The sequence below is a fragment of the Argopecten irradians genome, chromosome 7 (assembly GCF_041381155.1).
Source record: "Argopecten irradians isolate NY chromosome 7, Ai_NY, whole genome shotgun sequence".
NCBI lineage: Eukaryota > Metazoa > Mollusca > Bivalvia > Pectinida > Pectinidae > Argopecten > Argopecten irradians.
In genome coordinates this window covers 44,959,773-45,012,936 of record NC_091140.1, presented here as the reverse complement: position 1 = coordinate 45,012,936, position 53,164 = coordinate 44,959,773, and the positions used below count along the sequence as shown (strand labels likewise).

The window sequence follows — 53,164 nt, the reverse complement described above, 5'->3', positions numbered from 1 at the left end:
TATGATGACTTACATATATATGTATATCATATGAAAATATGGGTAAGCAAACTAAAACAACTTTAAACCAACTTCTTCTTCTGCAGCTACTAAATTTCGTGTTGCGAAATTGCTTGGATCGCGAAATTAATGAAAATTAAAAGCATGCAAAAGAACATTTATATACAGTGATAAATTGGTTACCAGTGAATCCCAGTTGTAAAATGTAGCCCATGAGGTACATCATTCTCTATTTATTTACACAAACTGACTTTTATGATCATTTCATATTTTTTTCAATTCTTTTCACATATTTCAAATACTTTGAAACTTACTATAATGCACAATAGAATCAATTGTTTTACAATTGAAGCATATCAACAAAAACAAATGGAAAATCAAATGGACGGAAGTAGAAATATGTTAATATGCTTTTAGAAAATCAAATTATTACATGTATAGATAATTCAATACTGTTGTCAGTGATGGTATATCGCAACCTATAGAGACTCATAAAAATCAAAAGAAAAAAATATGTAACGTTATATATTACATGTATCTCATACTGAAGCTTAAACAATAGATGCTGAAATTCATCTCCTTGACTTATCCGAAATGGAAATTAGTATATCAAGGTAAAGCTAGCCAGAGTAGCTGGAGTAGAGATTAATATCTCTGAGTGCTACTAACCACATTGAGAAAGAGACTTACAGGGAATCGGATCATTTTAAAAAGGTAAGTACAGGAACATTTCCTTTGGTAAGTACAATGTATTAGAAAGTTTCGACTTATTTCAAAAGGTAAATATATGCGCATCAACATGAAGGTCTTAGGATATGTTCATGACATATTTTGGCGGTTTCCCTTGAATCAGTGAGGTTTTATTGTGGTGGTAGAAAAGTTGATATAAATCAATTAATGGTATTCAGAATTCTCTTATATATCTTTTTTCAGACATATACATGTACGATTTATTACATATGCAAAATTGTTAAGAAAAACAAAGATAAGGCTCTAATAATGTCAAGCACCAGAACCCAGAATCACAAAATTTCCTATATTTCAGAATTTATATCAAATTAAGAAAACGAACAACAAAATTACATTTTAAACAATATAGATTCCAATATAATTTACTTAATTGATGTTTTACCACTTAACACGCCAATGTATTGTTCCGTTTCAAAAAGGTAGTAACTATTCTAAAATTTCAGAAATATTGTGAAACAAGATGGAGGTAGTAAATCAATGTTTTGAAAAGCAAAGCAATAAATCAAAACCAAAAGCAAAATTACCCCTAAATTAAAAAAATATATCAAACAAGTCTATTACCCCTATGATTGCATTTATAAACTATCCCGGTCGTAAACTAAGAATAGATTAATGATAGCAAAAAAATGCAAGCACTACTAGTTCAATTGCTTTCAGAACATTATTCTTGTATTCAAATTATTCAACATTATGTGTTTGTTTTATATTGGATTGCAATGGATGACGACTTAAAAAACTTTAAAAAAAAAACTCACAACGCCTGTAAAATAGCTCTTTTTATTTAGGATTACAAATATTATATAACTTCTTTGAAATACGATAAGGTCAACATTCACAATATTCGTTTATAATTCTTTACTCAAATCAAACATTTATCAAGATTTATAATATCGAGTAACATTCTTTGAATCCTTTAAAATAAAATAAATCGAAAGTTTATGATGTTCCAAATCCCATCAACAATGAAATGTTGATAACAAAACAGAATTGAAATAATTATTTGTTTTGCTGTATGCTTTCTGTAGGATAAATCCTTTGGGACTAAGAATGGACGGAATTACAAAAATGTGTAAATAGGAAACAGAAACGTGAATAATTACTAAATATAAAATGTCAATAGACCGTGACAACGGCAAGTATGGGACGGAAAGCAAAGTAATAAAGGTGCAGCACTGCACTAACAACCATTCTGATATACCAGGGTTACTTCCCTTGGTTTACACCCGTCTGTACTGACGTTGCGATACAGAAAGTACTGACGGTGTGTAAACGAAGAGAAGAAACTCGGGTAGATCATACTGACTAACAACCAGTATAATAAAGAAAAGTCAACTGTGGAAAAAACGTCCTTGATATCATGTAATTGTTTTCACTTCAACTTTGTACAGTGAGCTAGAGTTATCTGTTCTTGTGAAAGGCAGCGACTTTTACATGTATTGTATGTCAGTTTCTCAGAAATTAAAAACTCTAAAAATGATTACCATAACAACTGCTAATCGATTACAACTCTGTAACTTATCAGACAACATTATGTATGGATTTTCAGTTTTAGTAGTAATTATTATCTAATTCACCTCTGAAAACACATTTAGGCTCTTCCAAATCAAAGACTTGACCAGTACACTATGCATTTCCAGTGGTGAATGAGTTAATGTAAGTATATGTATTCTGATAACTTGTACAAATGTATATGATGAACATGTTTGTCATGTATATCATGAACATTTAAAACAAATGAGAATATATGACCACATCATCTATCTTGTCGCATTTCTATCTTGCATTTTATAATTCTATATATAGTGTGATATTATAACAATTAACACCTCAATCATATCCTTAACATCCATCTTCATACATTTAGTTTCTAACCAACACAAGTCCTACGTATTCTATAGTCTATCGTATAATAACTATATATTCACACTCATCAATCAAAACATAAATACAAATCACACTTAAAACATATTATCTACTGAAAACATCACCAGTACCTATATACACAGCATAAATGGAATGTGTTTTATGCTAGTTAACAACACTTGTAGTGTAAATACTCTTAGTGAAAGACAAACAGCCTTGGTGATACAACAAGTATATCGTACATGTACTTTAAAGTACAGATCGGAACGTACACTAAGACGATCTGATGTACACCCTGTGGAAACTATACAATTACACAAAAAAAAACTTTAATGAACTGGCAATATAACACAAACCATTTGTGTATGGCATTCTCTAGACAACAGATTCATAGAATCAAATATCATTCTTGAGAGTGTGAAATGTTAAATTGACACTTTTTATATTAACAATGCATAGAATCCGAAATCATTCTGGACAAAATCATTTGAGAGTGTGAAATGTCAAATTGACACTTTTTTTTATATTAACAATGCATAGAATCCGAAATCATTCTGGAGAGTGTGAAATGTCAAATTGACACTTTTTTTTATATTAACAATTCATAGAATCCAAAATCATTCTGGAGAGTGTGAAATGTTGAATTGACACTTTTTTATATTAACAATTCATAGAATCCAAAATCATTCTGGAGAGTGTGAAATGTCAAATTGACACTTTTTTATATTAACAATTCATAGAATCCAAAATCATTCTGGAGAGTGTGAAATGTCAAATTGACACTTTTTTATATTAACAATTCATAGAATCCAAAATCATTCTGGAGAGTGTGAAATGTTAAATTGACACTTTTTTATATTAAGACAATAAAACTCCTTAATGATTTCACAGACAGTTAAAAATTAATTACGATTTATAATTAGGATTGCCTAATGACAAGATGCAGCTGTTCTTAAGATGATACTTACCACCTGTGTATAACTAAGACATTCAGTAATACCCAAACAAAATAATCATACACATCATATTTAGTACATAGATGTCGATCAACATTACAACTTTTATTTCATTTTATTTTTATTTTTATACCCAAGTTATTTAAGGATGGGGCAATGCTTTATTGCAGAGAAATATAAAGCATCTCAGAGAACAAGCATGAACCTATCGTAATCGGTCCATGCAGGCTTCATTCTCCAGGTGGAAGTAAAGAATGATAGAAACCCAAACCAATTTGCTACCCAGAATCAAATACAACATCTATATACATCAAAGTCATAATGATCATAGGTTTGTTTAATACAAAATTCAACTTCACCATTCAAATAATCAATTAGAAAATTAAGGCAATAAATTTTTTTTAAAAAAACTTTCCTGAAAACCATTGTGTAGTTTCAACAATGATATAAAAGGGGATGGAGAATGCATCAGTTGAATGTTGTAGTACTTCTAATAAAACTCACGACATGCAAAATGCCTTCTCAAGTGTTGAACATTTTTCTTAAACCCTACCACAATTAAAAAGCTTTTATGATATTACATACTGTAATCCGTACATATAAAAAGGCACGTGAAAATATGGTATCAAAGGCTACAAGAGCACAAATGTCATGTACTTCTTTTTTATCAAAGAAATATAAAGATTAAGTTTAGCCGGTTTTATTATTAATTCTTCAGCAGTAATAACGATTTAGATGACGATTATCCTGGATTTGGTGTACATTATTTCCATTACTTCCAAACAAGGTAGAACGGGTTTGTCCGCCAGGTTTTTATGACTCTTCAATCCTGTTTTCCAGTTAATTATCTGTAATAAAATACATTATCTTAATTATTACACTACTTGATGCTTAAACTGCAGTTTGGTATCTTGATTACAATTTTAACAAATATATTCCTATTTCGTCTTAACAATTATCAGTATTAACAGTTATCTGCCATTCAGTATTAACAGTTATCTGCCATTCAGTATTAACAGTTATCTGCCATTCAGTATTAACAGTTATCTGCCATTCAGTATTAACAGTTATCTGCCATTCAGTATTAACAGTTATCTGCCATTCAGTATTAACAGTTATCTGCCATTGTGGGTAGGTATAGATTATTGTGGGTAGGTATAGATTATGACGTCATTATTTCATGGGGACAACTCACATGCTTTTCTTAAAAGAAATCACAATCGATACCTAACTGCAACGCCAGATTGTTGTTATATGAAAATATGTTATTTGAAATTACACCAGTGGGCAGTGCTGCAAATTGAAATATAAATCTGTAATTCACTATAAACACATATGGTAAACCATCTTTATTATTTCACATTTAACCTATTAGATTCTACACTTTATACTTATTATGAAATTTAATCTACACAAAAAACACTAGTTTATACTCAAAGTAGTAACAATTATAAAATTGTAATAGGCAATTTCAGTCCTTAATTTTAACAAGAGGCCCAGAGGGCCTGTATCGCTCACCTGTTTTTTTTTTTTTTGTAATTATCAAAAAGACTCTTACAATTAGAAAAATTAGTAAAATTGACTCCAAAATTTGTTTAATTTTGAAACACAACCATATAATGATGCTATAGACACCATACAAATATGCTATCCAATACAAAGGTTCAGAGACGAAGTAATTTGTATGAAAATAGTAGCCTAATTGACCTTTTTGGCCCCGCGTCTAAGGCCCCAGGGAGTCAGCCCTATACTTTGCCATACCTTTTAATTTTAAATCCCCATCCTATAAGGATGTTACTATTGCATTATGAGTGCTCTTCCATGCTGAGTTGCAGAGAAGAAGTCGTTCATATGATAACAGCAAAAATTGCTCCCTTTCGACCCCGCCCCTCAGCCACCGGGGGGATCAGTCCCATCATTTGTACAATTTTGAATTCCCACCCTATAAGGATGCTACCATTGCATTATGAGTGCTCTCCCATGCTTAGTTGGAGAGAAGAAGTCATTTAAATGGAAATAGCCTAGCCAAATTAATCCCTTTTGATCCCGCCCCTCAGCCCTTGGGGGAGGGGGTTAAGTCCTATCATTTGTACAATTATGAATCCTCACCCTATAAGGATGTTACCATTGCATTATGAGCGTAATGCCATGTTTAGTTGCAGAGAAAAAGTTGTTTATATGGAAATAGCCAAATTGACCCCTTTTGACCCCATCCCTCAGGCCCCCAGGGGATCAGCCCCATCATTTGCACAATTTTGAATCCCCACCTTATAAGGATGCTACCATTGCATTATGAGCGTAATCCCATGTTTAGTTACAGAGAAGAAGTCGTTTATACAGAAATAGTCATATTGACCACTTTTGAACCCACTCCTCAGGCCCCCGGGGGGTCAGCCCTATCATTTGCACAATTTTGAATCCTCACCCTATAAGGATGCTACCATTGCATTATGGGTGCTATACCATACTTAGTTTCAGAGAAGAAGTCGTTTATATGGAAATAGCCAAATTGACCCCTTTTGACCCCGCCCCTGAGGCCCCCGGGGGGTCAGCCCTATCATTTGCACAATTTTGAATCCTCACCCTATAAGGATGCTACCATTGCATTATGGGTGCTATATTAATATAGCACAAGCTTAGTTGCAGAGAAAAAGTCATTTATATGGAAATAGCCAAACTGACCCCTTTTGACCTCCCCCCTCAGGCCCCCAGGGGGTCAGCACCATCATTCCATTGCATTATGAGTGCCATCCCAAGCTTAGTTTTAGAGAAGAAGTCGTTTATATGGAAATAGCCAAATTAAACCCTTTTGACCCCGTCCCTCAGGCCCCCAGGGGGTCAGCCCCATCATTTGTACAATTTTGAATCCCCACCCTATAAAGATGCTACAATTGCATAATGGATGCTATTCCATGCTTAGTTTCAGAGAAGAAGTCGTTTAAATGGAAATAGCCAAATTGACCCCTTTTGACCCTGCCCCTCAGGCCCCCAGGGGGTCCGCTCCATCATTTGTACAATTTTGAATCATAACCCTATAAGAATGCTACCATTGCATTTTGGGTGCTATCCCATGCTTAGTTTCAGAGAAGAAGTCGTTTAAATGGAATAAAATATGATCTAAACCATTCAGTTGTTTGAGGGAATCATGAATTCTTGTCTTCAGTTTCTAAAACGGAACTATATCATAATGCTACATAAACATTTAACATAAAAATATGGTGTATAATTTTATGTCTATATTTAATATGATTTCAGCTTGTGATAAACCAGCTGTAATTTAACCATCATTATCAACAACTTTAAAGGCTCATCTGCATAAATAATATTAAGCTAGTCCTAGCGATTATATTATCTTCATGATCCTCTAGTTACGTAATGGAATCTTCATTATCATTGATACATTATCCATATCTGAATTAAAGACATCTGTTAATAATAAATCTCGTAAACTTCTGCTTCTGTGTGATATTTCTGACATTTAATAAATATTTCTGACATTATTTTTTGAATTTATGCCAATATCATATTTAATAAAGTTTTAATATTTGCTTACTGAGGCTCGCTACAATGAGAAATAATGAATGTATTTGTGAGACGATTTCAATGTGACATTGGTGCTAAATGTATGTGGATCTTTCTGATTGGGGTCGGTTCTAAACTACAGAAGAAATGCTTTCAGAGGAAATGTGAAGCCACAGTTTACAACACTGAATGATGAAGAAGGTGACACAAATAACTTTGAAATGTCAAAGGATTTAGCTTCATAGCAAGAGTAAATAGTAAGGGTTGCCATTTTTGTTTACTCAATTCGTGATTAATTAAGGGCATATTAAGAGCATGCCATTTAAGGACATGTCATGTTTGGGAGAAGTAGCAAGGCCAGAGTATCAGGAAACTGTCTCAGTCAGGCAGTTTCATTTTGTGACCGAAAATTCAAGTGGTAGAATGAAGACACCTAAATCATTCGTGTAAAGGGAATCTTTGGGATTTTCCTATTATCGAAGAACTAAAATATGGGATGATAAAATGTTAAATAAATTGTCTTTTTTATTTTAAGTCTAAAGGCTTCTCAAAATCATTTGAGTTAAATGTTACTATCACAAAAACAGTTAGGTCAACATTATGGTAAAACTTTCACAAATATTTCAATTTACAAAAACGTCACAACTACTGCTTAAATGAATGTATCATTAAGCAAATTGCAGGGATTACTTTTGGAAAACATGTTTCTCACTGAAAACTTAAAATTGTACATCAATATTCAAATAAACTAATAGTCATGATTGCTGAAAACGTCTCACGTTTGAATTAAACACTTCAATACAATGACATATCCAGATGTTAAGTGATTAAGATGTTCAAACTAGATGTTTAAATGGTTATCTAAATGTCTGTTCAAACTTCACCAGAGCATACAGTTTTGAAGTCGGTGTTGCAAGAGTGGACTTAATTGGAAGTGCAGTAAGGTAGTTCATTCAAGTGTTTGACCAGGTATTCAATTATTAAGACATAAATATAGTTGCAATGTCCATCTGAATGATCGAGTTCTGTTTTATATAACAGTATGTAACCTTGCAAGAAGGTATTGACTTTAACATACCTTTAGCCGGATATATTCACTGGGATGATATTTTCGCGTTTTCGGCTTTTTGCAGGACATTGCTATGATGGCAAAAATTTGATCAGTCAAATATAGAGAAATGGTTGAACGATATATACCTTAATCTATATTGCGAAAAGTTTTGGATTTTATCGTTTTTAAATCAAATCGCAAAGAAATGTTAGCTAAAATAACCGGCTCTATGGCAATTTAGATTGTGGATGAAAGTTATATTCAATTTAATTTGTTTTCACTGAAAGTTATGACGTTATGCTCATAAACATGTGACGTAATGGTCAATACCTAATTATCTTTATCAGTGTTGTGCAAGGAGAGATAGTAGCCCTAACATCATGACAATCATATATACCATTAATGGCATTATATCAGAGATGGAATGACTATGTCTAAATATCTAACTACTTATTGGTATCTTTTGAATCATCATCAATTTTGCCAATAGATCTGTGAAACTCTCATTTTACTTTTTGCAGCTTGAGGCAGTTACACACAATGAAGTCCAATGACTAAAGCAAACAATGAAAGACAATCTGGAATATCATTGAGATCAGAAGAATACTACGAACAGAGACTTTGACTAAAGATTGGGAGGGATTTATGGTGATGTGAAGCCACGACAATGTGAAGCCACCACAATGTGAAGCCAAGAAAACAAAGGTCATTATCAGATCCACTATGTCACTCACCATTCTGGGATTGCTGTTCTGTAGCCAAAATAATAGCATAATCTTATGTCTAGGGCTTAGTGGAACTTACATTGAATTAGCAATGTAGAAAAAAAGTATTTAGCTTTTGTGTCTACATTAAATAGATATTATTTGTGATCTACTATTGGCATGATAGCTATTTTAAAACCCAAATTACAAAACGCAAACATCATAACTGATAACTTCACATCATGACCCTTTATAAAATTTTCAAAGAATAGCGTTCTACAAAATGTATAAAGCTGGAATAAGTCAAGAGTAGAGACAGAAAATGTTCACAAAGCAGAACTGTACCATTTTGACGAAAAGCTTTCTGATTGTACAATGAACATTTGTTGTCTCAATGATTTATTGTACAAATTTACAAATACAATATCATTCCCTACCGTCTTGGAAAGCTGAGTCAGCCATGACCAGTTGAAATATTTTAGGATAGAGATGCTCCTTTTCTTTACCAAGCATCTTTGTCACTATGGCAACGCCATCCTCCATGTTTTCATCCTCATCTTCCTGCAGAGCCTGGAATACATCATACCATATAAGGTCATTACACATTTTTATACCATATATGGTCATCACTCATCATTTTATTTTAAATATGGTCACCACACATTTTTATATCATGTAATTATATGAAGTCAACATCATCTTTTGTGTCATTAAATTCATCATCCATGCCATAAATGGTCACCACTCTATTAACATGCCATATAAGGTCACAAGTCTCTTTCCGTGCCATATAAGGTCAGCTCTCTCATTCACAAAATTCTAATTCCATGTCATATAAAGTGAGTACTCTTAAGCCAAGATAAGGTCACCATTCTTTTTCAAATCCTACAACATCATCACTCACTCTCCAAACCATATGAAGTAAACACTATCTTTTCATAGAGTAATGATTTTTTTTTCTTTTACTAAGATCAACCTATCTTGATAGGTGTAACTTACCTGTACTGTTTTATAGACCTTGAGGAACATATGACATCCTAACTGGTTCTCTAACTCGGCTCTCGACTCCTCTAGTCTACTGAAGAGATCAAAGTCCTCCTCATCATCTCCAAACTGTGTGTCAGTATCACTATCGTCTGTAACAAAACATGTCTTAATAATATATCTAAAACACAATATTATCATTGAACATATTATTTATAATAACGGTTCCTTTATTTCACTCATTTAAAAGAAAACAAATAATGCAGACACAAAATTATTATATGTATCTCATGACTTGACCAAAAAAATGAGTTTATTTTTGGCTCATCACAAATATTTCATAAGTATTTTCCTTGATAGGCATTGTCTGTGAACGTCTTCTAGATTACCTGATTCTATTCACATTATAGGTTTACAAATTCTCCCAAATACAAGCTAATATTTTTTCACAATATACTGAATTTTGCGAGTTGTTGTTATAATTTCATCATCATGTCAGTTTGGTTGATATTTACAATGATCAAACAATATCACATCACCTACCTGACTGAAACAGATCTAATTTATCATCCTCATCATCCTCGTCATTATCCACTTCCTCGGTCTCTTCTTCTCCTTCATCATTCTCCAAATCCTCATCCTTTACTTCTGTCTCATCATCATCATCATCATCATCGTCATTATCATCGTTTTCCTCCTCGTCACCATCGCTCAGTTTCTCTGCAAGCTTTCTCTGATACTCCTCTGCATTCTCGTCATCGCTCTCATCATTCACATCTTCCTTGTCTGTATTTTCCTCTGTTTCTTCGTCGCCCTCCTCTGTGATCTTGTCCTCCTGGTTACTGGCCATACTAAGGCGACTGGTGCTGTGTTGTGACTCCTCGTCAGTGCTACACTCTCGTATCAGTAGACTCTGCATTGTCTCCCTTACACTCAGCAGCTCCTCATACTCATCATCATCTCTGTTAATTTAAAGTTAAGGGAAAATTAGTTTCATCTCATAATCCGCCCGATATCTAGTCACTTTGCCCATGTAATATAAACTCGAGCATTTTTCACTGGCTGAAAATTCACTGTGATGTCATATTAGAAAGAATGAAGTGACGTCAGGAAACAAAGATATGACATAAGATTTTGATGATGGTGGGACAAAATGGCTGCCACTGTTTGATTTTTGCAGCAAATTTTGAGGTTAAAATTCTTTAAAAAAATAGGTCATTCTTAGTAGTTATGTCATGATTTAATTTGTATTTTGTCATTTCATACAAGATTATTTAACATTCATTTAAGATCCTATTTGAAGTCATGTGTTATTCATAAAACAAATTATGTTAAATATTTACAACCATTTTATCTTTTTAGTTCTAAGTTAACCACTTAAGATAATAATTTCAAGAAATACCAAAGCTGACAAGTTGTTTCTCATGGCGTATTACAGTAATAGAGTGTTAACACAGTAAACTTACACTATGTTGATGTCCTCCTCCTCCAAATCCAGTTCTACATTGTCCAAAAGGCCAACCTGTGCTTCAACCTACCAAAGTTACAACTCAATCACATTTCTTCTCAACATACATGAAATATATTACTGTATCGGATCCAATAAGTTTAAGCACCCCTCCCATTTTGAGACCTCAATTTCCCTTACATTTTGACATGAATTCAGACTGAAACTATGAAAACCATGGAAATTTCTCTGTTTGATTTCTTTTGCAAATTGATTAATACATTACTCATCATGTGTTCCATTTGCAGATACAACTGGTAGAAACCCACTGTATCTGTAATGGAACGCGCTGTACCAGCCGAACCGAACCGGTACAAGTGGTTTGTTTTCAGAAGCGTACCACTTGTATCCAAGATGGGGGACCAGAGATTCTTCATTTCAATCATTTGTCACCGGAATGTTTTCTTTGTTGAAAAACAAGGCAGAGCATATTTATATCCGATAAAATTACATGGATCGTTTATTTCAATGTGTGCTGAAACTATTTAGGTATTATTTTTATATCCATTTCAGTGTTAACATCGACAATACCTAGCTTTTATATTCTAAGCGTATTTTTCATATGGGTGCCGCCATGATGGAAAAATCCAAACACCTTCCATTTGGCGGTGCCGTATCACTTTAGTGTAACTGGTACTAATCCGCAAATGGAACGCTTGACTAGTGTATTGCCATTAACAAAGATGATCCTGATAGTCATTCCAAGGGAGACAACTTGGCTGTACCTGTTCTCTTTGTTTCTCCAGATCAAGACTTGACCTCTGCGGATTCTTAGCATCCTTTGATGATTGTTCTAACGTCTTGAACAGCTTTGCCAAATCTGGCTCAGAGCAGGTGCGTAGCATCTGTTAATTTAAAAATATTTTTAAATTGTAACGGTGGTAATGCAATGAGAAGCAATATTCAAAAGAATATTTTTCACGGTTATCATAAATCACATAATCCACAATATAAATAGGATCTGCAGTCACTGTAGTTGTTAACAAAATATATATTAAGTTTGATTATCAAGAGAATGTAATGCTATTTCAAAATTTCCACAATGTATTTTTTTTTCAAATAATAGAATGTTGCATTCAACTTCATCCTTTAAGCACTAATTTTATTTATTAAACGGCTTTGAACGAGTCTTAAAACCAGTAGATATAGTACTTATGTACACACAATATACATAAAAATAACGGAAAACGTACATGTGCATTTCCAATATCAAACTGACCGCTGGTCAGTCCAAGTATAACACCAGAACTCCGCTTCTCTCTGCAATCAACAATTTGAAAAGTATTAATGGTGACAAATCAATCAGATATCATCTGAGAGTAAGAAATCTACCTCTTCATATCTTATCTTGAATTTAGATTATTTATCATCATGATAACTTTCTGCTCTAAAAGGCTTGCAAAGAAATTATTGTAATATCATATATGTGAAACATTTAGCAAACTAGAAATATCTCTAAGACATACATGCCCCACTTCTATATATTAGAGCAGGATGGGACGGACATGGGTTACACTATATATATGCCCCCATAAATATAAGAAATTAATTAAAGCACAATCAAAAATTTTGAAATTGGTATCGAAAAAGGCCCATATACCTTAATCATCTTCTGACTTCCAAAATGTGGTGTTAAAATTTGAGTAATGTTGAGGCTATTTGATAATGTTTAACTCATTCATCCTTTAAGACAAATTTAGGCTCTTCCCAATCAAAGACTGGCCCAGTCCATTATGAAATTTCAGGGGTGAATGAATTAATTTAATTTACCTTGGTGATAGATTGCTTTTTCCCTTGGCCTCTTTGTCAGAGTTGTCTCCCTTGGGAGTCTCTTTGCCTTTGATCCCATCATTGTCTGCCTTTTCAAATAGTTTACCCTCACCAGACATGTCAACTGCCTTGGGGGTCTGGCCAGACTGGCCTAAAAGGTCAAGGAAAGTCAAAGGTCATGATAAACCAGGGCCGTTTTCGATTATGCGGTTTGACTGGTTGGACCTAGTTGTTCGTTTATAAATTAAAGACAGGCCTGGTGATTTTATATTGTTTTCAGACGAGTCTTGACAAAGCCCTTACAGGCCTGTATCATAAACTACAGGTCCGTCAGGATTTATACTTGAAATAATGACTTTTACAAACGGTCGAACCGGTTGTTCCGAATAAACGAAAACGGCCCAAATGTAAGTTCACACCTTGTGAAGATCAAGTATAAAACATCCTGAAGCATAAGCTATCAAGCTGAAGCTTACTTCCAAAAATTGTAACAATATTTAAAACAAAGTTAAATATAGAAGTTTACAAGGGCTGTGTGACTAAAGGAGGAAACAGGAAATTTAAATACATCTTAAAGAATCAATTGATACTAAATGCAAACTGTGCAGATTCTTAATAGGTATTTGGTTTAGTCTATAACTAAATAAACATTTTCTATACACAATTACTATTAATATTAGAGAGTTGTCTCCACTTGCGGGTAGGTATTGATTGTGACGTCTTGTGTTTGCGAGCGTAACGGCATATGTTTCAGAGAAAACAACGTGAATTGTGCTCACCAAATAATGACGTTACAATCAATACCTATCCGCAAGGGAGCTAACTCTGTAATACGCAAAGACGGAATAAGAAACAGAAAAGAAAAGTGCATGCAATGTGTTTTCATGATTAAAAAATAAATACTAAAAACACTAACTGAAGTGTGGAATATGAACACAATATGAATGTACTAAAAGTACAGTTAGCGGTACTACTTGTTTCTGAAATTGGACAATTAGATATAGTTTCAAAACATTTTTTATAAAGGGAGTAATAACCACAATTGATGAAGGCGTATAAATGTAATACTAGTTTAAGATAACGTAATATTTCTAATCCTTGTCACCCACCAAAGTCCATTGGCGAGTCAGGCTTTTCTAATAGTACAGGCTTGGGTAAGATGTCCTGCTGGGGTTTAGTGGTGACCGAAGGTTTAGGTGGACGCTCCGGTTTGTTTGGGAGGGGCGGTTTAGCAGTGGACTGCGTCTCCACCTTAGCTGTGGTTTGATTGGAATCTGTACTCTGTGAAGTGGTGGTGGTGGCAGATTCCTCAGAAATTGGCTGAGAAATGTCAGGTCTCTTGAGGAATTGGTCTGTAGACAGTGGGAAAAACTCATGCACACAGTACAATATAAAATAAAATTAAAAGTCCTCAACTTAAATTTAAAATGAGAGTTGTTACAGGAAAAACAAGGACATAGTCATTCAGATCCCCCGCCAATGGAGATATCAAAGCTGAAGTAAGTTTGATTGTGGAGACTTATGTGTATGAAAAAAAACCAGGAAAAAGGAAGTTGAGCTAAAGATGGAGTATAATTCAAGTAGAGCGGGGCTGCAATTGTTGAATCAGGTATACAGCCTTGACATTTATATTAGACTATATACACAAAGATGGGTGGAGTTTTGCAAAGTAACATTTACCATGATATTTTCAGCAATGTTTCCATGGTTACAGAAAAAAGTACAAAAAGTGAAAACCTTAAAATAGCAAAAGGCACTACTAGACCATAAGACTAATGTGCCTATGGAGTTCCGTGCATATATCTCAACCGGTTTTCCAGTTATGCTGCGGAAACGAACCTGGTACAAAAATATGATGTTTTCAGCAATGTTTCCATGGTTACGGAAAACGTGCTAAAAATGAAAACCTAAAAATAGCAAAAGGCACTACTAGACCATAAGAACAATGTGTCTATGAAGTTTCATGGAAATATCTCTGCTGGTTTTAGAGTTGTGCTCCGGAAACGATTCTCACACAAAAATATGCCATTTTCAGCAATGTTTCCATGGTTACAGAAAAAAGTACAAAAAGTGAAAACCTTAAAATAGCAAAAGGCACTACTAGACCATAAGTCCAATGTGTCTATGAAGTTTCGTTGAAATATCTCTTCTGGTTTTGGAATGATGCTCCGGAAACGAACCTGGTACAAAAATATGATATTTTCAGCAATGTTTCCATGGTTACGGAAAAAATGCAAAAAATGAAAACCTAAAAATAGCAAAAGGCACTACTAGACCATAAGACCAATGTGTGTATGAAGTTTCATGGAAATATCTCTACTGGTTTTAGAGTAATGCTCCAGAAACCATTCGTACGGACGGACGGAAGGACGGAAGGACGGACGGACGGAACCCATTTGTATATCCCCCGCCAACTTCGTTGGGCGGGGGATAAAAAGGAAATTGTCTCTTTTGTGTAACATGCAAACAACATCAAAGAAATGGTTGAAGAGAAAAGGACCTAAAGAATCTAATTTAAAGTATTCTGGAAATGTCTCCACAAAACAAATAATTTTATAATTTATCTGTTATATTATGCATATGAAATTATTACAAATGATAAAATATTGTCAGTTTGAAACCTGTTTACCTTAAACAATATTTAAGCTTAATATGCTCTACCCCCCCCCCCACCCTTTGAATGAAGGTGAAGGTCATTTATTTGAACAATCTTGGAAGCATTTTATCTCAGCATGCTACAGACCAAAAATAAGTATCTTGAGTTATTCGTTAGAAATTGCTTGAAGATTTTAGTTTATTTGACCTTGTGACCTTGAATAAAGGTCAAGGTTATTCATTTGAAAAAATTCTTAGCATTTTATCCAAGCATGCCACAGGCCCAATAACAGTATCCTGGACATTTTTGTTAATGAGAAGTAGTTGTTGGAATAAAAAGTATATTCACAGCAAAGAGTGTTACCAAACAAAAATGAGAATATGAAATTTGCGATAAATAATAAGATACCTCTCCCTGTATGCTTAACAAACACCCCCAACCTATACAAGATATACTGTACGTCCAGCCACTCACTTTTGCTCTGTTTAGCCTCGTCTGCGTCCCCTATAGTGATGGTACCTTTGTTTATGACAGGTTTGGGCGAGATAGTGATGGTTGATCCCTTGGCTGGCTTGTTATCTCCCTCAGTGGATGAGGGAACACTGTCATCTGTAAAGAATCGAGAGAATTCTGTTGATTTCCCTACATCAGAACTTTATGTGATTCACAGTATGTGTAACATGAAGACAACTACATGATATTCACTCACAAAATCCATCTTTTACTGAATATATTCTATGATATACCTGATTTATCACTCTCCATAGTCCCTTCCATGATTGGAATTTCCTTTAAAGCGTTTAACACTGTACTGCCCGGCCGGCCCCACTGTCTCCTAGCAACAGCGGCTGCTGCTTCAGCAGCATCTGTGGTAGGGTGTTGTATAACACGGTCTTGTAGACTTGTAGCTGGGAAAAGGAGAATCAATTTATTCACAATTCCAAACAAACCATTCTCCAAAACTTATCTCACTTTTGACAAAGCAGAAATAAACATTCATTCTTCATCTACTGTTATAGAACTGATAAATCATTTCCATTCGGATGGTTTTGAAATTGATCAAAATGCAAAAACTTAACCATGACTCTAATTTTAATGATAGTTGTTCGATAACAGCAAAGCTCCCCAGTTTTTGACCAAATGACTGGAAACAACTGATAATTTGCAATAAATCTTACAAGTTACAATCTTTACAAATGAATAATAATCATCAGATAGTAGAGCCAACACCGTTATTTTTGCTGGAGGGTTGGTTGGTTTGTAATCCTAACTCGGATACCTCGGGGTATGCACGGTGCTTAAGAAAATGTAATTCCGGATTTGCATATTGCAGAATTATCTGCACTTGCGGGTAGGTATTGATTGTGACGTCATGTCTTTGCGAGCGTAACGTCATACCTTTCGGAGAAAATGACGTGAATTGCGCTCACAAAATAATGACGTAACAGTCGATACCTACCCGCAAGGGAGCTAACTCTGTAATATGAAAAGACAGAATAAAGCTTGCAATTGAATTCTCCTTTGATATTAAATAATAAGACAAATATTTTATCTTATATTTACTATTCAGATAACCTACCTTCCATCTGAGATGCAGTCTGTTCTAGAGGCATCTCTTTAATAGATAATTTATCATCTCCACCCTCCTGCCATCGCGACCTGGAGGATTCTGGGGGATCTTCCTTTTCGACAGCTACTTCTGCTGGAGCTCCCCATTTACCTCTCGGTGTTACCTAAAGGCCAGTAAAGTAATACTGTTCAGTAACTGTCAATCACTTTATAATCACAAGATTCAAAGTTTTACCCAATTTTTCGATGGCTCAAACATGAATTCAAACTATGTATATTATATGAATGTATAATTGTCAGGAAGAGCTCTTGGTCACGAATTTATGTGATGGTATTCACAAATACATTATAAAAATGAAGGAAACACAAAATATAAAGTGGTTTACTGTACAACAGATTATAACCATTCCATTTTTCATGATGTCAAAAAATTTCCACATGACTGTCTGAAAATATCTGCAAGCTGTTTTTTCTGACACAAAATTGATTAAAATTCATTAAGTCTAAGTAAGATATTAATGATATTGATTAATTGAAAAAAATCACTTTTACCTTTTCATTTAAACGACGGAGAATTTCATCTTTCTGCTGCTTAAGAGGACTCCTGAAAATTAGCAAATAGATTGATGATTCATTTAATCACTGAAAACAACTTTACTTTATCTACATTTCTCTTAGAGCATTAAATCTTATACTAGTAAGCCATTTCCACAACAATGTACTGATATGAGTCATTATCAATTGATTATTTAAACATAGATGCAGACCTTGTCTACAGGTTTTAGCAATTCTTTAAAGAAAATTTATCTTTAGTTTTATTTTTTCCATATTGCGTTTATTTCTTGAAATACATTATCAGCACCCTAATTTACAGTTGCCCCCCCCACCCTAATCACATTTCTCTTATTGCATTCAATTGTGAACTTGTAGACCAGTTACACAATTATATTTTGTTCATGATGGGCAATTCATTATTTTCACACAGATACAGACTTTGTCTATAAACACCCTTACAGTTGCCTCCCTTGCCCCTGAATCTTACCTAGAATCCACCGGTTCCTCAGCGACAACTCCTATGGCCTTGAGGGCACCAGTCATGCCAACAGCAGGAGCTGCTGGTTCAGGTTTGGGAAGTTCCTTTGGCTCCACCCCAACGGCCTTCAGGGCCGCCGTCATTGGAACCGCCGGAGCCGGGCGTGGGGCTGGTACTGGCCGACTGACTATCTGTCTCTCCTGGAGGTCATACTTATACCTACGCTGCCTCTCTAATTGTTCCTTCAAATGTCTGGCCCTGTCGTCTGCTTGTTGCTACAATTAAACATAAAAAATATAACAAATATTTTCTTTCATGATGGTCAAATGATGTCAATGCTTGATTAGTAAGGATATTGTTATGAATGTCACTGTCTGAATATTTGTGTTTGTAAATTTTACATTTTTTTTTCTTCTTTAAAAGTACATACCTTTACCAACACCTCTTTCAATTTTCAAAATATAAAATGAATTTGTTAATTTAGTTTACAAGTCACAAAATTTAACAGCTGTGCATGCACAGGACATTTCTATAATCACGAATATTTTATCTGCAACTTACAAAATTTTGAGAAATGATGGACTAACATAACCTTTAAAGCCTGAGAATGAAATTTAAAAACCGCTAAATCCTAATTCTCTCATTTTTACTTACAACTGCAAAATTTTTAAACCATGTTAACAATTAACTAAAAAAGTATACAATATTACACATAATTGTAAGATATGGTAAGCAATTCCATATTGCCAAGTGATACGTTTGTCAGAGTAATAACATTTTAATGTAAAAGAAGATATATTGTCAAATAAAACTTCAGATCAGTGCTTCAGCTGTCTAAAATAAAGTGTGACACAACAAACTAGACATTAAAATTGATCGTAATATCCTATATTTCCCATCACACATTATGTGTGTTACAAGCAGAGAATGGAATAAATTTGTACCCAACACAAATATCTGATAATAGACCTAGGTTGTGTGTGTTACAAAGTGAAAACAAATTCCATACATATGTAATTTTGACTGACCTTAGCATACTGAAAATCAATGAGGGAAATTCTCTAAATTATTATGATACAAAATGATTTTTAACTTGTACTGAAAAAACTTTATTTTTTAATTTTGATGTATTTAGTTCTTTGTCAGCAGTTACTGAAAATTCTTAAGGTTGAAGTAAAAAATTAAAGAATGAAAGCAATACAAATTACAATAAATTTAATTCAAAGATTACAGATAAAAACTCTGTTCATCCTAGATCAAATAATTCAGGATTTTCGATAAATTTCAAATAAATTTAATGATATTCATCTCCAATGAATTTGACCTTTAAGTTTTGACATGAAGTCATTTCAGATATGGATCTCTCACACAGCTCAAATATGGCTTTATTGATAGGATCAGCAATCAAATTAAATTTGTCCTTTTGTCTTATTTTTAGATTAAATGAAAGAAATGATTTACAGCAATAAATTTATTTTTCAATCAATGGATAGAATATATTTACTCTTAGTGCCTCCACTTTTTTCCTCCTTGCTTCCGCTTCTGCTTGGGCATCCTAAAAACCAAAATAAATAAATTAAGTAAATTTAACTTTCCATATAATCAAAAGTAAAAACCAATAATGTATTATCACAAATAACAGCATTCAAATGAAATCATTTACATTTGTTTTGTTTTACCTATGGGCACATTAAATATGAGTTTGGGTAACTGGGTAACTTACTTGTGGCTTTCCTTGAATCTGCCGTCTCTCATGTAAGTTCTGCATCCTAATTTGTCTTAACTTCTCAAGGTAATCCTAATAAGGGAAAAACCAACAAGTTTGTTACATTTACTTAATGATTAAATACATATTAAAGTTCACTCTCATTTTGTTACAAGAGATCCCAGAGGGATCTTGGCACCCACCAAAGAATGATCTATGTCTGACAATGGAAAATTACCTGCTTTTCAAACTTTTTCAAACATACTACATATAAAATTTGAGACAGGTCGTTTCAGTACTATCTAAGAAACAGCGGTAACAAACTTCTACAATGAAATCCAAGATGGCGGCAGGTTGGTCATCTTGTTGTAATAGAGGAACTCTTGCCCTTGTTATGGTTCTATCTCACTGAAGCATGATGTCAGAGACATCGAACAAGTACAGTCTATAAAAACAAGAGGCCCAGAGGGCCTGTATCGCTCACCTGGTTTGTAATGCCAAGTATTGTTCTGAATACAGATTCATTGTTTCTTTTCTGAAGAAATTTTAATATTAACCTCTAAGTCCCCTATTGGGCCCAACCCCTCCTGCCCCCAGGGGGTCAGAGCCAAAGTTCTGTTCTCCTTCCCCCAAGGATGTTTATGGCCAAATTTGGTTACATTCCATGCAGAACTCTGTGACTAGTAGCGATTTAAAGGATTTACCTCTATTTCCTCTATTGGGCCCCACCTCTCCTGCCCCCAAGGTGTCAGAGCAAAAATTTATACAAGTTCTGTTTCCCTTCCTCCAAGGATGTTTGTGGCCAAATTTGGTTACAATACATGCAGAACTCTATGACTAGAAGTGATTTAAAGGATTTACCTCTATTTCCCCTATTGGGCCACGCCCCTCCTGCCCCCGGGGGATCATAGCCAAAATTTATACAAGTTCTGTTTCCCTTCCCCCCAGGATGTTTGTGGCCAAATTTGGTTACAATCCATGCAGAACTCTAGGACAAGTACCAATTTAAAGGATTTACCTATAATTCCCCTATTGGGCCCCGACCCTCCTGCCCCCCGGGACCAGTGCCAAAATTTATACAAACTCAGTTTTTATTCTCCCAAGGATATTTCTGGCCAAATTTGGTTACATTCCATGCAGAACTCTATGACTAGTAGCGATTTAAAGGATTTACCTCTATTTCCCCTATTGGGCCCCACCCCTCCAGCCCCCGGGGGGCCAGAGCTGAAATTTATACAAGTTCTGTTCCCCCTCCCCCAAGGATGCTTGTGGCCAAATTTGGTTACAATCCATGCAGAGCTCTATGACTAGTAGCGATTTAAAGGAAATGTTGACGGACGGACGGACGGGACGGACGGACGGACGGACGGCGGACGACGGACGACGGGCGCCATGACATAAGCTCACCTGGCCCGAAGAGCTCACCGGCTCTTCGGGCCAGGTGAGCTTAAAAACCAGGAAAAAGGAAGTTGTTCTAAAGAAAGATGGAGTATAATTCAAGTAGAGCGGGGCTGCAATTGTTGAATCAGGTATACAGCCTTGACATTTGTTGGCGATAATTTTCCCGTTTTTTTTTAAATATTTTACTCCATGCAGTATTAAATTCAAGGTCTGTGTTGTCTAATGTCTTAAGATACATATATCATTCAAATTTGACCGCAGTTTTAAATTCGTATTTTCTTTCATCCACCAAATAACACTGCCACGAATATAATCCAAATGTTTTTCTTTCTTTTCTGGTAAGTGCAGATACAGCAAGGTGAATAGTTTTATGAATGTCAAGCATATAGGTGGAAAAACTATTAACCTGTTTATAACTAGTACAATGACAGTGTCATAAAGGGCCTAAAAAGTATGTGTCTATGAAGTTTTGTGGAAATATCTCTGCTGGTTTTAGAGTTGTGATCCGGAAACGATTCTTACACAAAAATCTGCCATTTTCAGCAATGTTTCCATGGTTACAGAAAAAAGTACAAAAAGTGAAAACCTTAAAATAGCAAAAGGCACTACTAGACCATAAGACTAATGTGCCTATGGAGTTCCGTGCATATATCTCAACCGGTTTTCCAGTTATGCTGCGGAAACGAACCTGGTACAAAAATATGATATTTTCAGCAATGTTTCCATGGTTACGGAAAAAATGCAAAAAATGAAAACCTAAAAATAGCAAAAGGCACTACTAGACCATAAGAACAATGTGTCTATGAAGTTTCATGGAAATATCTCTGCTGGTTTTAGAGTTGTGCTCCGGAAACCATTCGTACGGACGGACGGACAGACGGACGGACGGACGGAACCCATTTGTATATTTGTATGGGATAATTATCAAGAGTGAGACATACCTTTTCTTCCCTATCCCTGGCACTGTCCAGTGCCTCATCACTTGGTTCGTGTCTTGCTGGGGTAGCGGGCTGCCGAGGTCTCTGGACAGCGTAAGGCGGTGCTGCTGCTGCAGTGGGGGCAGCATTCTGAGCAGCAAATAAGATGTTAATTTTTTTTTCTTAAAAATGATTAATATATGTACCATATACGACCCAGTAAGCATCTCTATCCCTATTAGTGTCCCCCTCTATTTTAGACCTTGATTTTACTTACATTGAAATAAATGTAGACTGAAAATATGAAAACTGTGTAGGTTTCTTTATTCATTTCTTTTGCAAATTGATTTATGGGTGATTTTGAGCAGTATTTTTGTGAAAGTCTAGATTAAGTCCAAATTTGGTTCTGTTGAGCGCCCCCTTATTTGTTTCAATTTTCTTTCTTGTTCAACAGAGATTCAAACACAATAAGACAGTAGGCATTCATAGACAGGTGCTGTCTAGCTAAGCCAATATATTTCACAGACTGGGAAAACTGTTCTTCAACTTGACAAAACTTTAAAAAAACAAAAATTGTTTTACCCCAAACAGGTCTGCATTTCCCCGTTGCCTATTCATTGCGGCTTCCCTCTTTCTCATAACAAACTCATCAACAATTCTTTTCCTTTCCTCTGCTGGTGTCCGAGGTCTAAATAGAAAATATCAACAGTACATTATTAGAGATCTTTTATGTTATACATAGAAAAGTTTGATATATCTGGACACGTTTTTATTTAGATGTTCCAATATGCAAAGGGTATTACGCTGATGACAGACGATGGCTGTCACCTGCAGCCCTGTAGTCTGGGGCTACTGGGCTAGGTACGTGGTTATCACAGACGATGGATAACTACCTGTCACCCCCAGCCCTGGGGTCTGGAGCTGGGTACATTGGTGTGGCCTCAGGGGTACGACCGGAGCCTGGACGCTGCCAGTGAGGGATGGGCTGTTTTGGAGCAGGCTGGGCAGGCTTGGGGGCCACCATATAGGCTGCTGCAGGCTGTACTGTAACAAATAGTAAAATTATATAAGTCTTAGACAACGTCAAATTATAGGTTTATGTCTCAGTCAAAGAGCACCTATGATATCATGTAAAATAAATTACAATATGGCTGTGATGTCATCTATTGTATAGTTATTAGGTTTCTCACAAAGTTTTTTAATAGATGGTTGAAAATTAATAATAGGTGGTTGGGAGCAACAGGCCTCTGTGGTGGCCAATACTTATTTCTGACAAAAAATAGCTGGTTGTATACAAAGAAATAGAGGGCTGTTTTTGCTGGCAACCAGCTTTTAACAAGAACCCTGGTTATAGTCAATAGTACAATCACCTACTACTGTGAAACAGTTACCTTTTCCTGTGGACAGTTTGTTAAAGGTAACTTTTGTCACAATTGAAGGTAAATACAATGATTGATAACTAAGCAAGCACAGGCCTCAATCTATTCATTATCTTGACTATCCATAGTGTGAGGTGTTTCTCTTATACATAAAGAATAATGTCGTATCCTTTAACATTTAAATTTTTTTTTACTGCAATCCTTTCTTTGATTTAATCATTCACAAAATATTAAGCCATCATGTTTTAACTTACACACACAATTATCCCCTATTATATTTAAAGTAAAAAAAATTGTATCTAAAACTGAAGTGTAAAGCACCTATGATGTTTCATCATCAATAATATAAGAAGTTAAAATCTAACCTGGTTTCATGTTGTTTAACTGAGCTTCTCTGTTTTTCTGTATTTTATCTAAGTATGCGTGATAGCGTTCATAATTTCCTCGATCTTTCTGAGCAATGTTCTGTGGAGGTTCTGGCTGTAAGAAGACAATAATAATAATTAATATTTCTAAATTGCTTTTTTTCTTTCTATACAATGAAGAATAGTTTTCATGCCAAATGTGTTACGAATGTCAAGATCATGTCAAAATACTGTATAACACGAAATTTTATTTCTGTAGAAATTTTCATTGTCTTTGGAACCATGAATGCAATGTATAAGAACAAAGAATCATGTTTTACATGTTTTTTATGTATCATATTAGGATTGTTATCATTGGTCTTTCCATTAACCACAAATAATTTTAACCACAAAATGATTTCAAAGTCCCACACTACCAAAGAATGTACCCATAAATATTTTATGTTGAACAGTATTGTGAAAATCTGTAAATTTTGCAAAGTCTTACAAATCAATGATTTAGCTATGAAGAAGCATTATTTTTAATTCAATTCTTTTAATTATTTTTTAACAAACCACATATTGGTATTGTCTTTTCTACATCCATCAGTATCAAATGAGCAATTTAGTCTTTAATATAATAGAGAGTTTTCTTTAAATTCCTGTCACATATACCTCAGAATCCCAAACATTTACCAGAGCCTTAATTTGATTGGCCCATTGGATATCACATGACTTACCAATGGGCGTGGCTGTTTTGGTGGTTCTTTAGCATCATGTCTGTCAACAGGAACTTTTTTCTGAAAAGACAGTTTTAGTACCGGTGATTATCATTGAATTCTCTATTGGGCTGCAACTCAAACAAAAAACTGTCAAAAATGTATGCTCGAAAAATACACAAAATAATAAAACTAAATTTAGCACTGGATATACTATAGCGATGGGACAACATTGATGATAATTATGGATTTAATTCTAAATCAATTTCAGAATATAAAATGAACCTGTTTATAAACCTGATTGTAGGATCATACCATAAATGGTGATGTGCTAATCAAAAGTTTATCACAAAGAATGAAGCATATTTCTCCATATATCTATATTTCTTGGTCTATATACTGGTATATATCTGATTTTTTTCTCCCAGATGCCTTTTACTTTTTAACTTCAGATTTCTATGTCACTGCTACCAATGCTAAAGAACCATGTATAGTATAAGCTAGTACAGTGTATTCAAATTGACACTAATCTCATTTATAACTTAAATAAGTCACTCTGAAAGAGGATTCTGCATTTGTGTCAGCTGTCTTAGCCTAGCCTATTGTAAGTTTGTGAGAAGTATTGACAGTACAATGAAGATTACTCACAGCACCCTCGTCAGAATCTAAAGAATTGATCATATTCTTCCAATTGTCTTCTCTTGCCTTATTGATTCTTGCTAACTGTAAACAACATCACCAAAAGTATAAATCTTATCTCATTATATTCTTATTACTATTAAATAAATAAACTCAGTTTCAGAGGTTCAAACTTGATCAATTCATGTTCAAAGCTTGAAAGTAAGACTTAAATATTTACCTTCTGTTTTTCTAGAATTTCTTTGTGTTTCTTCTCTGCTGCAGCCTTAAAAGTATAAAATATTGATGAATAAATTGCAGTGCATCAAGAAAGAAGAAAAAAATATTAAATAATAACACTGATCTGTCTGTGAGTAAATCTATTCATAAAAAAAAGTAAATATTCACTCTTTTTTGGATTTGTTAAGTCTGATTGTGTATCCATTTTTACATCAACTTCAATACAGTCTATTTAGCCTAGCAACCTATGCGAACATAATTACAGCTTAATTTATCTATGTTGTACATAGTGTTTTTGCCATTATTACATTTAATTTATTACCAGTACCGTGAAAATGATGTGTGAAGACATCAAAACAATTAAGTATTGGAGTATGAATGATGTCCTGTTATGACAACTCTAGTCTAATTTTGGTGAATATAAATATATACTCATTTCTCAATCACAAAATGAAAACATACCTTGTTTTCTTCCATCCTCCTTTTCTTCTCTTTTAAAATCAAGTCTTCCTTTTTCTTTTTCAAATCCTTGAACCAAAAATCAATTTACATAGATCACTTATCGGTGTCATATTAAAAAGTATCCCCCATCAAAAGAGTATCCGGCTACTTTTTCTGCCCATCCAAAAAGTATCCCCCCTATCAAAAAAGTATCCCCCCATTGTCTATTTATGCTTTCAAAATAAAGATTGGTAATGTTAAGAAAATAAAAGAAAATCAGCAGTATATGCCTATATAGGTGACAAGGTAACTGTACAGGTAGTAAATTACACCTGGTCTACCTGTATTACATAACAGCACAGTGGGGGTCACACCTGACACTGATACAGGTAGAGGGCACCTATAAAAATTACCTGTGTGTATATAGCTACCACATCATCACAACAGTGAGAATAAACATCAATCCCAAACCAAACTATGAGATAAAATTTGTTTTGAAATGTAACTTTTATACATCTTTAGTGTACAGATGTAACATGAAACTTGCATTTTATGTATACACAATTAAAGTGACAGCTGTGTATACTAACTGCATGCACTATCATATAAGTGTAATATAGTAAGGAAATTCTACTTATTATAGAGAATAGATAATATCTAAAAACTAATGTTAGATATGCTTTAACTAATTTTATGATCACAAAATAATACACAATTAAATTAAATACAATCAGAAACTTTTTTGATATCATAGTATATTATGCTGATATATATATGTTCCAATATGATTCGATCATTAATATAATTAGAGTTGGTGTTCGGGGAAGACCCAAATATAATGAAGCATTATGAACATGCCTGCAGTGCAAATTGGAAACCTAATATTTTCCAATAAATAAATGGTGTATAAAATGTGATGTATATATTTTTTAATGATCAATTTTTTTGTTAAAGTGTCTGCATTGATTAAGATAAAATGCATTATACAATACCATGATTAATAATTGACATTAATTTGTAATACACATGTAGAAGAAAGGATATAATTATCAGGAATTATCTCAGGGCATATAGCTAGCATTGTTTTTATCAATACAAATGGATGTATGATACCTTAATCATCCACACAACAATTAATACAATAGGTGGGGACCTGTTAGCATTTTATGGATGCAGACACAGAGGCAGACAGAAGATATTGGATGGGGTTGAACATTGAGCAGTCAATATGAGTTTTGAAAGATGACCTGTACAAATTTTTATAAATCATTCAGGGTTTTTTGTGTTTGATATGCGTCAACATTCGACTATCTACTATAATTATATATTAATGAATTTGAAAATCAATTATAATCAATCATTATCATTTTTCAATGAAATCATCTTTAAACTAAAATACTACTGTATGTACATGCATGTATGGTGCTCATAAAATATCTTAGGGGAGATTATAAAGTAAATATCTTTAAATCCAATTATGGAATGCATATATCATAATTTACGTGTACAAATAATAATTAAGAGTTCAAAATGAATTTTTGGCAGTAAATCAACCACTGCAACAATCATACATTGAAATGTGGAATTATGCATTAAAACCCTTAAAACTAATGTGGATGCAGTGATCTACAAATTCATTTCACATTTCCACAGTGTTATTTAGTAATATTGTGAATGGACTTCTGCAGGTATATTTTCATATAAATCTGCATAGATCAAAAACATGTTTATCTTTCAATTTGAATGATTTCCACAGCATCAAACATTTCACCCCGCTATGGACCATATAGCTTTAAGATTTGGGAAGCATATATACACATATATACATCAAAAATTCAATCCTCAGTATGTTTTTACTGGAATTTTACAAACAGGGGGGATAAATAAGTGTGTTATCTAGGGGGAGATACATATTTGATGGCCATCGAAAAAGTATCTAAGGGGAGATTAGTGTGATATCTAGGGGGGATACATATTTGATGGCCATAGTAAAAGTATCTAGGGGAGATTAGCTTATATCTAGGGTGGATACATATTTGATGGCCATCAAAAAAGTATCTAGAGTGAGATTAGCGTAATATGTAGGGGGGATACATATATGATAGCCATAGAAAAAGTATCTAGGGAGAGATAAGTGTAATATCAAGGGGGGATATATATTTGATGGCCACCAAAAAAGTATCTAGGGGGAGATTAGTCTTATATCTAGGAGGGATACATATTTGATGGCCATTCAAAAAGTATCTATGGGGAAATTAGCTTGATATCTAGGGGGGGATACATATTTGATGGCCATCAAAAAAGTATCTAGGGGGAGATCAGTCTAATATCAAGGGGGGATACATATTTGATGACCATCAAAAAAGTATCTAGGGGGAGATTAGTCTGATTTCTAGGGGGGATACATATTTGATGGCCATCAAAAAAGTATCTAGGGGGAGGTTATAATTAGTTTAATATCAAGGGGGGATACATATTTGATGACCATCGAAAAAGCATCTAGGGGGAGATTAGTCTGATATCTAAGGGGGATACATATTTGATGGCCATTCAAAAAGTATCTATGGGGAAATTAGCCTGATATCTAGGGTGGATACATATTTGATGACCATCAAAAAAGTATCTAGGGGGAGATTAGTCTAATATCAAGGGGGATACATATTTGATGACCATCGGAAAAGTATCTAGGGGAAGATTAGTCTTATTGTAGGGGAGGATACATATTTGCCCTAGATACTTTTTCTATGGCCATCAAATATCTATCCCCACTTGATATTAGACTTATCTCTCCCTAGATACTTTTTCTATGGCCATCAAATAAGTATCCCCCCTAGATATTACACTAATCTCCCCCTAGATACTTTTTCGATGGCCAACAAATATGTATACCCATAGAAATTACGCTTATCTCCCCCTAGATACTTTTTCTATAGCCATCAAATATGTATCCCCCCTAGATATTACACTAATCTCCCCCTAGATACTTTTTCTATGGCCATCAAATATGTATCCCCCCTAGATAACACTCTAATCTCACTAGATACTTTTTCGATGGCCATCAAATATGTATCCCCTCTATATATTACACTAATCTCCCCCTAGATATTTTTTCTATGGCCATCAAATATCTATCCCCACTTGATATTAGACTTATCTCTCCCTAGATACTTTTTCTATGGCCATCAAATATCTATCCACACTGGATATTAGACTTATCTTCTCCTAGACACTTTTTCTATGGCCATCAAATATGTATCCCCCCTAGATATTAGACTAATCTCCCCCTAGATACTTTTTCGATTGCCACCAAATATGTATCCCTCCTAGTTATAAGACTAATCTCCCCCTAAATACTTTTTCTATGAGCATCAAATATGTATCCCCCCTTGATATTAGACTTATCTGATTATCTCCCCCTAGATACTTTTTCGATGGCCAACAAATATGTATACCCCTAGAAATTACGCTTATCTCCCCCTAGATACTTTTTCTATGGCCATCAAATATGTATCCCCCCTAGATATTACACTAATATCCCCCTAGATGCTTTTTCTATGGCCATCAAATATGTATCCCCTCTATATATTACACTAATCTCCCCCTAGATGCTTTTTCTATGGCCATCAAATATGTATCCCCTCTATATATTACACTAATCTCCCCCTAGATATTTTTTCTATGGCCATCAAATATCTATACCCACTTGATATTAGACTTATCTCTCCCTAGATACTTTTTCTATGGCCATCAAATATGTATCCACCCTATATATTACACTAATCTCCCCCTAGATATTTTTTCTATGGCCATCAAATATCTATACCCACTTGATATTAGACTAATCTCCCCCTAGATACTTTTTCGATTGCCACCAAATATGTATCCCTCCTAGTTATAAGACTAATCTCCCCCTAGATACTTTTTCTATGGGCATCAAATATGTATCCCCCCTTGATATTAGACTTATCTGATTATCTCCCCCTAGATACTTTTTTGATGGCCATCAAATATGTATCCCCCCTTGATATTAGAGTGATCTCACTCTAGATACTTTTTTGATGGCCATCAAAAATGTACCCCCCCCTAGATATTAGACTAATCTCCCCCTAAATACTTTTTCTATGAGCATCAAATATGTATCCCCCCTTGATATTAGACTTATCTGATTATCTCCCCCTAGATACTTTTTCGATGGCCAACAAATATGTATACCCCTAGAAATTACGCTTATCTCCCCCTAGATACTTTTTCTATGGCCATCAAATATGTATCCCCCCTAGATATTACACTAATATCCCCCTAGATGCTTTTTCTATGGCCATCAAATATGTATCCCCCCTAGATAACACTCTAATCTCACTAGATACTTTTTCGATGGCCATCAAATATGTATCCACCCTATATATTACACTAATCTCCCCCTAGATATTTTTTCTATGGCCATCAAATATCTATACCCACGTGATATTAGACTAATCTCCCCCTAGATACTTTTTTGATGGCCATCAAATATGTATCCCCCCTTGATATTAGAGTGATCTCACTCTAGATACTTTTTTGATGGCCATCAAAAATGTACCCCCCCCCCCCCCTAGATATTAGACTAATCTCCCCCTAGATACTTTTTCGATGGCCATCAAATATGTATCCCCCACAGATATTACACTAATCTCCCCCTTGATACTAAGGCCATCTTATAAGTATTCCCCTAGATATGACACCTAAATCTCGATCCCCATAGATACTTTTTCTATGGCTATCATGGCCATCATGTATTTAAATATATATATTTATTTCAATCTATATAGATATTTTATAAATTTCCCCTCTGATGGACATTATAATTATATCTATGCACTGTACCTCCCCATCATGATATACATGTATTGTATAATTTTTGCCCACACCCACATTCTTTTAATATAAGTATCTCCCTGACATGTTTTCAACAAAACTGTAGATTTTATTTCCAGATCCATGCAACTATATACAAATATACAATATACAAAAGCCCCTTCATTTTTCAAAAAAAATAAATTCAAAAATATAGTAAAAAAAAAAAATAAAATATTTTCTTATATCAGTTTTTTTTTCTTCAAATATACATGTAGTTCAAAATAAGACACAATGTAATAATTTACTGGATTATTGGGATTTTACTAAAAATTTGATAAATTGATTTCATGATTTATAGAAAAAAAATGTAAAAAATTATATTGATGTTAATCTAATTATGACACTATATGATAGAAATATTTTGTAATTAAACATACTTTCCTAATTATCTATATATAATCAATGCAAACATCAAGCTGTTAGCCTGGTAGGTGTGTTATTATAAAGTAAACATTAATGGTTTCTTGTATATATAACATTCTAATGTCTATGTATACATGTTTTTTTTATTCTTTCTTTGATATCAATAACTCAAAAATTAAAAGAATTCAAATGATCACATCATAATTATGCTTTTTTATTATGTTTGACACTCTTCTCTGATAATACCCAAATGTATCAAATAGCAAATAAATATCTAAAAAATAGAAATAAGAAAAAATACATTATTTTATAAAGAAGGGGCTTTTGTCCGGAGGGGCTTTTATCCTAAGGGGCTTTTGTCCGGAGGGGCTTTTGTCCTAGGGGCTTATGTCCGGGGGGGCTTTTGTCCAGGGGGGCTTTTGTCCTAGGGGCTTATGTCCTAAGGGGCTTTTGTCCGGGGGGGCTTTTGTCCGTACCCCATATATATATACCTGCATAGATGTAGTGTATATCCTAATATAAAGTTGAATTACAATTGACTTACTATTTTACACTTATATTCACCCATAAAATGATTTACATTGTATTCATCAAATTAGTAAATATATTATCTGAAATATTTATGAAAAGTTTTATTTTTTTCCAGATCCAAAATCAATGTAATCAATCGATTGGTACATATATATACATATAAGCTTATAGATGTGTTTGTATCTATATAACAAAGGTCTTGATGGTTTGATAATCATAATTTATATGCATTGAAATTATGTATACAAGTAATGAGCTATATATATACATAGTTTTAAACATATGTTAGAAAACATAAATAAATTGTAAATTTGCAAGCACAATAAAATCATGGGATGATGTACCTGTACAGGTAAACATTTGGTAATATCACTGTGTACAGGTGACTATCTGACAGTGCTTATATATAGACACACCTGTACCTGTCCGTCCCACCACTAATTAGGTAGTTAGGTAATACCTGACCAGGTGTAATTAGTTACCTGGCACCTGTAAAGGGACTCCTAGTATATGTATATGACCATTTGATTAACTGCCAACTAAAATTATAACAATCACTATTGATGTCATGGGGGGGTACTTTTTTGATAGGGGGGGATACTTTTTTGATTAGCAAAAAAGTATCCCCGGATACTTCAGTATCCTCGGATACTTTTTTAATGGGCAAAAAGATACTTATTTGATGGGGGATACAAATTTGATATGACACCGGTATTTTTATGAATGACAGTGACAAAAAACCTTACATGTTTGTAAGTCATTAACGACCTTCCTCAACTAATTCACCCCTGAAATTCCAAAATGGACTATTCCAGTGTTTGAACTAGAAGAGTCTAAATGTGTCTCCAGGGGTGATAATTACAGGAAACTGTAAGCCTGAGTGTTACATGGAATGACTGACTCGAGTCAATCATTTTACTCATGGAACTCCAGTTTTTCTCCATCTTATTTAGCCTTATAGTAAAACAGTTATACAGTATACTGTCGCACAGTAATTGTTATGATTCACAGTATAAAGACCATCACAGAGAAGATACTGTAAACATATTATTTTTGTGCAGACAAATTTAAGAGCAAAAGCAGAAAACTCTAAATTGTAATTTACTGGCACAGAAATAAATCAGCACAATTTGGTGAACAGGTTCAATGTTGGAAGTACCCTTTTACAAATTTCACTGCTGTACATGAATTAGCGCTTCAAAGACAGAGCCACTGAAATAAATTTACCTCTAGAATAAGCATGCATGTTTAGAGGCCTATCTATAAAGACCACTCACTGAACAAAGAGAAAAAAGTATTTATAATGGTTTACACAAAGGTCAAATTATGTTAATATTACCTATTTGGAAAGTGGTCTTATTCAGCAGGTGGTCTTTTAACAGAAGTGGTCGTTATACAGAGGTGATCTTTATACAGAGGTACTTGCAAAATTTAAAGCAACTTCAACTGTAATTTCACAACACAATCAAACACATACAATAAACGGCCCATTTTCACAAGTAACTTAAAGAAATTCCTTAACTTAAAATTCTTCATAGGAAAGCATTACAGAAGTTAAGAAAAAAGATCTTAAGTTAGGAACTTTCCATAAAGTCTGCATTGGTTTCCTAAGGGAAATATTAAGTTAATGAATATCCTTTAAGCAATCCTCATGAAACTGGGTCGGATGTAGGAACGTACTAAATAACCTTTCTCCCCGGGATAGGGCCTCACCTGGCTGGCACTTCCTGGCCGTCCAGCACTCCCGGGGCGACCTGCACTCCTGGGGCGACCTGCACTCCCCGCACTACCTGGACGCTTCTTCACATCCACTGAACCCCTATAGAAATGCAAATATCAATTTTATTCATAAAACTGATAAATAGCTTGAAAACCTCTGAAAGAAATTATTTTTTTAAACTTGTGTAAAACCTTTTTTTCCCCATTAATTTATATAGATCAATATTATAATTGATTCTTTTTTCAGATATGGATTGTGACAGAATTGACTTTTCTTTGAAAATAACCCCCTTTACACACTTGCAGCGTTTTAAAATTATCTGACCTGCTTTCTTTGGACCTCCTTGGACCTGCCACAGGAGCTCCGTACACACTAGCAGGGTTATAACGGCCCGGAGTTTGGGCCACAGGTTTTCTTACACCAGCAGCTGATAACAAAACAAGGGATACAATAATATATAGTGGACCCACAATAGTCTGGACGCCGAAAGTCCAGAAAACTCACAATCCAGACAGAATTATCAGGGAATGGATTTGATTATTGACTTAGTAAAATGGAATCTGGCAGTACAGAAAATTCGCAATCCAGACAGTTTGGGATTGGATCAAAAGTGTCGGGACTGTTGAAAGACTATTGTTACAGTACTGTTACAATTCAACTCCATATTCATTTTCTTGTTCATATTACATTTTTTACATATTTATAATATTATAATAATAAGTCAAAGCTCTTTATTTCTATAAACCATTGATAGTGAGTATTTATGAACACATGTTATTTAGTATGTTGAAAATCAAATTTTTATTTTTTGATAAAGGTTTCAATTTTTCTGTTGGTATTTAATTCAAAGTAAAACCTAAATACAAAACCTGCTTACCAGAAGGGGGTCTGGAGGAGGGAGGAGGGGGAGGTAACTTCCTTGCAATCTTTTTACCATGCATCACAGTATGACTAAACTCATCTTGGAGTTGCTGTAAACAGTATGAGAGTGACATTCTCTTCGTATCAAATGAATTTACACATAATATGACATTTCCATTGATCTCACAATAGGTAATATTATGGAAAGCTAACTTTCTTTTGCAGCTATTAAATTTTGCAATTTCAGTTTCCAATCAAATTTGTGGACATCAATTTTCGCAGATTCAAAACCTGAGTTGAAATATATTTCAATAATATGAAAGTAAATAATAATTCGTGTAGAGAAACATTCGCAAACTTTATATAATAACTCCATCACGACAATCATGAAAATCAATTGCATGGGAAAGATACTTGGCACACAGTATATCAAGACATGCAAAAAGTAAACTCCTGAAAGGTCTAGATTTAGCTAGGTTATTCATGGTATATATCATCACATTTGATGTAGCAACATATATCATGGAATCATTTCCAACAAACAAGTGTTAAGAGAGTGATAAAATTAAACTCTTAATGTGATTTTATATTCTATTAATTATAATCAAATACTTACATCTTCTGAAAGGAATTTGCCGACTCTCTTCATTATAAAGTTTGTTTTCAATACAGAGTTGATGGAAGGTCTGTCCCTTAAATTAAAACATCCATATATAAAAATTGAAACAATTACAAGATATACATATAAACATGTTGAATATGTATTTTTTCAGACATCTTAATTTCATAGTTAACCAATAATTGTCCAGCTATGGTATTTAAATTAGATAATAATTGTAATGGATATGTAGTTGGAACAAAACTAAAATTATAAAATTATTGAAAAGGAGTCATTACCAGGTACAATTAATCACTTGTAAATTCATTCATCAAATACTATTATTAACAATATTTATCTTTAATAGGTTTTTTATCAATTTTAGACTAATGCATTAATTAGTACTGCTACACAATAATTATCTTTAAGCAGTTTTGATTTATTTAACACTAAAAAAGTATTTAAAATTTTGCGACCTCAATATACAATTGTAATATTGTTTGACAAAAATCACTGGTTATACAGTACTACATACTTGGGAGTTCGTTTGAAGAGCTTAGCAATCAGTCCACGCAGCTCATAGCTATACTTTGGTGGGATAGGTGGGTATGAACCCCTGTAGGCAAAACCACAGGATGCTTAATTATAACACATTGTTTTCTTTTGTTATAAATGATTATGTTCTAATTCAGAACAAATGTCATCAAACTACATATTTAACAAATACTGAAATATAAAAGTCAAATTTTGCTGTTTCAATTCTGTTTTAATATCACACATATATTATTCAAACAATTGAAAATAAATTAGAAATGTCTGCAAGACAAAGTGTCATCAGCAAAATATTGGATCAGAACAGGATGGAATAGGATGGGATGTGATCAAATGACACGGGCAGTACAGACCAGTACTAGATGGGATGGAATATGATGGGATGTGATCAAATGACACGGGCAGTACAGACCAGTACTAGATGGGATGGAATATGAAATGGATGTGATCAAATGACACGGGCAGTACAGACCAGTACTAGATGGGATGGAATATGAATGGATGTGATCAAATGACACGGGCAGTACAGACCAGTACTAGATGGGATGGAATATGAATGGATATGATCAAATGACACGGGCAGTACAGACCAGTACTAGATGGGATGGAATATGAATGGATGTGATCAATTGACATGGATGGTACTGAACAGGAACTTTGACATGCCTGAATATAACATACCTGATTATCTTCAACACCAAGTTTTTCATATTTCCAGCTTCATACTGCAACATAGCAACATTTTTACTGAACAGATAGACAATACACAGTTTTATAAGACAGTGATAGACTTGTGATTTTTTCAGTGTTATAAGAAAGACATCAATGATAATCCTGAACTTTCTCTTCATTTTTTTCTTTATTTTGAAAAGTACTAATACAAATAAATATATTTTTATCGTTATTATTCTTAACTTGTTTTTGGAAAAATTAAAGATTGTTATTGAAAATGAATACTTACTGCATGTTTTAAAGTTGTCATTTCATATAGAACACAGCCTAATGACCATATATCACTGAAACAATGAAACACAGAATTAACATAAAATCAAATGTTCGTATTTCATATCATTTTTTATATATTGCTTCTGTTGACCATAAAGGACAACGGTTTTAGGTATCTTGGCATTCTACCACAAGTCCTCAATCTGTGAGTTACAGAGGTCTTAGTGGTTAGAGTGTCTAATAACCTCCTGCCTCCCAAACAATAAATGATCAGTACTGGTAATTAGTCAGTGGTTAAGTTTAGACTGGCTTTCTTAATTATTACCTCCAGGTGCCAGTGCAATAAACATGTTTAATACACAAGTTTATTACTCGTGACAGGTCTATCTTACATCTGTTTGGTCATTTTAACGTGCAAATTAGGGTATGTAAGGACGTGCCAGGTATGATGGTGGAGGAAATCCAATCCAGAGTACCATGAAAAGCACATTGGAAGCTAGGAGAGAGAACATTAGAACTGCTGGGTACCTTTTATTGTTGTAGGGGCGGTTTTCACAGATCTCTGGAGATAGATAATAGGGTGTTCCTATACACGTTCTCGCTAGCTCCACAGTGCTGAAAAACACAACACATAGTTCAAAATAAGATAAAGACTAAAAAAAATACTACTGATAATTATTTTTTTGATTATCAAAAGTTAGCATTCTTTCAAAGGGTTTAGGGTAATTTAAATGGAAACAAAAATATTTCTGTGGTTTTTCTTTTCTTCAATGTTACCTAGATTTCGCAGTCAATATAACAGAATATACAGTGTCATAGATATTTGTACTTATTGATATTCTTAAATTCTATGCTTTTCATAAGCTACTATATACACGAGTATATTGTTTATGGATTATTTTTCCCTTTTATCACATGATATCTAATATTTCATGCAGAAATATGAATTAACTAAATGTACCTGTTCAAAACTTTTGCAATTCCAAAATCACCTAATTTGATTGTGCCATCTGCAGTGATAAATATATTCTGAAAAATAAAGAAATCAAAAATTTGTTAAAGAAATTATTAATTTACTACAAACAGTATTTGTCAACAATGAGCCAGTATTGTTTAATAAATCTCATAAGTATCTCCAAAATCTGACTAAGACTATTTAATACTAAATGTAATTACAGTTAAAGTGTGGAAATATACATGTATATAACTTATTATTAGTAAAATATATGTGTTGGGAGATCAGCCTCTTTTTCTTTCTAAAAAGTTGGACAATTTCATCTGATGTTGAGATCCTGGCTAAACTGATCACTCAGTTACTAAATGTATTTATCTAATTCAATTAACATAAGTTTTTATATATAATATATTACCTAGTCAGTGTATTGTAGAAATATCAATACTGTGTCAGAATATTTCATTGATTCAGAAGTTGAGTATCCTTTAGATATTGTACCTAAATAATAGATTAATTGTTTACAAACCTGAGATTTGATATCACGATGAAGGATTTTTCTGTCGTGAATATGTTTAATGGCAAGACACATCTGTACAAACATATCCAGTACCTATAAAACAGAAGAGAAGTTTGTTATTTTTGATAAAATTCCCAAGTTATTAGCTGAAAATTCCATCATCTGAAAATGAGTTTCCAGCTGTATGACAGACTGCAGTCAACCACAAAAGACACAAATCCAGCTTTTAACAATAGGTATTGAAAATGTAACCATTTACAAACCTAGCATTATTATATCAATGGTATGACTACTTTTTACGCTTTTTACACTATGTGTATAGTGAATACTTTTCTTTGTGTTTCAGAGTGGGGGTTTACGGGTTTTTTTTTAGCCATTTTTACTCCAATGACCTTGAATGAATTTGAAGGTCAAGATCATTCATTTGAACAAACAGTACCAGTTGCAATATAATGACACTGCCTTTGAGTTTGGTGAGCGTCGACCTCTGTCATACACGTTGACCACTTGATCCTGATTCTTGACCCACTACATCCATATAGTACACACAGGTGTATACAGAATATCTCCAGGGTTTACCATCACTTACCTGATCTTGACCCACTACATCCATATAGTACACACAGGTGTACACAAAATATCTCCAGGGTTTACCATCACTTACCTGATCTTCAGGTATAAGAATTCCTCTCTGAGAATTAATCTTGGAATAAAGATCACCTGAAAAACAAAATTGTATGGTTAAAATGTATTTTTGTTTGTTTGTCAAGGCTTGTTTCATAAATAAAATAAACACTCATTCCAGATCCTACACAATTTTGTATAGTTACGTAGAAGCTACTGATGCTAGCATTGAAGCATCATATTAGTTTTTTTAGACATGTCCAGATCAGAACCGAACATGTCAAAATAATTTTGATGAGTCTAAGTACTGAGAGATATAGTGGGTATTCAAATTTCAACTAAATTTTTATAAGGAGACATACGTGCAGTGCTGATCTAGCAAAGTCCCAGAAATCCCTGCATGGTTACGTTGAATTAAACATTCCTTAACATATCATAATATGGGTCAGATATTAGTTTGAAGAAGATACATTATATTAAGTTTTTACTTATTAGTACTTACCTTTCTCACAGAAGCCCATAACAATAAACAGTAATCCTCGCTCTAAAAAACCAAAAGGTAATTAAAACTTTGGTAATTATACAAATAATTGCAGTAGCAATATGTTCAATTATTAAATCTTAACTACTCTGCCACTTAACTTACCAATGAGTTGCAAAATAAAAATCCAAAATGAAAATCTTAAATCTTTATAAGGCTATATAAGGTAACACCTGTCTGAGCGATCACCTCTGTATAAAAACTACCTGCTTAATAAGACCATTTTATTTCGGTCCAAAATGACTTATTTTATTACAATTTCATCCTAAAAGTCATGATCACCTAGCTTAAGTTCTGAAGACTATTTTTCTTTGTACCTTGGGGATATTTATGGACAGTTGTAATTTTAGTAATTTTATAATCTCATAAAATTGATTCTTTTTTTTTTGTGTGTGAAAAAATACAGGTGAAAATGTTACATGTACTATGAAGATGGTTAGAAAGTACATACTTTATATGAACTTTTTTCACGTAATTATAAAATTTCAAGAGTTCCGCGAGTATTATTAAATGATAAATCGCAAAATTAAATCACTGAAAATTTTCAAATAAAAGTAAAAAAGAACCAAAGAGGTCTCGATCACGAAATTAAGTCGCGCGAAAATAGTTTGGTTTATACAATAAAGCAATCTTATAATACTCAATGATGATATATACATGTATATTAAGTCTTTCAGGAAAAAAATAATCATTTCACCTGATCAAGCAGACATTACATAATCATCAAATAGTACACTAAGAGTCAATGTCAGTACCCATATAAAACAAAACAATCCAAATCAATATTCTGGTCATAAATTATCAGGTTACACAGACAACACCACAGAAGATAAGAGATTGAGATACCGGTACATGTTTATCCTGTAAATAAAGGCTAGGATATTATTAACACCCCATGCTAAGAGTAGAAGATTTAAGACTAGATGTACTTCTAAATTCATCAGTGACTTGTTCTTTTGTTTTGTAAATGTGGTTTCATTTGAATTACTAATAAAAAAATTACCTTCGAAAGATTCCCTGTATGCAACTACATTGGGATGATGAAGCTGAGCCAGTACTGCCACCTATCAATTAAGAAAAATGTTTATTAAAATATAGAAGTTATTTACACATTTATAAACAAAATCAATAAATGATAATCAAATACATTTTTTTTTATTTCATTTTAGTAGTCTAAAGCTTAGTCGTATATATATGCATCCATTACACAAACTCTATCAACTTACATATTTCACTCAAATAATAAACACAGTAAATTTAAAGTAAAATTACTGGTGACTTTGCAACCCACATTTTGGTCCCATATTTCTGTTGCTTGAAAAATTATATCAGTAACCAGGTAGCTCATGTATATATAAAGCATCCAGCTTGTATTGGATGTTCCAGGTTTTAAACCTAGTCTTGGGTCCAACCACTTCATTTTTTCCTCTCCTAGCTATTCAAATTTTAGTGAGCTTGCCAACTCTATTAGAGCTGTTTCAAGCATTGGGAGGTATGCAAACTGTATACATTGTAATGTGTCTTCAGGGATGAAGACTTGGAGAAAGGAGGGAGACCAAAAAAAAAAAATTGGATGTACCAACATTGCTGATCAGGTAGCTCAAGGGGTAGAGCATGTGGCTAGTGCTCGGAAGTCCTGGGTTCGAACGCTTTCCTTTGTGGAAATTTTAAGTTAAGGAGTTCCTTAAAGTTAAGGAATGTTCATGAAACTGAGCCTGGTCTGCATGCATTGTTGCTACATTTTCTCCACTCCTCTTACACATCTATAAAAACCCAACATTACTAAAGCCATGCAAATATCAAATGAAACATATATGATACCTCTTTTCTTGCTTCTTCTCTTTCCTTTGAATTCATCTTAAAAGAAAATATTACAGTACTTTATTTTACATATGTACTAGTGTTTTCATGACAGTCAGACAATCAATCATATCTAAAAGGTATATATCGATTTACTTCACACTGTATCAATGAACAATAGGATTAAAGAAAATAAATATAATTCTATAAATTATATAACTGATTACTCTAATGTAGGCCTAATTAAAAAAAATGAGCCTAATTATGCACACCATTGCATATTTGCTATCTCAACTACTTAATATCAATGCATTGCAAAATAATAAACATGTGTATTGTTTGAAGACTAAATATTAAAAAGTTAAACTTCCAAATACTAGTTCTCCTGAGGGAGAACATATATAAACATTAAATAGTATAAATATCCCTTCCAAAAATTTTCGGTCTCTTGACCATCTTCAGGTATATAGAAACACAAGAAAAGCTAACTAAAGTTAAGTTAACTTGTCGAAATATTGATATTTATCAAAAAAAATTTTTTTTTAGAAATTATACCTTTGCAATATTGATCTCTTTGATGACCATTTGCTTGTTGTTCTGTTTTTGTCGAACGAGAACTGCCTTACCAAAGGCACCCTCGCCTATCTGTCTAACTTTAACGTATTTGTCCATCCTTGTGTGTTCGTGTAAGACGACGAATTAAAAGTTTTTCAACATGTAAATAAACCCTTCGTCATAAACATTGAGGAACCAAATTTGAAAATTAAGTTAAGAGCAAAATATTTGATAATTCCAGAATCTGTTTCAAACTGTTTCAGTTCGATGAGCATCATACAAAAACAGCGTTAAAGGTTTAATCCCATCATCATAAAGTGCTAATCTACTTTCTTTTCGACATAAAAAAATCCTGGAGAAAAAGTGGAATGCCTATCCGGATGTGTACGTCGGCCATGTTTGGTTTCAAGTGGATATAATTTTCAAAGTGTTACAAAACGAAACAATAATCACAAAGTTATAGCAAAATATGTAACATCTTAATTTCATAGAAATACGGATATGTACAGAAAATAACTTATATCATTTTTATGAAATTCCAATGGAAATTAAAGATAGTACAATTAATTTTATCTAAGTCCTTCCGCTTTATATTTAGGGGAATTCTAAATATTTTAAAATGGCGTCAAAAGTGGTTCCATCGTTCGGTCGACACCTGAAAGAATTGAGAATACACTTATGTCAGACCTCAAAAACAAGCCAGGGTGTCAGGTAAATATTATGACATAGATTCTGATTCATTTGTCAAGAAAAATCAATTGCATATCCCTGTGCGAATCAATGCTCATGTATGACCTTCACTACCCCCCATCTCACCGCTTCATTTTAGAGCTGTTTAATCCCATGGCATGATTCGAAATGTTGTGGTATTAAAACTGGGTCTCATTAAAGAAAGACACTATTTTCTGTATGGCTTTAAAAAGCCACATTAGGTTTTACATTGTTGTCTTTGTACAGTGGTGTTGTGGGACATTCCATTTAAAATTGTTCCTACAGGCAAGGATTTTTAAGTGAGAAGGATTCGTGACTGTCTCTTTACATTACTAAACACCACCCGAGACGCCTATGAACCGGGAATAAAAACAGTTTATCTCAACAAATACTTACCTTATTCGAGTCAAATGAAACACCAATGTAAAGTTTATTAAATTTCACAATGTATATTACTTGCTTTAAGAACGGAAGATTTAGAAGACGTGTCTTAAATTTTTGTTAAAAAAATACAACAGTTTATGAAATAATGGCCCGCTTCAGAAAGTAAGACAGTAACCCTCACACCCGCAAGCTACATCAAAGGCTGCGCCGGTGGATATCAAAGGAAAATCAGTCGTCGCCCAACGTCACGGTCAGTGCACTAACACAAAAGCTCTTGGGTTGTTCTTCCCAAAAGTCCAGTGTAACTTATCCTTCTCATATACGTCCTTGCTACATGAGAGAAGAAAATGTAGCAACCATACTAGGGCTCGAACCCAGGACCTCTGAACACTAGTCAGATGCCGATAGCCCAAGATACTCTGGAAAAAATGTAGGGGCCAGATGGGATTCAAACCCAGAACCTCCAAACACTTGCCGAATACTCTGTCGCTTAGCTACCAGCTGGCCACTAATGATTGACCTAGTCCAACCTTGCTACATTCCTCCCTCCTTTTTTAAAATCTTAGACCTCGAAGACATACAGGACCTTTATACAACCACTGTGGGTATTTTAGTTGGGCACCAAGTTGGTAACAGCAGAGAAGAATTAAAACTCGGCGGGACCTCGGTGATTTTTCTCCTTATATAACTGGGGTCGGTAAACGACCCCATTCCCAATGCCAAACCTCCCAATTTTTTCCCAATTACAATGAAAATTTCCCAAATCAAATCTCTGAAAGACAAACAAAACCCAAAAATCTCTCCCCTCTTTGTTTAATCAAAAACAACCTAGTCTGAAGTTGTTGTGATGGTCATCATCTTTTGATAAAATGAAACAGTTTACTGTTTTACAATATTTAATCACCTATAATACCATGTTCAGTAATGGGAAACTTTTTCCCAAAACTGCTCTTTATGCGATTAAAATTTCCCAATTTGTTGCAAAAACTTCTTTCCCAAAATACCCTGAAAAATCACCGGACCTCCAAACACTAGCCGAATGTTCTACTGCTGAGCTACGTATACCTGGGCACTGATGATTGACCCAATCCAATTAATGCTGCTACAATTCTCCCTCCTTTTCCAAAGTCTTTGCCTTGAAGACATACAAGATCCATATACCACCACCGTTAGTATTTAATTTTTAGTTGGGTACCAAGGTTGTAACAGGAGAGGAGAAAAATCACAAAATGTAGTTGCCAGACTGTGATACGAACCAGTGACCTCTGAACACTATAGCTGAATGCACTACTGCTGAGCTACCTGGTCACTGATATTCCTTTTTTTTTTTTGAAAAGGTTGGCGTTTTGTTCATGTACGTCGATCATTGAAATTCAAAGGAAAAAAATCCCAATACATCTGTACCTGTAAAAAACAACAAAACACACATGCCTTGATCATCAAATGGTGGAATTATGTACCTGTAAAAAACAACAAAACACACATGCCTTGATCATCAAATGGTGGAATTATGTATTCAACTGCATTTCGCAATGGTCTGTGTGTTTGCATTCCAATTGATATGTAGGCTCCATTGGTTCAGATTGTGCTAGTAACATTTTGGAATGGATTCAAACATGGGTGTTTGTTATTGCTATTTTCTTAGAATGTACCAATTAAAAGGATCTTTGCAATTTCAAATTTTACCCCTGGCCCCAATTGTTTTGTTTGCTTGGTTCCTTGTGCTGCATATCAATTTTGGAACAAGCCAAAACATTAACACGAGATGGTTGATTGATGGTGGCAGCTGGTCATATTTGATTTTGACAATTTAAGTCTATGGCTGCAGATATTGTGTAGCATAGTTATCTTGTATGACAGTATAGAATATATCAAAGGAAAAAGGAAAGAACAAATGGATACACAAAGGAAAGATCCTTGAGTCTAGGTCTGTAAACAACTTTCTTTTACATGCAATTTATTTTTCGCAAATTTTGCAATCAAGGCATTGCGAAACTTGTAATTTCCGAGAATGATATGTATCAATTATCTTCCATAATTTTTGCTCAATTAGATTCAAAGGAATTTCCATTTAATTTTAGTTCTTAATCTATGAAAATGTTTGGAAATGGAAATCACGAGATTTAGGGCTGGGGGGGGGGGGGGAGTTTGGTTTACTCCATTATTCTATGGTAGGGGCCACCAACAGCTAAGATCACTTGTGGATTTAAAAGCAGATTTTGTGTTTCTGTTTTGAAGAGAAGACTGAACATCTCTCTTTACATAGACTGTTTGATCTCTGTATGTAAATCAAGAGATATTTTGTGGACACTTTTTAACTTTCTGGGATTGGATGCTATGCACTATATTTAGTCCTAACTCATGCATTCATCCAAGCAGGCTAGGGTGAACATACATGTTTAGTATTGGAAATCTTTAATCTTTTATCATGAAATTTTAATTAATTAAAAAGCACATAACTGTGTATATAGTGTGTCCAGATAACGGTTTGCATTGTGCTGTGTTGGTAATATAAAATAGATTTAATAGCTGAAACTAAATGTCAGTTTTATACTTTATAGGGAGTTCATTGAAAATGGATATGTACCACTGAAGACTGCAAATCCAAAGTTTCCCATTCTGATCCGGGAATGTAGTGGAGTACAACCTAGACTGTATGCACGCTATGGTAAGTTTTCATATTAAATCCAACATTATAATATATAATATTATGTTTTGTTTGTCTTGATAAAGGGGCAGATCGCCTCGAAAAGTTGACAATTTTGTTTTGTCCACACGGTTGGAATTACTTCCTTGTCCCATATAATATTATAATATTTACACCAAAATCTGTTTATATTAAAAGACAACCTGTCTAGACCGATTGTCTCCCCTTTATTATAAAATGTAATCAAATCAAAGGCCCAAAATTTTATTGCAAAAAATATTGCTAATAAAGGAATAATGAAACCCTAAGATAGATCAGCCATATACCGTATTTTCCGGAGTATAAGCCGCGACTTTTTTCCCTGAAAATAATACTTTCCCCTTATATTAAACTGAGATATATTGAGATATAGTGATGAACCTTGTAGTATACCTGCAGTGATCATTTACTACATGGAGTGGAGTGCACATTTATGATATCATTTTATCCCTGACTAAAAGGGAAGAGGTAATAAAAAAAATTGTACCAAGGTCATATATCATTAGTCATTACCTCAAAACTATTAGGGGGAGACAAATGTAAATCTCTATTCTAATAAGGTGCACTGTTAAATTTTCTTTCTTTCACAATTTTTGTTTCAATAATTTACATGGGATTAAATTTTATGGATATGAAATTGAATGGAGAAATCTTTGAATATGACTGTGCAAGAATTATCTAAGATATTGATTTGCGGGGATAAATATTCGCAAATTTAGCTTGATTGCAAAATTAAATTACATGTGAAAAGAGTTGGTTTACAGTATTAAATGAATGTCTATTTAATTTTATCCGATTGTTTTACTTCTTTTACAGAGTATGGCCAAGAAGTCAGCAAATCCTTGTCTGACTGCAGCAGTTCTGAAGTAATGGAGGCTGTTAAAACATTATCTCAAAAAACATTATGAAGATGATTTAATGTGTATGAGGGAGAGACTTCTGCCTCCGACAAAACTTTTTGTAAATTAATGTATATGGAACAGTGACATGTTTTACCTGTTTTGAGGTAATAAAATTGTGATAGTGAAGACAATTTGTTTGACAAACTACTTTAATCTCATTGTTGTCTCACTTATCAAAGCACCGTATTCGACCCAGTGTCCAGGGCATCTAAAAAAATGTTTTGGTCTTTATTTATGCTTGGGCAAATGAAACTGAGGCCTCAAAAGGGGGAGGGGTGCTTACTGTCACTGACAGTAAAAGTGCTTAGTGGGTCGAATACGGTATATTTGTTAAAGTGGTGTATGCATTACATTAACAGAAAACTAACTGGACAAGAGGCCTTAAAATGCAGTTCAAAGAGTAGACCAGTGTAACTTAATTTTGAGTCACCATGTATAGCTACATGACAGTGTTCTAAATTTAGTGCATAGCAAACAAAAGGCCCAGAGAGCCTGTATCAGTCAACTGGTTAAATTTGGTAATAACAAATGATCATCTGGCTTAGTACCTGACATTTGGTCATATTCTGACCACCAGTTTTTGAGAAGAATCTGATTTTGTGAATTGTTGATGGACGCCATGCCACTGTTTCACCATGGTCCTTTGGTTGGAATCAAACCACAAATATAAATACAACCTAAAGGCAAATTACCCACTGTATGTGGCAAAATTATTTATACAAACAAACTGAATTTATGAGCAAGTGGCATGTATTGTAGGAAAATAGTAAATTAATTTAGCATTACTTGAATGGGGTAAAAGGTCAAATTATTGTATATTCAGTGTTTGCATATTACAGAGCTACCTTCCTTATGGGTAGGTTTCCATTATAACATCATTATTTTGAGAGCAAATTCACATGGTTTTCTCTGAAAAGTATGACTTTATGTTCGCAAACACATGACTTCACAATCATAACTTACCTGCAAGGGCAGATAACTCTGTAATATGCAAATACAAAAATATAGAAAGCTAGTAATAAATAAACAAATTTGACTTATAGCCGTTAGAATATTTATTCACATAAAACAACAGATGAATTCAACTCATATATTAATAAATACCTTAGCAAAGCATCAATCAATTAAATACAAAATGAAATATTGCACTTTATAAATCGCCCTAGCTTAGATCTATGCACCATTTTTGTATACAAACATTAGGCAAGTTTAAAGGTTTAGAGTTTAGACAAAGAACACAGATAGTGTGAGAAGGATTTGAAAGAACTTTTCAATAATGAACAACAATTATTCAAATTTATTTATATGATTATGAAGATATTAAAGTAACAAGAAGCAACACTGCACTACCATTATTGTTAAGAAGCATTATCAGCACTATGTGAAACTGTAAGCCAACATGACATTCAAGAACTCTTGTTGAACATACAAAGATATTTTGGTCGGTGGGAATTCTTGAGTTTACAATAATGTGAATTGTTCTGATGTCGACAAGATCCCAACAGAAATCTTCTGTTCTAATCAATCTGAAGTCAAGTCAAATTTTATCATGATGATAAAGTATGAATTGGGTGTATTAAAGTTTAACAGTAAATTACTGTTATGGATACAGACTTGAGTCAACAAGTCATTCCCATGTTCCTAAGCAATATCTGAAGATGTTATCAACAGCATATTCCAAAAGATTTTCTTTAATTTCAATTGAACGTGGCTTACATATCAAATCCTTATTAAAAGACTTGCAATATCTAAGAAATACTGTAAGCTGTCTCTGAAGCAGAGCTCCAGTATTATTTCTAGTGTCATCCTGTGATTGGACAATGTCTGATAAGTAATGTCTGATGTCGCCAAAATTTGATTTCAACATTATTCCAACACTGATTTTGTGATGCATTTAGAATGTCACAAACACTTAACTTCAAAGTGTAATTTCTAATGTCTAGACTGCAAAGTCTAATTCACCAAGAATAAAATGACTGTGCAATGTCTGAGAAGTACTGTAACAAGTCGTTAACATTTCACTTCAGTGTTAATCCTAATGTGACTGGGCGATTTCCTAGAAGAACTGTTACATGTTATTAACATTAAGCTTAATTGTAAATCCTAATGTGACTAGGCGATATCTGAGAAGTACTGTAGTACATCACCAACACTAATTAGCTTCAGTGTTAATCCTAATGTGACTAGGCGATATCTGAGAAGTACTGTAGTACATCACCAACACTAAGCTTCAGTGTTAATCCTAATGTGACTGGGCGATATCTGAGAAGTACTGTAGTACATCACCAACACTAAGCTTCAGTGTTAATCCTAATGTGACTTGGCCATGTCTGAATTGTAATATAACACGTCACCAACATTTAACTCCCAGGTTATTCCTAATGTGATTGGGCGATGTCCGAGAAGTACTGTAGTACATCACCAACACTAAACTCAAGTGAAATGCCAGAGTCTGGGTAACATTTGTTGATAAGGTCCTCATGAGATTTACACTGTCGGATAAATACGCCCTGCATTTCTCGCCAGGTCACCTGAAAAATAGAACATATGCTTATATATAAATGAATTTAGACTGAATATAAATCAACACTCTGTATAATAAAACACCAGCCTTAATTATCTCTATTACACATATTCAATAAAGATCCAGAAGCTATTTGAAGATCTAAACATTGTCACACTCTTGTGGTCAACCTATACATTATAAAAAATGTTAGCACTTCATTATCATACTGGAGGGCCTCTTCGTAACGGAAGTTTAAATCTATTTTCACGCGGTTCCAATTTCTCGAAACAAACTTAAAGTGAATAGTCGGGCAAAGAAAACCAGTCTAAATGCGTTCATTGGCCTTCCAAAAGTTCTCACATATTAATACGACGGTCAAGTTCTGCTTAGTTTCCCAGTTCTAAACATTAAAGTAAAGAAAAGTTGAAAGCATTGAAAGCGAGGCTGCGTGGAAATGCAACCACGGACATAGTGAGCCGGGAGGACATTTTAGAATTTCCATACTTTAAATTAATTTCTTCGTACGCAGACAGATTTTGACGAGAGATTTTATTTTTCCATTTCATAAGAAATTATACTGGATACATTCACACCATTTTTACCGACTTTAGCCATCCTTGCCCGACTGTTCACTTTAAATAAAAAACTGACTTATGTCACAATTGTTCATATAAGTTATATAAAAAAGAAAAACTTAAGTTTCGACTGAAGTCTTCTCTTTAGTTTCAAGAAACTGGTGTGCAAAATATAATTGCATATAAATTGAAGTTGGTTTACAGGCAAAAGCTATGTCTATTCATATGCTACAAATCAAGACATCATTCAGGTCTGACTGATCTCCACTACTTGTATACTTATTATGACACAGTAAACATCTACATTGTTTTACTTTATGTGCAGTGCACCAAATTCATCACACTAAAATATTTTAGTTAGGAGTAGCCTTCCTTATATCTAGACAAGTTGTTACTTTATCATTAATAATTCAAGGGTCAAAATATAGACCTTAGTAGACCTTCTTTTGGAATTTAAATGCACCTGGATACTTACACATATTCTGACATAATACCTTGATGAATCTGATTTACTAAAAGTAGTGTTGGAGCCTAGACCTACAACAATATTAAATAGATACGTACTAATTCTGTACAACTATAAATACGTGGCAGGGTGACCCTGTCTTGTGCTCCCATTTAGATCTGAAGATTTTTCCATCTTCATCTATCACACTATTGCAGATCTCCTCACTATATCTCCCCCTATATTATCTATTTCCTTGGTACTTACATGAAGTTTCTCCATTGGCCTGCCCATCTCATCTATCACACTATATCTCCCCTATATTATCTATTTCCTTGGTACTTCACATATATCTCCCCCTAAGTTATCTATTTCACTTACATGAAGTTTCTCCATTGGCCTGCCCATCTCATCTATCACACTATATCTCCCCCTATATTATCTATTTCCTTGGTACTTACATGAAGTTTCTCCATTGGCCTGCCCATCTCATCTATCACACTATATCTCCCCTATATTATCTATTTCCTTGGTACTTACATGAAGTTTCTCCATTGGCCTGCCCATCTCATCTATCACACTATATCTCCCCCTATATTATCTATATCCTTGGTACTTACATGAAGTTTCTCCATTGGCCTGCCCATCTCATCTATCACACTATATCTCCCCTATATTATCTATTTCCTTGGTACTTACATGAAGTTTCTCCATTGGCCTGCCCATCTCATCTATCACACTATATCTCCTCCTATATTATCTATTTCCTTGGTACTTACATGAAGTTTCTCCATTGGCCTGCCCATCTCATCATCTATCACACTATATCTCCTCCTATATTATCTATTTCCTTGGTACTTACATGAAGTTTCTCCATTGGCCTGCCCATCTCATCTATCACACTATATCTCCTCCTATATTATCTATTTCCTTGGTACTTACATGAAGTTTCTCCATTGGCCTGCCCATCTCATCTATCACACTATATCTCCTCCTATATTATCTATTTCCTTGGTACTTACATGAAGTTTCTTCTCCATTGGCCTGCCCATCTCATCTATCACACTATATCTCCCCTATATTATCTATTTCCTTGGTACTTACATGAAGTTTCTCCATTGGCCTGCCCATCTCATCTATCACACTATATCTCCCCCTATATTATCTATTTCCTTGGTACTTACATGAAGTTTCTCCATTGGCCTGCCCATCTCATCTATCACACTATATCTCCTCCTATATTATCTATATCCTTGGTACTTACATGAAGTTTCTCCATTGGCCTGCCCATCTCATCTATCACACTATATCTCCTCCTATATTATCTATTTCCTTGGTACTTACATGAAGTTTCTCCATTGGCCTGCCCATCTCATCTATCACACTATATCTCCCCTATATTATCTATATCCTTGGTACTTACATGAAGTTTCTCCATTGGCCTGCCCATCTCATCTATCACACTATATCTCCCCTATATTATCTATATCCTTGGTACTTACATGAAGTTTCTCCATTGGCCTGCCCATCTCATCTATCACACTATATCTCCTCCTATATTATCTATTTCCTTGGTACTTACATGAAGTTTCTCCATTGGCCTGCCCATCTCATCTATCACACTATATCTCCCCCTATATTATCTATTTCCTTGGTACTTACATGAAGTTTCTCCATTGGCCTGCCCATCTCATCTATCACACTATATCTCCTCCTATATTATCTATTTCCTTGGTACTTACATGAAGTTTCTCCATTGGCCTGCCCATCTCATCTATCACACTATATCTCCTCCTATATTATCTATTTCCTTGGTACTTACATGAAGTTTCTCCATTGGCCTGCCCATCTCATCTATCACACTATATCTCCTCCTATATTATCTATTTCCTTGGTACTTACATGAAGTTTCTCCATTGGCCTGCCCATCTCATCTATCACACTATATCTCCTCCTATATTATCTATTATCCTTGGTACTTACATGAAGTTTCTCCATTGGCCTGCCCATCTCATCTATCACACTATATCTCCCCCTATATTATCTATTTCCTTGGTACTTACATGAAGTTTCTCCATTGGCCTGCCCATCTCATCTATCACACTATATCTCCCCTATTATCTATTCCTTATTACATGTATTTCCTTGGTACTTCTACATGAAGTTTAGTTTCTCCATTGGCCTGCCCATCTCATCTATCACACTATATCTCCCCTATATTATCTATTTCCTTGGTACTTACATGAAGTTTCTCCATTGGCCTGCCATCTCATCTATCACACTATATCTCCTCCTATATTATCTATTTCCTTGGTACTTACATGAAGTTTCTCCATTGGCCTGCCCATCTCATCTATCACACTATATTCTCCCCCTATATTATCTATATCCTTGGTACTTACATGAAGTTTCTCCATTGGCCTGCCCATCTCATCTATCACACTATATCTCCTCCTATATTATCTATTTCCTTGGTACTTACATGAAGTTTCTCCATTGGCCTGCCCATCTCATCTATCACACTATATATCTCCTCCTATATTATCTATTTCCTTGGTACTTACACTTACATGAAGTTTCTCCATTGGCCTGCCCATCTCATCTATCACACTATATCTCCCCCTATATTATCTATTTCCTTGGTACTTACATGAAGTTTCTCCATTGGCCTGCCCATCTCATCTATCACACTATATCTCCTCCTATATTATCTATTTCCTTGGTACTTACATGAAGTTTCTCCATTGGCCTGCCCATCTCATCTATCACACTATATCTCCCCTATATTATCTATTTCCTTGGTACTTACACTTACATGATTTTCTCCATTGGCCTGCCCATCTCATCTATCACACTATATCTCCTCCTATATTATCTATTTCCTTGGTACTTACATGAAGTTTCTCCATTGGCCTGCCCATCTCATCTATCACACTATATATCTCCTCCTATATTATCTATATTCCTTGGTACTTACATGAAGTTTCTCCATTGGCCTGCCCATCTCATCTATCACACTATATCTCCCCTATATTATCTATTCCTTGGTACTTACATGAAGTTTCTCCATTGGCCTGCCCATCTCATCTATCACACTATATCTCCCCTATATTATCTATTTCCTTGGTACTTACATGAAGTTTCTCCATTGGCCTGCCCATCTCATCTATCACACTATATCTCCTCCTATATTTATCTATTTCCTTGGTACTTACATGAAGTTTCTCCATTGGCCTGCCCATCTCATCTATCACACTATATCTCCTCCTATATTATCTATATCCTTGGTACTTACATGAAGTTTCTCCATTGGCCTGCCCATCTCATCTATCACACTATATCTCCCCCTATATTATCTATATCCTTGGTACTTACATGAAGTTTCTCCATTGGCCTGCCCATCTCATCTATCACACTATATCTCCCCC

General features: G+C 34.2%; 2 protein-coding genes across 7 annotated transcripts; one reads left to right on the top strand and one right to left on the bottom strand.

The window, feature by feature from the left end:
* Positions 1 to 3,247: 3,247 nt before the first annotated feature.
* On the bottom strand, positions 3,248 to 41,925 carry LOC138328589 (serine/threonine-protein kinase Nek1-like). Of its 6 annotated transcripts, none has more exons than XM_069275467.1 (40): positions 41,528 to 41,925; positions 40,994 to 41,029; positions 40,176 to 40,236; positions 39,134 to 39,175; positions 38,672 to 38,727; positions 38,017 to 38,100; positions 37,497 to 37,564; positions 37,064 to 37,150; positions 36,552 to 36,606; positions 36,272 to 36,315; positions 35,574 to 35,654; positions 35,057 to 35,132; positions 34,457 to 34,550; positions 33,904 to 34,006; positions 33,540 to 33,678; positions 26,091 to 26,156; positions 25,630 to 25,674; positions 25,419 to 25,493; positions 24,792 to 24,851; positions 24,073 to 24,187; positions 23,222 to 23,372; positions 22,911 to 23,016; positions 22,353 to 22,478; positions 20,029 to 20,103; positions 19,810 to 19,860; positions 18,315 to 18,580; positions 17,825 to 17,876; positions 17,283 to 17,436; positions 16,450 to 16,611; positions 16,178 to 16,312; positions 14,217 to 14,459; positions 13,108 to 13,258; positions 12,531 to 12,597; positions 12,063 to 12,182; positions 11,297 to 11,364; positions 10,374 to 10,792; positions 9,846 to 9,982; positions 9,284 to 9,416; positions 8,877 to 8,894; positions 3,248 to 4,417 (listed from the first exon to the last, which is right to left on the bottom strand). In XM_069275467.1, exons 1-40 carry the CDS (start codon positions 41,642 to 41,644, stop codon positions 4,410 to 4,412), a joined length of 4,146 nt encoding a protein of 1,381 aa, XP_069131568.1. In that variant the 5' UTR covers positions 41,645 to 41,925; the 3' UTR covers positions 3,248 to 4,409. The 6 variants fall into 6 exon arrangements, with proteins under 6 accessions (XP_069131568.1, XP_069131569.1, XP_069131571.1 ...); XM_069275468.1 differs by having other exon boundaries at positions 11,297 to 11,352; XM_069275470.1 differs by having other exon boundaries at positions 33,573 to 33,678.
* Positions 41,926 to 42,114: 189 nt separating this feature from the next.
* On the top strand, positions 42,115 to 46,341 carry LOC138328588 (NADH dehydrogenase [ubiquinone] 1 alpha subcomplex subunit 2-like). The gene is made up of 3 exons (XM_069275465.1): positions 42,115 to 42,238; positions 45,184 to 45,290; positions 46,125 to 46,341. Exons 1-3 carry the CDS (start codon positions 42,147 to 42,149, stop codon positions 46,214 to 46,216), a joined length of 291 nt encoding a protein of 96 aa, XP_069131566.1. The 5' UTR covers positions 42,115 to 42,146; the 3' UTR covers positions 46,217 to 46,341.
* Positions 46,342 to 53,164: the final 6,823 nt, after the last annotated feature.

Bases quoted from the DNA above. Each gene is read 5' to 3' on its own strand.
- LOC138328588 (XM_069275465.1), top strand. From the start codon at position 42,147: ATGGCGTCAAAAGTGGTTCCATCGTTCGGTCGACACCTGAAAGAATTG. The intron at 42,239-45,183 runs GTAAATATTATG...TATACTTTATAG, and splicing joins AAAACAAGCCAGGGTGTCAG to GGAGTTCATTGAAAATGGAT. The intron at 45,291-46,124 runs GTAAGTTTTCAT...CTTCTTTTACAG, and splicing joins TAGACTGTATGCACGCTATG to AGTATGGCCAAGAAGTCAGC.
- LOC138328589 (XM_069275467.1), bottom strand. From the start codon at position 41,644: ATGGACAAATACGTTAAAGTTAGACAGATAGGCGAGGGTGCCTTTGGT. The intron at 25,494-25,629 runs GTAAATATTTAA...TGTTGTTTACAG, and splicing joins AAATTCTAGAAAAACAGAAG to TTAGCAAGAATCAATAAGGC. The intron at 16,612-17,282 runs GTAGGTTATCTG...TCCTTTTCCCAG, and splicing joins GACTGCATCTCAGATGGAAG to CTACAAGTCTACAAGACCGT.